The sequence below is a fragment of the Rhipicephalus sanguineus genome, chromosome 2 (genome assembly GCF_013339695.2).
Source record: "Rhipicephalus sanguineus isolate Rsan-2018 chromosome 2, BIME_Rsan_1.4, whole genome shotgun sequence".
In the NCBI taxonomy this organism is placed as follows: domain Eukaryota; kingdom Metazoa; phylum Arthropoda; class Arachnida; order Ixodida; family Ixodidae; genus Rhipicephalus; species Rhipicephalus sanguineus.
Window position 1 is genome coordinate 101,367,094 of NC_051177.1, and position 71,575 is coordinate 101,438,668.

General features: G+C 47.7%; 2 protein-coding genes and 2 long non-coding RNA genes across 5 annotated transcripts in view; 3 read left to right on the forward strand and 1 right to left on the reverse strand.

The window, feature by feature from the left end:
• Positions 1-5,675: 5,675 nt before the first annotated feature.
• Positions 5,676-21,223, reverse strand: LOC119381234 (uncharacterized). The gene is made up of 4 exons (XR_005181328.2): positions 21,084-21,223; positions 11,090-11,204; positions 8,477-8,749; positions 5,676-5,819 (listed from the first exon to the last, which is right to left on the reverse strand). It is a non-coding gene; the product is annotated as an uncharacterized LOC119381234 (long non-coding RNA).
• Positions 21,224-28,281: 7,058 nt separating this feature from the next.
• On the forward strand, positions 28,282-34,068 carry LOC119381235 (uncharacterized). Its single transcript, XR_005181329.1, has 3 exons — positions 28,282-28,411; positions 30,591-30,770; positions 33,990-34,068. It is a non-coding gene; the product is annotated as an uncharacterized LOC119381235 (long non-coding RNA).
• A 3,783-nt stretch (positions 34,069-37,851) lies between these two features.
• LOC119381778 (kelch-like protein 12) lies at positions 37,852-59,086 on the forward strand. The gene is made up of 12 exons (XM_037649540.2): positions 37,852-38,010; positions 38,508-38,713; positions 39,669-39,869; positions 41,030-41,126; positions 41,962-42,084; positions 52,383-52,596; positions 53,751-53,867; positions 55,104-55,287; positions 55,708-55,908; positions 56,718-56,926; positions 57,484-57,757; positions 58,762-59,086. The coding sequence occupies exons 1-12, from the start codon at positions 37,852-37,854 to the stop codon at positions 59,027-59,029; spliced, it is 2,253 nt and encodes a 750-aa protein (XP_037505468.1). The 3' UTR covers positions 59,030-59,086.
• Positions 59,087-66,207: 7,121 nt separating this feature from the next.
• The window catches only part of LOC119383463 (2-aminomuconic semialdehyde dehydrogenase), a 48,471-nt gene continuing 43,103 nt past the window's right edge, over positions 66,208-71,575 (forward strand). The window contains exon 1 of one of the 2 annotated variants that reach the window (XM_049412524.1): positions 66,208-66,323. In XM_049412524.1, the coding sequence (XP_049268481.1) occupies positions 66,310-66,323 (14 nt within the window). In that variant the 5' untranslated portion in view covers positions 66,208-66,309. The remainder of the gene's footprint in view (positions 66,324-71,575) is intronic. The other variant, XM_049412525.1, reaches the window with a different exon arrangement.

A 71,575-nucleotide genomic window follows, 5' to 3' on the forward strand; every position in this document is an offset into this window, starting at 1 on the left:
GGCAGCTGCCGAGGAAACATCCAGATTCGGAGACAGGCGCAACGGCCGCCCCTAGAAGAGACGCGCCGGCGCTCGGAGGTTGAGACTCCGCTTTATCGCCCCAGAACACCTTGCCAGTAAGAATTCGAGGCACGGACACTGACGACGACATCTGTGGCGGCGGCACGTCGCCACGCCAGTTTCCTTTTTTTTTTTTCGTATCTTGTCGTTCGCTCGGTGTATCCAGTGTACATTCTTTCCCTCTCTTTCTCTCTCACTGCCTTCGTTACCGTCTCTTACATTGCGCCCCTGGGAGTGCCAGTCTATTATCAACGGTGGGCAACGAAAAGAATTCTCCGCAAGATCTAATGCGAGCTGTAAGCGCTGCTCGCAAACGCATTTACGTGCTTCGTGAAAGCGAAGCGCGCGAGCAACAATTTGCCGCTGCTGCTGACGCAACCGCAAATACCTGCCGTGGTGTCGACAATCGATGCGCGCTTCTCGCGTGGAGCAAGCTGGAACGCGCTGATCTCGCAAGGACAATCTATGGAGGCGGCGGAAAGTGTACTGGTACGAGAGACAAGCATAACGCGAATCGCCGGCACGTATAGCACATACTTGCGTTTATACTCGGTGGCACCGCACTCGCTGGTCTGGTAAAGAAGATGAAGAAGAACGCACTTAGTAAAGAAGTGTACGAGAAGACAATAAAACGTGAACGTAGAGGCGAAATGGCAGAGACCCCTTCAATGTTATCTATATGAGACACGTGAGGTGCTGTGTCCCTTTGGCGCCCTGGCTGCCGCTGCCCGTTGGGCATAGCGAATGAATGAATGAATGAATGAATGAATGAATGAATGAATGAATGAATGAATGAATGAATGAATGAATGAATGAATGAATGAATGTGCGGAAGCAGCGCGATAAATATGAAAGGTGAGGAAGAGAAGCTCAGGCCTCGTTTACTTTCGCGCTGTTTCGACGTCCATTTAACCAACTTGCCCAATTTTGTAGTTTTTAAAATTTTAATGCGCACTCAGTTTTGATAGGGCAAGGCTATACCATTTGCATTGCAGCTTTGATAAACTGAACTAATACAACTGATGCGATTCAACGATGCAACTAATCTCGCTCAAACGGAACTTGAGCTCAATCTGCCGTGATGTCCGTTGTGACTGTGCTACAACTCTTACTGTAGAGGCATACCACCCAGCAGGTTAACAAGCCAGGGAAACAACCAGGCTAAAATATCTAGTAAATCGTTAAAACATAAACATCTCTCTCTCTCTCTTACGTGAAAGAAACCTTGTGAACCGTGGCCTTAGTCAAATGCTTCCATATACTTTTGCGAAGTCAACCAGCACAAAAAGTCGAACCCTGAAAGAAAGTCGCAAACATAGCACCAGTACTTTCAGTACTGCTCCCGTGTGTGCGTGTTTTCTTAGTGTTCGTCTTTTTGTGCCGGTTAACCTTGCAATGTGTCGCACCAACTTGCCTAAGCCGCAGTACTTCTCGACTAAATTCCATGATTATAGAATTTTTTAGTATTATCGAATAAAGCTGTGGTGACGGTGATAATGAGTTAGGACATCCACTTAGGTGAACCTTTCGGGGACAGTGGTAATCCACTCACTTAGCATCACATTTTATTTCTGTGTAGTAATACATAACGTTATTGTAGACGTGGTTCATATTTTCGAAATTTATGAAAAAATTTAAGGTCGCTTAATTAGCTTCTTAGAATCTGACGAAGTGTAACACTAATGAACTAATTATGGCTGCGGGTATAACTTGACAGTTTCACATCGCTGTACAGGTAGATATTACATTTCATCGAGCTGTTTCCTAGAGCTTAATTTCCTTCTAGACGTCATCTGCAGGTTCTGACAGCTACGAAACTTTCCAACTACTTCCTGAACGCGAGTATGGCAAGTTTCATTAAACGGTAGCGAACGGCTAATCTTCGCCCACCTGATGAACTGCATATTTTTGACTGACACGGCCGTCAACGACTAAAGAACTTCCGTAACGTGAGACGGATTAATCTACCAACATCACTATCTTTAGGCGCAATAGCACGATTCATTCTGCGCCTCATTATTCCACTGTAGGCGTGCTACACGTCATTCACAATGTTCTCATAAAGCCCGACGTTCACGCACACCTTTCGTACTGCTATCGCGTATCGATCCGCTGGCAAATTGAAGCCGTATACAGCTGTTAGCAAACAGAACAAAGGCGAGCCTAGCAATATCAATAGAAAAATACGTTTATGCTTATATTGTATGCTGTTTTTCCCCTTGCCTTCGTGTAATGGAGCACTTGTTTCCGAACACTGGAAAAAAAAAAGAAACTTAGGTGCCGTGTGGAAAATCGGAAGCATGAAAGATGGCCGCCGACATATGAAACGACGTTGTAGCACCAAGCATTCCTTGTAGCATACGCAACAATCCCGCCTCCACCCCCCAACCGGAACCTCCACATACCCGCAGCGAAGCACTTATAAATCAATGATTGGCGCGCAGAATAAAGCACTCAAGAGCTGAAATCGTTGCTCACACCTCACGACTATAAGCCTCTCATATCGCTGCACAACGATAACAAAAATAAAGAAAGAAGCCGGTAATCAAGAAGAGTACAGGCGGGGAGCGCAAGACGCACGATCCCGTTTAGATATTAAGGTTTTGCATACATCAAATCATGTCGTACCCATATTGCACTCCGTATTTTAATACCGCGATTTTTCTTTCCTTTGGCAGCCGCGGTAAAGCCTTCTTCGCGTTCCTCTCTTCTTCGTAGTTGAGAGGCCCGACTTGTAACGGCTCCCTCAACATGCGCCACTTGTTCCTTGGCCGCCTGTAGATCTTGTATCGTTCAAGCCCTCCCACTCACCTCTTCACTCCTCAACATACACACAAACTTACGCACTAAGTGAAAACAGGAGCAAAAAAAGGCCATTCTAGAAGCAGCGCTCATTGCTGTGGTTCCCGCTTCTCTACTTTCTTCCTCACTTTTTCTTTCTATTTCAGCTCTCATCCCGCAGCACAGTTAAGTGCAATCTTTCTTCTTCTTCTTTTATTGCAACGTTCTTTCGTTTCTTCGGCCTCGCTATTATTGTTTCCTCGGTTCCAGCTCTTCTTTCCGGGCAAGCCCGTGTTTGCAGCGCTACTACTCTTGCGGCGTGCTCTTTCGAAAAGCGCACAACGCACTCGGAGAGTCCTGACACGACGGCTGCCATGGCAGCTGGTGGGTTTTCATATTCGAAAGAGCTCCCCCCCCCCCTTCCACTTTGCCACCACCTCCCCAATTCTTCGCGTTTACTCTTTTCTTTTATTCCCACAACTTTGCTTGCTTCGGAAGCCCAGTAACAAGTCAGCCCACACAGCCTACCACAGCGCGCGCCATTGCGCGCGCGAGAAGCTGGCGGAGATCAAACTTTTTAATATCGCGCGTGATGCGGCCGGTTGAGCGCGTTCGCCCACCGCCACCGAACTGAACGTCGGTTGGTAATAATTTCACATACTGGATCGAGGGGAGGGGGGCGTCCTTGCGGGAAGTTGAATGCCCTTCTCCTTTAAAATCTTTTTTTTATTTATTATAAATATGAGAATGCGTCTAGGTCTCGTTTCTTACCGTTCTTTCTATTTTCAAAAGAACTCTCGTCAAAGAGGTAAAAATGGAAAACATTGAAAGAAAGATCACATGATAGTTGTAAAGCCTAATCGCTATATTTTATATATGAGGCACATCGAGAAGGTACCTGTACTCCGTTAGAGGAGAGCGGTAATTTTTAGCAGCCGAGCGCCCGGAAGGCATGTTGAATACCGTTATGCGCAGACTGGGTGGCGAGGGCCGACTGGAACGCGGCTTGTAACACCAACTAAACAATGCCTCGAAATGTGCGGCAAACATTGTAAAGAATATTTTTCAAAGAGATAATGCAAAGCAACGTATGGGCGGCATAGTGAGACCTGGTTTGTTTGCCGAGGCTAGCTATCCTCCTCGTACTTTTTTTTCTTTCCTCCGTCATTTATTGCACTTCTCCAGGATGTTTATTTTCTTTGACCTAGTAAAACTGCATAGCTTAAAAGGACACTCTAATCAAAAATACTGAGTTGAGCAAATCGTGTCACCGAGACTACCGCAAAGTTTTGACGTGGTTTTTAAAGCGGCCGATCTTGGAGGCAATGCCGAGTGGCAGCACCCACACGCCTCGTAACATCAAGGCAATAGAGACTGCCAACCCCAGCAGCACATCTCACCAGGTCTAGTGGGAACACTATAGCTTGACTTTGACATTTGTATTTGGATCTTTTTTGTTAATTGTATGGTTCAGCGGGGCGCTATTCTCCTCACTGTTAGTGGCCCTTCGCTCAGAGTGACTGCGAAGAACACGGCACTACTGAATTTTAACTTACTTACAGACGTTGTTTGTTTCTGTTGATAATTTGTTCCGATTAGAGCCGTACTTCAAGCATAACTTCAATGGAAGCTAACTTATGCCTTCCACGTCCTGTTCTCGTAGGAAAATAGCGCAAGTTCTATCATAATCCATCCCTTCAAGATGACTTCATTTCGCAGCCTAATTACTTATCCCACCACGTCCACAATCGCTACGAAGTCAGAATTCAAACAGGAAATACTAACACTTTCAGTCATTCCTTTTTGCCCACAACATCTCGGCAATAGAACCACCTTCCCAGTGACACTGTCGCCATCGATGACAACAAACTTTTAGATGCGAAGTATCTCTTGCTCGGGAGTATGTCACGCGGCGTGGTAATCCGCACGCGGCGTAGTAGTCCGCACTCACACTACGCATGCGCAACTCTCCTCCTTCCCTCTCTCCAACAGCTGCGCGCTACTCTCTCCACTTCTCTACCAGTACCTGCTTGCGCTTCTCCTGAGTTCTCGCTTTCGCTCTCACGGCGCATACGCTACTCTCCTCCTATAGTCTCCTCTCCTTCAAGTGGTAGAGCGCTGCGAGCGTTCAGTACAGGGCTTGCCTCGGTTGGCTCCTCTGAAATGCGGGCTCGGCATGCCGAAATTCTCTCCTGCGCAGCGCCGCGATGAGGGCCAGCGCATGCGCGTCCCCTCCCCCTCTCTCTCCTCTCCTACGCTGCCTCTCTCGCGCGCCTGTCGACCGCGTTCCCCGCACGCCCTATGAGAATGAACGGCCAGGCTAGAGGGAAGACACGACGCGCGTAGTGTTCCTCTTCGCGTTCCACGACGCGAGGTCGGTAGCATTCCAAGCGAACGCCAGCGGAACGCGATCGTGCGAGTGCTCCGGCTTCGCATCGCCTCATGGTCCCCTTTAGCGGGAGATGGTGTAATTTTTTTCGCAAGGCTGTAGCTAACATTGTATATACACTAATTAATATCACGTTACCTTATTCCTTCATATTTGTACTTACAGTCCTTTGCGCAAAAAACTACCTAACTACAATATATATCTGCGTATTACTAATGTCTCATTTCACTAAACTTCTGTATTGCTCCTTGCTGTATAGTATTACTACCAAATGGTTGTAGATCATTTGCCGTTTATCACTCCCCTCTGTAATGCCCTCGGGCCTTGAGCGTCCAATAAATAAATAAAAATAAAATAGTGAAAGATACTTTGTACGACATTCAAGCAAAGAGTGAGTTGGTGTCAGTGGCTTCCAATCAGAGAGAAATGCGTTGTGTGTGCAACCACGAGGAATTTTATATTACAGTAGTGTCTACAGTGCCACTAAGGTACGAGAAAGAAAGTTAAATAAGAAAAACCATGATAAGAAATACGAGTATACAGTTAGCTCCATTGCCATCGTCGGTAGGGATTGAGGCCGGTGCCTTGCCTGAAAGAAAAAAGAAACAGTGAATATTTAGTGGCATTTGCGCTTATCATTTGGCTGCCAACATAAAAAGATGTAAGCATGCTGATACGTTCCGCACAAATTACGGGACTACCTCGCTCTGTCGCTGATACTTATGACAACGGTGCAGGGAATTTCGCCCTGTTAATGCTCATTCACAGCTGTGACTATCACCGGTCGCGCGATCATTTACGACTGGTGACCAAAAAGCGACTCTACGCGACCGACATTCACACCTGCGTGCGACTTGTGCCTGTCGACACACAGACACACAGTGTTCACATTTGACCGCATCGCTATTGCTCTGCAAAAAAAAAAAAGCTGACGTCCTGTTCCTGCGCACGTGATTGGTTCTGAGGGTTGCGACTGCAGTGGCGCTACTGAAAAATCGAGCAGCGAGCGACTGAGCCAAAGCAACCGCTTTCCGACTAACTTGGTCGCGCGACCGGTGCTGGTCGCAGATGTGAATGAGCCTTTCGGTATTTTCGAAGTTTAGACAACACAAGTAGCATCAGTCAAACGTTTTCTTTTCCCTGCATTATTCATGTATCGTGCGCACAGGTATCCAAACAAACATCTAAGGACACACTGAGCTTGATGTCTTTTTGTTTTGTTTTTTATGACACCTACACATTTGCACGATAATCTTTCTGCGTTATTCCTAACGCGATTTGGGCAGCTAGTTCGTCGAGTAAGTGAAGTGAAGTTTTATGTTCCTTTCAAGCAAAGTAGGAAGCCAGGGCTAAAGGCTGAACGCCTGACAAAGGCCCCGGCTCCGTTCTACAGATTGACTTCAGTCAACGCCAAAACATAACTGAAAATATAACACAATAAATTCATAAATCATCTCCGTTTGCAAGTGTACAAAAAAAGCTGTTATTAAGCATACAACAATGACAATGATATTATACAAAACATAGACCAGAGTCGAGTAAATATTTCATAGCTTCCTTTTTAAACATTTTCAATGAAACATCAAAATTAACGTTTGTCGAGATTTTATTAATGGCCACAGTTATCTCATAAGTTAAATTTTGTTTGCCATAATTAGTACGCGTTTTAGGGACCCGGTGGATTTGTTTCCGAAAATGGTATGCATCATTAGACAAAGTAGCGTTTTGAGTGTGTAAATTATTGGCCTTAATATACTGTAACAGACGAAAAAGGTAGACTTGGTTCAATTTAAGCAAATCATAATGATGAAACAATGGCAAAGTGGAAAAATCTTGGGGTCTGCCGCAGTAACCATGAATGCATCGCAAAGCTCTCTTCTGATAGTTAGTAGTCGTAGTTGTCCCCCATACCAGAATACAATAGGTTAGGTTAGAATACACAAGCGCATAGTACAACTGCAGTCTCAACCACACGGGTACCAGATCTTGTAGAGACAGCCTACACTTTTGCTAATTTCAGATAACTTTGACACATGTGTGTTCCAGGAAAGGTTCTGATGGAACCAGACACCGAGAAATTTTATGCAATCAACCTCGCGCATTCTTACGCGTCGAAATTGGATGTTGACCTTATAGAAAGCTGCAGTATTAATTGGCCTAAAAATAATGTAGCTAGTTTTTGATAAATTTAAAGAAAACATATTGGATTGTAGCCATGACTGTAGGTTACATAAGTACCCGTTAACCATGGCCTCAGCTCGCATAAGAGATTTGGCTGTAAAAAATATGTTTCTATCATCAGCGTACATGATCATGTCATGAGAACCTGGTAGTTTGGTAATGCCATTGATATATATTAAAAACAATAGTGGTCCTAATATAGAGTCTTGACGGACTCCGCAAGAGACAGTTAGCCGGTTAGAAGTGACGTCATTCACCCGCACGTACTGCATCCTGTGGTGTAGTATTCAAGCTCGATCGTGAGGCGTCTTGTTCGTAACACTGACCTCCGATATGTGCGGCTCAAAGTTTTTTTGCGAGCCGTTGCGCAAGATGCACTTCTCTAGAGCCGCTGCAACATGGTGGCCTTGTATAGAAGCGTCCACTGTTAAAGGCAACACTCGCGTGAAGTATATGCCTAGATTTAGATCTCTTGGAAAAGCATCGTGGCTTAGATTTGCATACGACTACTGGTGGTTGACAGTTCTGACTCCTTTTGACAGGCTAGTGTCGTGCACGAGACAAGTTTCCACGTGCACTTGCATTTAGGGGGCCAGCAATATGAAAGGTGCTCATTTGAGTGTTCCCTTTAACAGTGGACCATACTGTACATGCGGATACTTCGTCATCATTCTTTTTCCTTTCCTTCTCCTCTCTTAGTGTAGAAGACAAGGGCAAGCTAGAGCTCAGGCTGGCCGATCTGCTTTTAACTTTCAGTTTATAATTTCATTTCATTTCCGTTAACTATCTATCTATTTGCATATCTATCGCGTCTTCTTGAAACAAGTGGGCTCGAATTCCGAAATTAATGGGCAGAGATACAAGCGCGTGGCCACTGCCGGTGGGTCTGCAAGTTCTGCTCTGTCCATACTCTTGTACAGCACATAAGCGTCCACCCACATGGATCAATGAATTGAACTGCCTGTTTCCGTCTGTATAGCGACCTGTGCCACAAACGTGGGCGTATGCCGAAGATGCGCGCTTTAGCGCAGCACTTTGAAGCAGCAGCAGCGAAGCGGCACTTACGGACAGCAGATTGTGAAGATGCTGCAGCAAAAGGCGGACATGGCGTAGCGGTTACCGAGGGGCTGACCCGAGGATGGGCACACGCTGCACCACTGGCGGGCGCTGTTTAGTAGGATCGCCGCCGAGCATCTCTCGGTCTTCAGCGTTAGCCACGCCAACGGCAGCAGTAGCAGGAACGCCGTCAAGATGGTGCTGCCATTTCTTCGTTCCACCCGGCCCATGACGACCAACACGTGCGCCCAGTCCAGATTAGTACAGTTCAACTGCCGGGTTCTGAAACGTACCGCAAGACAGTGCTAGACGATTCTCCAAGAATGTCAAAGATACTATGTGACAGCGCGTGAGGCCTACGAAGTGAAGGACGGAATCAGAATGCTAAACTTCAATGCCAGCGAGACTGACCGACAGTTAGGCCATAGCATGAATCATTTTCAGCAAAACGCACTGACAACGACAGAAAAGAAGGCGTTTTCCCTTCATGCCATTGTTTAAAAAAATACAGTATGCGGTCTTATGTGTCAAAACCACGACATGATTTTGAGGCACTGTGGAACATCGGATTCATTTTGACCACCTGGTGTTCTTTAACCTACATCAAATCAAAGTACACGCCCCCGTGGAAATGCAGCCGCCGTGGCCGGGAATTGAACCCGTATCATTGAGCTTTGCAGCACATCTTCGCCTGTGTCGACACAGTTTACCAACGAGCTCAGGCAAACAGCCAGGTCACCGACACGTCTTCCTTTGGAACAGACATTACGCAAAGTTCTCTCATCATGTCATTCATAACATCGCTGATCGTTATTACTCGAACCCGCACACGTGTGCTGTAGTATGTCATTTGCACGATTTTTAATCCTTTCTAAAGCGCTCCTAAGTGCACAACACCAAATGCAACTGGACCTGCTCAGTGTTCACCAGCTTGGTGACCGCGCCGCATCGCCAAGCTGCTCAACAAAATGTGTTCTGAGCTTGACACCGAGAAGTAAAATTGCCCCTGTTATTTATACGTCACCGGGACACGCGTAAGAGAGGCTACATTGGATGGCATAGCAAATCGCGGAAGCCTATCTGCCCTCATTCCGCACGTGCAAACGCCATCCGGCAGCTGTCGCAAGGTCGTTGGCGCTCGCACGTAGAAACCCTAACTCAGTGGCGCGCTGTGCGTCACGGTGAACACACACGCACGCACGCACGCACGCACGCACACACGCACACACGCACACACGCACACACACACACACACACACACACACACACACACACACACACACACACACACACACACACATTGAAAAAGGTCGGCATGAATGAAAGCGTACACTGCTTGTTTCTAAACACTCAACCGGTGGCATCCAGCCTATCTCTCAAATAGCCTGAAAAGCTAAAGAGTAACACAATTGGTTAGTTGGTTGAACAACTTTATTAGGGTCCTGCAACGCGCATTAGCGCTTAGCGAACACAGTGTTTATCTTTAAAACACCTGCATTTAAGATGTTGGTGCCCAAGTGTCACACCGACTACTTTTCTTCCATTGCGTGATAGCAAGAGGAGTAGCCCTAGAACACGAAATTATGGACAAGCACACGTACGAACATTCACGTACTCAGTCTCGGTACTGCTATAAAAATGGTCACGCAACGGAAGAGATCACCAAAGCAAAGATGTTCACAAAACGTGTTCACACGTAACAGAAGAGTGCAGCCTTTTTTCCCTCTTGCAGTTCAAACGTAGATTTCACGCACCGCGTTTCGATACAAAATGTAATGGTTATGTATTATGGCAGAACAGCGCAGTCTACGGGACAGGGAAACACACAGGACACAGTGCTGACTATCAACTGCAATATCTCTTTTTTTTTTTCGATGTATTTATTGTGATATTCACGTTTAGTAATAGCGCTAACTAGTTGCTGACAGCAGCAATACAAATCCCACTCTCGTTACTAAACCGCTCCTTTTGCACATTATTGACGTAGTTTATCTTCAATCTTTTACCTTACTCAGAATTGCCTCCTCGAAGCGCCGAGCGGCGCCGGCGCCCCCAAGAAACAAAAAAAAAATTATCCTGTGCATTTTTTTTTTTACCTCCTAGCGGTAATGTGCACATTTAAGCCGTGAGGTTACATGTACTACCTCCGGCCTAAAGCTATAGCCTTGCCCTTAATCTCCCGTGGCAGCTAACGCAAAATCCAATTTCGCATGGCCGTGCTAACGACGCGAATGCAAGCGCTTCTTTATTTTTGCTCGCAGCTTCAAGACCTATATGTTCAGAAGAAAGATGCCGAAGGGCCAAGATTAAAGTGGCTCTCCAGGAGGATGAGGAGGGAAAATAAAAAAGAAAAATAAAGGAGCGTTCCTCGAGGCACGCAAACATTGCCGAGTCGCGACTTCACTGAAGACCTCGCCGCATCCCTGGGACAGCTAATAAGGGCAATTTGAGGAAGAAGACTCGGAGACGAGCCGTGAAGGAAACGTCCTAGGGATTTGCCTGGGGCTGGACAGGGTCTTGGCACGCCCCTCACCCCCCCCCCTCCCCATGAAAGATAAGGAATAAAGAAATGCACACGTAGTTCTAGGCGGCAAAGTGTGCATAAAAACTCATAGTACTCACCCTTGGTTGATGAGCGCAGGAAAGCGGGCAAGTAAGTAGCAAACAGTGACCGCGTCGCAGCCCTATATAAAAGCTTTCTCCGGAATTCACGCCCAACTTGCGCGGTACAGAGACTCTGGGGGCGACAGAGGAAGAACCGTGAGAACCGGGGCCTACTTTTAATTAAGCGCACGACAGCCGCAGCACCACCCAGGCACACACACAGACGCACGATGTGTTGGCGCGCGCGTGGATCCCCAAAAAAAGTAAGAACGCGGCGAACGAAAGTGCGAAGCTGGAAACGCGGAACGACCTGCCACAGCGACAGTCTCTAAGTTCGCTGGTGTGGTCTAACTTTGGGGACTGCCGACGATTATTGGGGCGGTCGCCCAACCAACTCTCCTGTTGACACACAATGGTCGGAAGACGAGCGCGTTTCAGGAAGCGGCGGGCCCGTCAACGGCCGACGAAGCGCACGAGCGCGGGTCGATGCACGGTGCTTTGGAAAGTGGAGCGGCAAAGGTGCGGGCGCGTGTTGATCGACGAAGACATACAGGTGCGATCGGGCAGGCGCCGCGAGCTCATTGCCTCCGCAGTCTCGTCAATGCCCGGGCGAAATGAAAGGCAGTGTGATTGGTACAGGCGGAGCTTAAGCTGGCAATCCGATCTGGTAATAACTCCACCTGCGCGTCGATATTGCAGGTCATGAGGCGCCTACCACATGTCTATAAGATACGTGTCAATTCGAGTAGAAGACGCGGGATCTTTTTACGAACTATTATCGGCCCTTCTTGGACGTCAGCCAGACCCAGGTCCAGCTTGTTACCTGTAAGCAAAGAGATAAAAGTGTAGAGATTAGAAAAAAAGTTGGAAAACGTTGTGAATTTATCACCTGGTATGAAGGTCCAGAGCAAAAATATACAGTCGCCCACTAAGGTATCTCAGCTTCAGGAATTGCGAAAAGCGCGTATCGCGTTTCGGGGGCTTGCACTATTAGAAGTATTGGTGTTGCCTTATATGCCATCTGCTCAAGCAAGCTGAAATTATGTCAGAGACACGGTGTAATCGGAGATGGAAACGCTGGGCCGCCCTTAATATCAGTAACCAATATGCGTTCTTTCGAGAGATTTAACGCAAGTTGTAACCGTAACATTTACTGGAGGCGCTACAACGCCCCGTCAGCACCCACACTCCACTTAGCATTAATCAGTACAGGCCACCAGTAAGCGCTCCCAGCTTAATGTTGCAAGAGGTCTACCGAAAACCTGTCGCTTGGCGTTGACTGTGATCCCACAGTCGCTTCTGCTCGCCTGTATTAACATTGGCGCAACCCCAGCGAAAAGTGTGGTTTTGTATCAACGTATAGACTCCGTAACCGAGATGCCACGGTCACACAAATGGTCACCGGCTTACGGTGATGAATAAGACAACGGGTGTTGAACACGCGTGTCAAGAGCAGGTGTTACCAACGAGTGTTACCAACGGGTGTTACCAGCGGACGTTAACAGCGAGTGTTAACACAGGGTGTCAACAACAGGTGTTAAACAAGCTGAAAACTACAACAGGCCACATGAGAGCAGTTGTTGCGTCCTCGCTGCTGTTGCGTAGTATTTAATGTCCTGCGTAGCGGCATTAAGCCCATGCCTGTCTTACGAGACAGGCGACCGACACTTGCGTTCAAGTGGCAGGAATGACGCAAGTTTAGAAGCGAAATTATTCGGCGTAACTGTCCCTAGCTCTCGCATAAGCGAATTCTTTTCCCTTCATGCCACCCGTGCAACGAAAAACAAAGTCAACTGACCAAATAAAAGAAAATATACAAAGACCGTGTCCTGTAATCCCGCACCCAAGCTGCCTTGTCGAGCGATTGCGTAAGAAAACTGCGCCTGTAATTAGCTTCCGAAAGAGACTGGTTGGAAAGTATAAGAACGGAAGGCCGAATCTCAAAAGTAAAATGTATATAAAAAATGAAAGGCGAAACAAAATTGTAGAGAACGTGTAGCACGCTTTAAGCGACGCAAGAAACACAAAGATCGCGCCGCTTTTGAGACGTTTCGCAATTAAAAGGAATCTTTGTAATTAAAGCCGGCACCGGGAGTCTGCCTCGCTTCAGCGGTCCAGGTTCCAGAACGCGCGAGGAAGAAATACAGGCAAAGTAAAATAGAGTGCGAGCGAGATTGTTGCGAAATAAAAAGAGAAACAAAAGGTAGCGCTGGAAATGAGACGAGCGGACAAACAAGTTCGCGCCGCAAGGACAACGGTGCAGTGCACGCGGCGCCAGCTTTAATTTGCAGATTCGGTCAAGCGTTTATGGAGCAGCCGATCCCATCGCGAGGCTCCAAAGGATAAAAAAAGAAATGAAAGACCGAAGCCCCGAGAGGTACCGCGAAAAGAAAGAAATAACGGTACAAAGAGAAAAAAAAAAGGAAAGAACGAACCCTCCCTCTGCATATGCTAGGTGAACGGCCACTTCAAATGCCGCCGCTGCTTCGATTGAGTCGCCGGAGAAAGATTGGCCATGCAAATTGGCCGGGGATTTCATTGCATGTCCTCTCCAACGACCCGATCGCCGAGCCGTGGTCCTTTGGGCGTAAGCAAGCCTTCAAACGGCCAGCGGTACACACGCCGCGTTTAACATGCCCCGCCTCCTCTCCATCTTTTATTCTCTCTTTCTCTCCCTATCAATCCGTCTTTGTCTCGGTGTTCAAATAGAGTGCATATCTAGCGAGGGCATTCGTGTTCGGGAACACTCGCGTTCTTTGAATGACGGAGGAAAGCAAAAGCGAAAGATGAGGACGTTCTAAATGTGTTTCGAGGCTTTCGCGTTCAAACGACGTGTGTAACTGCACTTTTTTTCTCTTCGCGGGAACCATTTGAATTGCGCTCGCAGTTTGTACGGCACGAAAATCCTAGCTATCAAGCAAGCGGTCGATTAAACTTGTGCGAAAAAAAGAAGGTGAGATCAGTTTGCAGTTTTAAATCGTTAACTCGAGAGCAACGTTGTTTACGGAAGGTCCAAATCGGTAGTGGACCCCAAATTACGAAATTTCTGTGAAAAAAGCAAAGAATAAGATTTCGATAGGTTACTCACCGCCGACCAAACCGTCGTCGTCAACTTCCATCGTAAGTTCGCGAAGTACAAACACCGCATACAATGCTGCTGAGGCGGCCACGGCTGACCGGCATCCACACTTCGGGGCTTCGTCCGTTCGCCGCTAGGCGCCGACTCTGTTCGATCTCGCGGCCAGTAGCTCAACTTCACCAATAAAACTCTGTACAAGAGGCAACACGGGGCGTCGTTCTCTTTAAAGCAGAACGGAGAATAGGTGCGCGCGATCGCTTGCTTGTTTGGAAAACGAAGGTAACCTTATATCGCAGAGCTAGGAAGAACGTAACATCGTTTTCTGCATAGGCTAGCAGCAGTGGCGTAGCCAGTGGGTGGCACACCGGGCCCGTGCCCCCCTCCCCGATTTTTATTGTTATTTTTTTTGCCGTAGCATATAGAGCACAAGATGACACTCGACCACATCGGCTGCCTGCCCGGCCCCCACTTCAGATCAAGAAGGTGCCACCCCCCCCCCTCAAAAAATTAAAAAATTTCTGCTTACGCCCCAGGCTCGTAGTACTAATTGCCCTTTGCTGCACATAAATCATCCATTACGAAAGAAACGGTTTATTTAGTATCGTACTCGCGGTAGTTTTCGGCATGATTTTCTGTCGGAGTATTAGTACAGAATCCTGCGGCAGTGCATACACCTTTTCACAGAAGGCTCCCTGGGCGCCGCCATAATCCCCTCTGGGTTGTGGTAAATATGTGTGACCGCCAAAAACGCACTGCCGAGGCAGTGACGTTAGCCTTTGTACTCCCGTGCCACAGTCCAGAAACAAGGCGTTTCTTCTGTCGTGAAAAGGTTTACAGACCAGCTCTATAAGTCGAACCCCAATGTCGATGCATCCCTGAAAGTTTGCCTTTTTTCTTTTTTTTTCATTTGCGCAGCTTAACAGGAAAGCGCACAAAATGTTGTTATATGCTAACCTCTAAATACTTATGACTGATGCTATCGCTGATGAATGTAGACGAGGCAAAGGAGCCATGCTTCTGCCTCTGTCTATCATCCGTCATGTTGCCCCAGTACACGCAGGAAATCTCGGATGCATTCGTTCTTTTGTCAATGTACCTCGGTATTACAAGTACAAAGCTCTGAATGGGTGCTTCAGGGCTCAGTTTTCCAAAGCAAGATTGTCGGTATGTTGTTGGTTATAACGGCGGGGAGACAGGAAAAAGTAAAAGGGAAAAGGGTGGGGGAGGGGGGTGCACAGCAAGGTCATATAAGCGAGTAGCTATAATTAGAAGCTGATAAAGTTGTTATCCTCTCAAAAAACCAATCTTGTAGTCGCCAAGAACGTATTTTATGCCTTATGCAGGTCAAAGGCCTCTTCTGCAGGCGAAAGAAAGGGATGGGGGGGGCTAAACTCTTCCATTGAAATTTTTAAATTTTGCAGGTGTATATATGCACACGCATACAAACACGCACGAACACACATAAAGTGTGGTCGAACACGCCCATTCCCCCCGCCGCCTAAAAATATTTCTGGCTACGCCTCCGGGGCAAAGCCGACTATTCGGTGGCTAGCATACGCGTTATTGCGAGCGGGCTCTGGGTAACAATACACAGCGTATCACAAATGCACAAAGTTCTCAGCCCTATTTTACGTACTTTGGTGTCGAGAGTTACGGTTTTGGATATATATCGGTCTAGCTGCGTGTAACAGGTTGAAATAGTAGCCTGCGGCATTCTGTACGAAAGAATCATTCTGCGTGGTCGTTGAAGCCCTCATTCGAACGGTGGTTTCCGAAATACTTCATTTCAGACAGCTATTGTACCGTACCGTCATTCTGGCGAGCGTGGGAGCGAGAACAGCTTATCAGTGCTCCATATTCCGCCACACACGCCTGTCAGTTCATTTCCGTGAAGTGCGAATCTTAGAGTTCTGAAAACATTTTCTAGAGGAAAGAAGGTATACCCTTTTCGATGCGTTCAAGTTTTCGAGTTTGCCTCCCACGTACGGAGCATCTCTTGCTGAAGTTGCTATGAAACTTCGGTTCGAGCCGCTTCCTCCAGTGATATCTCTGCGAAAAGTACCTGCGACGCACGTGCGGTGGATTTGACAATATGCCTGCGTGGAAGAGCTCAATACAGCTATCGCTTTAATAAGAACATTGGGACACTACAGAGTCCCGGATTCTTTATGTCTCTATTGCAGTGCACAGAAGAAAGGGCGAATTGTGCTCGTAGCTCGGGCGTTTAAACGTCGCAAGTGCGTCTAGAAACGTGGCTACTCGATGAGAGCTTTAGCTCTCCGTGTGGACATTGTTGTCTAGGTATCTGTCTCCTGCGAGCGATTTCTTCGTCCGGTGCTTGCAAACGTCTATACATGCGTGCGTCTTCTGCGATACATATTAGCACATATAGTATACATATATAGTTTACACCTATACGGAGCAGAAACCTGGAGACTTACAAAGAGGGTTCAACTTAAACTGAGGACGATGCAGCGAGCGATGGAAAGGAAGATGACAGGTGTAACCTTAAGAGACAGGAAGAGAGCAGAGTGGGTCAGGGAACAAACGGGGGTTAAGGACATCATAGTTGAAATCAAGAAGAAGAAATGAATATGGGCCGGGCACGTAGCACGTCGGCAGGATAACCGGTGGTCATTAAAGGTAACTGACTGAATTCCAAGAGATGGCAAACGCGTGAGGGGGAGACAGAAAATTAGGTGGGTAGATGAGATTAAGAAGTTTGTAGGTATAACGCGGCAGCAGAAAGCACAGTACCGGGTTGATTGGCGGAACATGGGAGAGGCCTTTGCCCTGCAGTGGGCGTAGACAGGACGATGATGATGATGATGATGATGATGATGATGATGATGATATAGTTCATTTCCTCGCAGATTTTTGTTATAAACGGATAAATAACAACGTTTCCTTCCGTAACTCTCTCCTCCACCTGGATTCCGCAGAACGGTTTCAGTGATAGTTTGTTAGCATTCTTTTCTACACGATGCTGTGTTAGACTACAGTGATCGCTATATTAATATACAAATAAAGTGGTTACATAGAAAGTGGAGAGGAGCTAGGAGAGGGGAGGGGAGAGTGGGAGATAGGGGAGGGGGAGAGGAAGTGTGTAGAGAGGGTTTGCGCACGCGCAGTAAGGGTGGTCACGCAGCACACCACCGGTTTGAACTCCGCCATAAGATGCTTCGCATCTAAAAAAGGTTTCACATTTGCACGCTCCCCGGTGCCGGGTCTTTCGCGCGCGACGCCGTCACTGAAATCTGTAACTGATAAAAGCTTCGCTTAAAAAAAAATAAAAGTTTGGACATGTGTTCCGCAAACAAGAGGAGAAAGCCCGGGGAGGATACAAATCAATAACCAACCGAAGGGGGCGCTTCGCTTTTCAGGGCGGCGGAAGTGGGGCTTCCTGCGGGTGACCAATCATTACTTATACACGGCCCCTCATTCTCGGACAGAGGGACGTTACTCTTCGCTAATTTGGAAGAACAGGATGCGGATAACGGTGAAAACTACGCGCGGGGCCACTTGAGAGAAGAGCGCCCCGAGGTTGCTTCTTGTTTTTTGCTCTTGTTTTCGTTACGCTCGAGGATAAATCTGCTGCGCGTAACTTATCCCGAGATATTTATGGGCCTCATTAGAGAAACGGTACTGTTCAATACGAAAGTGGAGTCTCGAGCACCGCGTAATTCACTGTAATTAATTGCTTGGCGAAGAAGAAGAAGAAGAGCACAGACGTTGAAAAGCAGCTCGGCACTTTTATCAGCGGGCACAAAAAAATTCTAAAAAAAAAGAGCATATTTTTAAATATTAAGCGCCTTCGGTTACAGATTGTCGGGAACCATATTAATGAGTCAACAACGGCAAGTAGTAAAAATGTGCACAGCCACTAGGCAGCGCACGCCGGAAAGAAAGAAAGTAAGAGGGGAAAAGCCTCTTAGGTCTCATCCGTCTTTCTTTTCCCGTTTCGCGGTTACCTTTACTCTTTTGTTTGCTTTTTTTGCGTTCCTCCGGCATCAGTTTAAGCGCGGATTATTATTTACGGGCAATGTCAAGACCCTCAAATTTTGAAATTCCGCATTGCTTCGGCGTTTTAAATTGCGAAGACCAAAAAAAAAAAAAGAAAGACCCCGTGCTCTCAATAATTCTTTAATTCGTATACATAATATATCTGTTCTTTAGATTACTTTATATTTAAAGCTTTTATAAACTTATAAAATCGCCCAATTTTTGGCCAATCCCGCACAGTGCGTGCAAGCCGCAGAATCTATGCGAACATCAACAGGAGCGTAGAACTGCACGGCATGAATATTCATTAGTCTTTACCGGAGGCCTAGCCCGGGCCAGTAAGTTCTCGCTGGCCCCTAATAAATTTGACTGCCTACCTAACTACCGTAAACATTCTGCCACCCGGATTTTGGCCCATCCCCCTATGTGGGTGAGCGCCATCAGGAAGAGGATATCATTATCATCATCATCAAGCGAAACAGTAAAACTGATTTCGTATAGGTCACCTACAATTAGCAAGGCCGTTCACCGATGGTGAGAGTGCGAGCCCGAAATTTCTAGTTATACGGCATATAAATGGCCACAACACAAAACTTTATCAGCTTAACGTATAACACGGCTGAATGTCGGTGATCCAGTCATGAGTAATGCGAATACACCAGATTATACGAATCAGGCGTATTACCCCAACTAACATGCATCAAGAGCAATGCGTTCTGTCTAGAGATGGCTCCAACGCTCGGCAGGACTGTCGCTGATGAAGAGAATTTCTTAGACTTCGCAATATGTCTCGTATCAATCGATCAATCAATTGAATGGTATCCCAGAAGTTTGGTTAGAATGGCAAGAGTGCTGACTACGCCTGTTTCTCCTTCTTGCACGCGCCACTTAAGTGGTACATGTACGGTTCCAAAGAATCGTCTCGCTCCGTGATTCTGGCGGATATACGTGCACGCACTTGAAAAGCGCTAACTGGGCTTCACGCACTCTGGCCGCAGGATATGTGACTGAAAATACGGGAATAAGGTGCTCGGAAATCTCGTCAAGCTCACAGGGAATTTCGGGACAATTTTACAGCCGTTCCGTCCGGATATACGCGTCACTTCACAGCCAACTGAGGATTGAAACCTGGCGCACAGCTCCGTCTTTGCAGTAACGTTTCGGTCAACGCAGAGCAGGATTAATTAATTAATTAATTGTAATTAATAAATAACGCGAGACTTCCGGGGCAACATCGAGGAAATTCGCACGACAAGCACAAGATTAAACGCACGTCAGGTCCCCTTTCTTGGTGCGCGGCAAGCACATGATAAAGAAAAATTGTTAGTAAGGGTGTGCGAATATCAAATTTTTCGAATACGAATTGAATACGAATATCCACCTTCGAATATCGAATCGAATATCGAATATCAAAGGAAAAATGCCTCCACAGTAACAATATTTTATTTAACATGTAGCTATTTGAAAAAAAAAATAACATTAACAGCCTGACTGGCAACACAACATACACTGCTATCTCCAGAACACAATGTCCAGGCTAGCACAATGCCCATCACAACACAAGCAAATATCACGGCACAATGAAAGTAATGACTAGATGTTATCATGAAGAAATATGGGTTGCTCCACATGATCAGGCAGCAGGCGCTCCCTTCTAACAGAGACAACCCCCCCCCCCCCTGCTACTGAAAAGGCACGCTCGCTTGGAACAGAAGTGGCTGGTATAGGGAGGTACATGGGGCAAAGCTTTGCCAGACTGGGGTATCTGAAGGTGCCTACAGTCCGCCACCAGTCACATGGGTCACTGTCTTTCTTCAGAAGTGGTCCCGCATAGTGAACGAGTGGTAGTGCGGCACGTTACGGCCGCATAATATTGAAAATGTACGGTTACATGATCGCCAACAGCGCTGCACGTCGGAGATGCACCAGCAATAAATCATACGTATTGGGGCGCTCGTCGCAGACAGATATCGTGCCTCCGTGTACTTACGATGTTTATCGCTCCTCTCGGCAACGTTTTTAGCGATACGAACGCAGCAGAAATGTAAAAGACGAGTTATCTTATGCATGATAATCGAATCGCATATTCGAATTTTTGGAATATGCGAAGTTATCGAATATTCGAAACTTTTCGAATACACGATTTTCCAATCGAATACGAATATTTCAAATGTAATATTCGACGAATATTCGAAACTTTCGAATATTCGCACACCCCTAATTGTTAGCCAACTCAGTCATTGTTGGATTGACATTGAATGAAGACAGTGTTCTTGTTAAAGAAGCGGACAGTCGACATTACACAAAGCTAGCCAGCATTTAGCCAGTATTAGCCAACAGTTGGTCATTATTAACCAGTATGCAAGTAAATACAGTGATTGCAACATGTCAGAAGTCATCGTCAACATCGTGTACATCATGCCCCGTTGCACAATCATGGTTAAACAGGCTCGGGAAGGACATCATCTCCAGAAATGTGTCCTCTAAGTGAAACCGTAATCAAATGTTTGATTGTACCTCGGTTTGGAGGCAACACTCGCGTGATTGTTGCCACTACGCCGCACGCGCCCCTGGCTTCTACCGCCGGCCCACTCGAAACACGAAAAAGAGGCTCGTCAACAGTCCGGCGAGCACTCATTAATCGATAAGCCGCGGGGGACCACCGCCTCGCGAGCCACCTCGCTCCCAAAGGGCTGTTATATACCGGGCGACGGACCGCGGGTCAACGTCGTCGCCCACGAGAAGGGAGTGTAACGGCATGGAGCACAATGCCCCCTTCTTCTCGAGCCGTCACCCCCTCCCCCTTCCCCCAAGCACCTATAGTGGCCACCCATAGATTTATCGAGCCCCGTGGCCGGAGACGGCGCCGGCGAGGCGCCCACGAGCCCCGGCGATCGGAGGAGCGAAGGCGCCGAGACGTCGCCGCCCGACCTGTCAGCGCATTTCCCGTCGTCGATGGCTCGGGGGAGGAAGAAGCTCCCGACGATGAAGAAGCACCGCTGCCTTATCGAACAACACCATCGCTCGGCCCTCGCCGAGCGACCGATTCGCTGACGTGGCAGCGGGCGACGCCTCCCGTTTGCGGCCAAACTGACACCGCACTCAGTGTCGGCTCTCCGTGATGACGCACTCTGCAATGTCCGAGAGCCGTAATCGGAGATGGCCCGCTGTCCGCCGGATATCTAAACGCGGCGTCGCCTCGGTCACGGTGCCAGTGACCGAGGCGTCCTAAAAAGTGGTTGTTTGCGCTACAGTTCCGGCCACTTGAGTGGGCAATGTTGAAAGCCTCTGTTAGAGGAAGGTACGACCACTTGATGTCGGGATGTGTTCTCAGGCGCCCCCTGCCTCCCCTGCTCCACCCAACCTTCAGTACTGTGCGCGGTTAGCGGTACCTTGCGCTTCACGGCTTCTACCATTTTGAAGATAATACATTGCTCTATTCACTCCAGCGTACACGTTGCCGATTTCCTAATCATTGTTTTCGGCGTCCACTACTGAGTCGTCAGTATCGCCAAACTTCGCCTGCGCTCCTGCGTGCTGATATAAGAGACACGTTTTATCGTTCCGAAAGCATATTGCAAGGCACATTGTTCGACGGTCCCAGCTTCGTGGTAGCTTTTTTTTTTTTCTACACGCTTTCGTTTCCGATCTCGAGGTATCGGTTTTTCCCCTTAACTCTTATACGAGCACGCAACAAATAAACGAAACAGCTTCTGCGCGCAAACACGAAATGATGGGCCTATAAAACACGAAGGGCTCATGGCCACCACATTAAGGGAAGCGAGAGAGGGGGGGGGGGTGTTTAGGCCCATGCCTCGTTCGGCCAAGAAGCGCTGACTGTCTCGCAAAGTAAAAATGCCCTACGTAGCAAAAAACGAAACAATATCAGTGTGTCGGAAGAAGTTCTTGGTAAGAGGGAACTCTTCAGTGGTGAGAAAGAGTCTATGGTCTAGACTGCATCTATTGGCGTAAAAGGTGGCCGATACCGGACGACCGTGGCGTTCTGGGGCGCCAAGAGCACAATCATCCCTTGTAAGGAAAAACAAAAGGGGAGAAGCGCTAAGCAAGTATATCACTGAGCACCGGACGGTCCAAAGAGGCCTAAAAAGAAAGGACACAAGGTGAGAAGGCGCCGCTGGAAGGCTTGGGGAGCGGAGGGTTCCACGGGGAACGGGCTCGGGCCGAGCGTTGTACTGTGCCAGAGAGGAAGGCATCGTCGTGCAGCCCTCTTGTTGTGAGAGGCGCCAAAGAGTGCGATTACCATTCGTTACCGAGTCCACGAGCCGCCATTCGTTTTGAAGGCCTCGCGGGCGACGCCACCTCCGCAGTTCTCCGCTGAGCCCTATTATACGAGCCCTTGCATGGCATCGCCTCTACCTTCCACCCCCTACCCCCCACGCCCCTCCCTCCGATCTTCCACTCCGCAGCTGCGGCAGAGCGAGAAGCTGTAGCGCGCACTTCCTCTCAGAGCTGCCGCACTCCGTCTTACTTCCTGGCTGGAGTGGTCCCGGCCTCGCTGGGCGTTGGCCGCAAGGTCGTTTCGGTAACGGCCTCTATCGTCGGCGTCATTTGTTTGCGTAAGTGGAGCGACATTCACAGCCCGACTTTAAGCTTTGGCTCCTTCCAAGCTCGGCTTAATGACTACTGAACGACACGCGACATGTCGTGTTTTTTTTTTTTTAACCTTTCTTTGCCTCTTTCGCGGAGTTTGGCGTTCATCGTGTTCCAGCTGCTGGATATATTAGTGTTATTACGTACAGATATGAAGGTTATACAGCATGTGCTACGAAATATGTGCCCTATAGATAACTTTGAGCACTGAGCATGTGCCACTGAGTATGCACATTCTTTACCAACAATGCTCAGAACAGATGGCACGCACAAGAAGCAAAAGGTGACTGCTGCATAGAAGAGAAGGATTGGGCCACAGAAAACTGAAGCCGGCTACGCGAAAACAAGATTCTTTTCTACAGTGATTCATATCTTATTTGATGAAAATTAATTCCAGCCACCTAGTTCCCTTTTTTAATTACTATTCTAGCAAAATTAATTTGTAAGAAATCGTCTTGTTATACAAAATAAAAAGTCATTGTGATTTCTAGATTTTAAATATTTTTTCTAAGCTACCCGATTCTTGGCCAATCCCCCTGAGTGGGTGTGAGCCAGCAGTACAGTATCTACATCTACAAAAGCGCGTATAAGTAGTACATTATTTTCGCGTCATATTGTACAAAGGTGCCTATCATGATACGTTCCGTATCCTATATTACATTTAACATTCACGCAAAACATCAAAGAAGGCTTCGCGAATACTGATTTCAACGTCAACGTGAGATCCACAGATTTTTTTTTCCTGTGTGAGAGCGAGGCAAATACCATTAATTTTCGCTACGGAGTACCTCTTGGATATCCTTATGCCAAAAGTGCAAAAAGTCACGGCGCTTAGTTTTTGCGGTGCTCCAGGGCGCCCACTGACAACGTAACTGTTTGTTAGTCAATAGTCCGTACCCGGCATCAACAATGGAGATAGTTACATGTTCGGCGGGCCTGTTGTCAGGTTGTACAACGGTACACTATGTAGGGCGCCAAGGTGTGGACTAAGCTCGATTCGCGACCTCAAGGAACGTAGCATTTTCTCCAAAATTCCAGCTTCTTCGCCTCCTCATCCGTTTTTTGGGTACTTTCATATGAAGGAAAAGGCTACTACCTATTGAACTGTAGCACACGTTTTCGTGCTTTATTCTGCAGGAGGACAAATTAGTTTACTTACATGAACCCTCCAGCACGTTTCAGATTCGCGGAGTTCAGTTCACCGGTTAGGTGGTAGGTACGTCAAGCGACTTCACGTGGTCTAAGCCCGATTTGTAGGATATTGGTAACTTACGTTGACATCCAACATTCTCGAAGCTCGCCTCGTTCGACTGTGCCACGCACCAGGGCTAATCCGAGGTGGCTTTCAATCGTCAGTGAATTTGTGAGCTTGCGCTTCGCAAATGTTTAGCGCTCTGAGCATGCATTGAATAAGTTGCATTGTTGCGGTCTCTTAAATGATGCCCCCCATTGCGAGTGGTCGTATTATTTGTTTGTGGCTTACGAAGCTTATACCCATAGCTTCATCTACGTCGTGTTTCATTTTTTTTTCTCTCTTGTGGCTCGTATTTCTCCTACATTTCCCCCTCTTCTTCTTTTTCTTGAGGCAATGATATCGCTGTGCCTGAGATAAACTAGAAACGTTGCCTGCATGAGAGATGAGTTAAGACGACGAAGCAAAGTGCTTTGATAAGTTGTCATATTCATTTTACTTATCTGTATTTCAACCTCATCTACAAATTATGCCATCTATGTGTAGGTACCCACACACACAAAAAAAGTCCATGCGAGGTACACTGAGCAACCTCTCTTTAGAATACCCATTTTTCAACTCTGTAAAGCGACGGCAAGCGATGGTTTCCCGGGTGAAGAAATTAAGTTCCACTTCAGAGGCTTGTGAATGGGCTGGGGTCCCGACACATGCTGTCACGCGCGTCTCGGTTGGGATCTGGAAGAGGCAACCCTACAATGTGTCTCAAGTTCCCGGCACTTGTATCTACAGCAAACATTCGTCACATTCCGTGACTGCACTCTGGCTCTCAGAATACTAGAAACGAGAGCCTCTGGGATGCCAAGCTAAAGCCAAATGTTCCTAATGTTCTAGTATCTGCATCACGCAAGGCCGCGTGCGCTTGTTCGAATGCTCATCTGTCCATTTCTTTACGCGCAAACGTAAATGCCCCATTTGTCAAATTGCTGTCGGGGAGTGTGTCTCCACAAGTAGCGCTTCGTAGTAGGCTTAGCAGAAAAGGAGAAAGACGAAGCGTCGCTAAAGAGGCGCTTGTGAGCCAAGGGAAACAAGGCGATTAGGCAGAAAAAAACATTCGCTTACTAATTAGATTAACTACCATGGTGTCTGGTTGCACTAGCAAACACGAACGCATCTCACACGATGACTCCGAACATTTGGTTTACCATTGCTGGGGTCAAGGGGTAGCGGATAAACCTCTTTTACGCGCAAGTGTAAATGCCCCATTAGTCAAATAGCCGCCGTGGAGTGCGTGAAAGCCCTCCTGATAAACGTGAAGACACGTACGACTGGCAGTGCACAAGGGGGCAGCACAAATTCGCTTGCGCGTCGCCCGCGTTCACGGAATGAAAGATCACTGTAACTCCTTTGCTGCAGGTGCCGTGCGGTAAGTCGTCCGTATAACCCTAAATTATCAAAACTATTTCGGGGAAATTCCGCCAGATACCGCACACCGTGGTAATCGATTTCATGCGAAGCAGTCAGCGAGTACCTACATATGCCGCACTCCGAGCGAAGTCTTACACTCTAAAAAAAAAAAAAGAAAGGAGTATGTGTTAGTCTTTTCAATGAGATCCTGACTTGCCAGGTATATGACTCTCATCAAAGAGACACGTCAACTCTATTTCGGGTCCTACGACTCTCCGACGAGAGTATAACGATATCCTGAGAGAGTTGACGTGTCTCTTTAGAGAGAGTCGTATACCAGGCAAGTCAGGACTCACCACAAAGAGTCAAAGAATTTTTTTTCTTAGAGTGTACGCGGTGGATCGACGTCTCCCCACGGCATTGTCAATGTTAAAACAAATCTAGCTCCCTTTTTATCATTCTGCGGAAATTTGTGTTTCTCCGTCATTTCTTGTCTTTTCATCAAAACATCGTGCATTGTCTTCTTCTTTTCTATTTATTTTATTGCGATAGCAATTATATGGACAGTCTCGACTGGATTTTGCCGTCGCCGTCATGGATCGTATATGTATAAGTATGTATATATATACATATATATATATATATATATATATATATATATATAAAAGCCCCAAAGGAAAATAATTCATAAAAATGCTTCCGAAGCGCGGAATCGAACCGGGGACCTCTTGCTCCGCAGCGAGTGGCGCTAACCACTACGCCACGAAACGCAGATCCTCAACGGAGCTAACGGCGAGCGTTATATACACACCCTTTACCGCTGAACGGACTCAGAGACGGCAGGCGCTTATAAGCGTTTCTTCATTACCAGCGAGATGGCGCTAGAAGCGCGACGGGCGCATTTAAAAGTTGTCAGCGAGCTCGCTCGCTTCTTCTTATATTTACTCAGGGAGAACCTTGCCCTTCCGCTGTCTGCTCGCGCGGTTTTCTCATGGTGAGGGGAAGAGGGATGTTTCGAGCTTTCACCGTGATGTCCGCGCTCATGTTACGGAGCGTACCAAAGTCACTCGAGCTCAAGAGACGCCGCTAAGCGAACAAACAGAAGATGAGCGCGAAGTATCAAGTGTCACAGCTCGACACTTGAAGCACGCTAGTTTCCTTCGCTGCTTCGGCCGCCTTTGCAACAGGAGCGCTGTTCAAAGTGAGAGTATCCATTGGCGAGCCTCACTTCGTATGGCATTAGTTTCTTGCAATTTTATGGGCGAAGCTCCTTAAGCCGTGGGTCTGTCCTTCCTCTGTGACCGGTTTGTAACCACTCGTCAACGTCATCTTCTTCTACTGCATACCAGAACGCGCGCTTCTCACGAGCTAGTATGCAGTTCTGGTATGCAGTAGCAGAAGAAGACGACGTTGACGAGTGACTCTCGTGCGTGTTCGCCTGTGTGGCATTCTTTCTTCTTTACTGCGCGCGTTCTGGTATGCAGTAGAAGAAGAAGACGACGTTGACGAGTGACACTCTCGTGCGTGTTCGCCTGTGTGGTGTTCTTTCTTCTTTACTACGTCGTGGGTCTGTCCTTCCTCTGTGACCGGTTCGTAACCACCTAGTTGTATGACTCACTCAGCAGGTGGCGCTAGTGTGAGTGACGTCATGATGACATCACTCGCACGTGACTGACGCAATAAAAGGCAATCGCTCTTGACGCGCTTCCTCTTTCGCAGCGAGTCACCGGATGGAGCAGGTGGCTGTAGACAGTAGACGAACAAAATAAAAGAACAAAATAAAAGTTGATTTGTATATACGCACACAGTCTCACGTCTTTCTTAATGATGTAATGGGATAACTTTCACGGGAGAGTTACGGTTTACCGATGATCTCCCCCTCTCGAGCTTCGCCCACTTATCATTCATTTCGTGGATATGGCGCGATTTGTTTTTCTTTTTTTCGGTTCTATAACTCCTCGAGAAAGCCAATGGCAGCCCTATCGACATTGTTGGTATAGGCACGTGGCGCCAGGTTGCAAATGGCTGCGAATCGTTGACAAGCTGCGCAGAGGCTATCCTCTGTGAAGGCGCGCAGGCCTGTGACCAGCTCCTTGAAAAGAAGAGCGAGCGGTGAGTGGACTGGCTCTTCACAGTTCCATACGACTGAGGTTTAAGCAGCTTTCACAACTGTTGCAAACAGTGTGACAGGCAGGCAGTGAAATGGCCTCATCTCGGTAGCATAGCACCAGAAGCTTCTGACTGTCTTAACGCAATTGTGATTCATTGATTAAAACCACCGTGAAGCACTTGGGACTTTACGTTACCGTTTCTGAAAAAAAAAAGATTGACTAGTCTTGTGTCAATAAACAAAGCAGTAACCGCAAAGAAAACAAAGGATACTGCGGGAACTTATGAAAGCTCGTGTACCTTCCGTGTTTTGCAGTTAACTAGCGGCGCCCTTCTGGTGCGCTTGTAATAACCTCGAGATTATGTCGTGTGAACCTAGTATAAACACTGAAAGCGTTCAAAACGATATCCGGTGCGGCTGTTCCAATCATTTCGTCGTATCAACCACCACAACCACTAGCACCATTTTGTGCGGTGCAGCCAGACCTTCGTAACGGCAACGGCTAGGCCCGTTGCGTTTCCTGTATGCTTCTTATACCATGTCTCTCAGCCGCCTCGCGCTTTTTCAATCATGTTCTGCAGTTCAACGATATTTCACACGTTTACTGCACAGGCTAGCGCCATCGAGAACCTTACGCTTCTCACGTGACCAGGACAATCGGAGAGGGTGAGGGAGCTGCCGTCATGTTGCGCAAACTGTCCCTCCACGGCGCCATGTCCAAGGCGCGCGGAAGCGAGGACAGTCCGCGCACCAGGGTGAGGGTTCAGGAGTCGCTGCGTCAAGGCGGCAGAGGAAAAGCGGCGGCCGCCTCCGCTTCGCTGCTCAGCCAGCGGGTCGTGGCGTCACGCGACATCGACGACATCACCAACACCGAGGACGGCAGCGAGGACTTCAGCCAGATCGCTTCGCTGCTGCAGACGTTCTCGTCCCAAAGCAACCAAGGTCAGCGGGTAAATAGCTGTAGTGGGTATGGCCCCGTGACGTGTCTACGCTGCATCATGCACTCGCGGGCACGACACGGCGTGCCTCAGTTGCCGGTTACCCTTCGGTGATGGTATGCTAAGTGTAACAGAATGGATTCCAAGGTAAGGCAAGTGAACGACGGGGAGGCAGAAAGTTAGGTGGGTAGATGAGATTAAGAAGTTTGGGGGGATAACGTGACCGCAGCAAGCACAGAACCCGGTTGATTGGCGAAACATGGGAGAGGTCTTTGCCTTGCGGCGGGTGTAGTCAGGATGATGATGATGATGATGATGATGACGACGACGATGACCGTGTGCTAAGACACGGTCTTTTTTACTGGCAAACAACCAATCGGCATTTGTCTCCGACGCCGTTTGTCATAGGATAGTGCCCGGCCTCTCCCTATCGCATGCTGGCTGCGAGTGTTCTCTCGCCATCAGTTGTGACGTAACCAAACCCGCTGCCCCTAGCACCGGCCGCGTCGACTGATGATAGCTGGGTCAAGATTATGCATGCTTGCTCTAAACGAGGGTGCCAGAGTAGAAATAATGTGGTCTATAGTACCTGCGACTTCGTTAGAATTCACTGAGATTGGCTTTTCCTCACATCGTCTACTGCCGCGGAGAAGCCAGTTGACGAATACTTCACGGACGCGGGTATTTCGCTTCGACTACATCCGTATGGCCCTTCCTTCTAGATAAGCCTATAAATATCCAGTACAACAGCTCGAAAGCACGTGCCGAATATATCCAGTCAGGAAACAAGTTATCTATTGCAAGATTGCTGTTTTTACACGCCATTTTTAACGGCAGACACCCACAGGCGTTCTGGCATACATCAGGCCGTCTACAACCCTCCGAGATGCAACAATCTCGCCGATAACTTTTTATAATGAAAGCGCTTTTAGATTTTAGATTTCCGACGCATGCCTTAGGTTAATTCTGTGCTTATTTTTTTCTCGGTACCCTATGAGAAGTAAGCTTACTTTAGAAGCAGCTTTCGTATTCACACACACAAAAAAAAGAAACATCATTTTTAGGTCCAGAACTGGAAGAAAAAGAACACTAGTAAAAGTAAAGTGGGAAAGGAAAACTATCACTGTAAAATATAATTAATACGAAATTTAAACGAGGTGATTAGCCATGTGTTAAATTACACTCCATTAGTTTCGTGCTTGTCTGTACACTACTTTGCGTTGGCAACTGTTATGTAAGAAAGGGGGTGTAGCCAGCTCCACATGTTGGCACCATTCAATGTTTTTTTTTTTTTCAACTCGTTTTGAAATTAGAAAGCTGTTATGGTCGTTGATTGAGGAGTGAGGCACCGGGACGCATGGTACCAGTACTGTGCTTTTCGGTGCCTCTCATGGTACCAGTACCACACTAACTGTTACCTAATGTTGGCTAGTTTTGGCTAACTGTCCGCTTAATGTTGACGTAATGTTGGCAATTATGAACTGCTACTTGCTAATGGTGGCTACTGTCAGCTAGTGTTGCCGCTACGTGGCAGGAGCAGCTAATGCATAGCATACATTACGGTTCCAGACAAAACCATCTCCCCTTAAAAATCTTTCGCCTCACTCTTTTTATTCTACGTACGTTTCTCGTCCTCTGCTTGCTATCCGCTGCGCTAGGTTCTTGCGCCAGTTTTCTCTATAAACTTTCACGAATATCGCTTGAAACGTTGTTATCACCAACAGGTATTCATGGCTACATGTTTCTTGTATTTTCGTGCTTTTGCAGCGCTTGTTTCTGCATACATAACTGCTGCAGTTGAAGAGCGGCACTTATGAGACAATTTGCAAGTGCCTAATGATCCGCTGTGACATCTTGTGGAACTTTTATGTTATGTGCGGACATCACGCTTGTGTGAATATTTGTGTTTTGTGAACTTCTCTACTGAGTGGACACATCTTTGTATTGAAGTATTGGTACTGAGTGCTTGAGCGTTCGTCCATGTGCCTATTTGTTGTGATTGTGCGCGACTTTATGACGACAACTATTATGTAAGAGAAGTGACCGGCTCCACCCATTGGCTAAAACCTCTCCTTCTATACATATTAATTTTTTTTTAAAAAAGCTCGTTCGGAAATGTGACCGTAAAAGATCGACCGTCACGTCCGAAACAGTCCGGTCACGTTTTCTCTTTTTTTATTCAGGAAAGAAGCTGCAAACTACCGGTCAGCGCAAGGCCCAGGGCTCGATGGTGCTACCCGACATTCCCGAGAAGATCTCCCTCGAGGACTGGTCCGTCAAGGCGTGCTGCATCGAGGACATCGTCTACCCGAGCTCCCACAACAGGTCCTACATAACCAACTCGGTCATCACGACCTTCACGGGTGCGGATTGTAGCGAATCACGCTTCGTGACTCTCAGTGTATAGTTTTGAATCTTAAACGAATAGTTCTTAACACAGTGTAGTACACATTGAAGGAATTTACTCGATTCACTCGCAGACATCTTGAATTTTATACTGCTCAAGTGCTGTGACGAACGCTAAAATATGGCGACCCGTTTAAGCCATCTCGTCACTCTTTCGGGCGTTTTCTCCTTCTCTCTTTGAAATCTCGAATTGGACCGAGGAAGTAACCCTTTTTATTTTGGGGCAAAAAGGTAACTCAATCCCCTTGTCTGTCTTTCTGGGTATTTGTGTGAACACATAGCGAAGCCAACAAGAGCGTTTGCAGCTTCTTCTTAATCTTGTCGTAATTGGGAGATAAAGGAAAAATGAAAGTGGACGAAAAAACGCGCCGCCAGGGAATATCGAACCCCCGACCTTTGCATTACGCGTGTTAAGCACGAATTGTATAGCGTATCGCAGGCGTATCGCGTGTGTCGTGGGCTTCGTCCCCACTGGCGGCAAATCGATTTGTCGTGCACTTTAATTTTGCTCTGATATTTACAACACATCGGTTAAATACCTACAAATAATGGCCCGTGTGCTCTCCTCCATGCCATTATTTGTTGGCTTCGTATCTCTTGTTCTTAACAAACGAAAAAAAAAAAGGGGGCACCGCGACTGCTTTTCCTTCTGCAGTTTCTGTGTACCTCGGTCAATTTCGCGCCATTAATATAGAGAATGTCCCTGCTAATTTCGACCAAGATTTCAAAAAATCCGAGAGCTCTAGAAAACATTTACCAACTGCATATTAGAAGTATAGTCGTGCGTACTTACAGCCAGTGTATTTTTTTTTTATCAATAAGCATTATTTAAATATCTTTTTTTTATTTGGTCAGCTTTTTCATAATTACTTGAACCGCTTTTATGTGAATCATACAGTTTCAGACCGCCTCCAATAACCTAGGCATCTAGAACTTATTTGGTGCTGAAATCTATCAAGTTGTCCTTTCCTAGAAAAAAAAAACGAACGATCTCAAAGTGCGCAAAATATGAAACAGAACGCGCGCTCGCGCGTTGCAACTCAAACGCTTCCAAGCGAACTTCAATGAAAACACGGGGCATTCGTTTATCGCCGCATCGTACACGGCTTCGCCATGTAGGATGGTTCGATAGGTTTCGCGACCCAACTGGCAGAGAGACAAGCGTTGGCATCTGCTGATGTAACCATGTCTTATGCGTCACTCAGCATCGATTTAACTTTCGACAGGCTCCGATATACAAAACGAGACGAACACGTAAATTGATAGGTTGAGGCGGCCTAACACCTTACACTTGACACGCTAGGAATTAGGGCATGAAAGAAGCAGTTGAACAACTAAAATAGTGAATTAGTTAGTACTTAGTTGCGTAAAATACCGGTTTAAGTGCATACGACTACCGTTGATGTGCAGTTGGTACAACTTTTCTAGGGCTCTTGGTTTTTTTTTTATCTTGCTCAGTGTTAGCTTAGACACCCTGTATACACAGTCTATAGCTTGGACACCCTGTATACACAATCTATTTCTATACCAACAATAAATACTTCCATATAACATTTCGATCTCTACGTACATATCACACTCTTATAGCTTGTGTTATACGTTGAATAGCGTCGAGAGGAGTCCCTGTCCATGTTTGCACGGAAAAAAGGAGTCCCAAAAGCTCTGCAAGGGCCGATTTTGATTTAAAGGGGTCCTGAACTATTTTCCCAAGTTATCATCGAATGACCGCGGTATCGGAGTTGATTGCCTCACAAATCGACTGCTGCGAAAATCTCTCGAATCCGTCCAGAATGAGCGGAGTTACAGGAATTTTTCTCAGGCTTTTAGCTCGTTCTCTCTTCTCCTCTTCCTACAAGCGCGCTGGAAGTTACACAGGAAGGTATTACAAGGGGGAAATAAGCTACGTCAGCGGGCATCGCGACCTTGAGCGCGCGTCATGAAACGCGATCGCTCTCTCCCGCAGTGATTCCTGTGCACGCTAGTGTTGCTACTGTGTAATTTTAGCGCACTACAGAGCGCGGCGCCGGCACGTAGCGGAATCCTGTGGCGAGAAGCGCATCTGATCCAAACGCGGCTCCTGATTTATGTCCGCCGTGAGCCAATAGCAGCAATCTGCCGTTTGACGACACACAGCTGGCGCCCCGCTCACCGGAGTGAGTGAGGACGGGGCCTCCGTATGGAGAGAGGGCGCTTGAGAATGTATGTGCCGCGCACGACTACAATCTGAACTGTTCACAGCAGCGTTTGCCGTTCGTAGAATCTGTTTTTTTTTTTTCACGAAAATCTGTTTTTTTCATGAAGCCCGAGGGGTGGTTCAGGGCCCCTTTAATGGGACCGACAACTGCCCAGAACATGAAATGAGATGACTGTACTGATGGAAAGATTGTCCGTCGCATTGACTCAAACCAACCCTGTTTATCTCGTGAGAGGCGGATTTATATTTTTATTTCTTCATTGAAAGTCACGAAAAATGACCTTTGGCCCTCTGGCGGCAAAATCATACACGGTCCGATGAAGCCAGGTCACGTGACCGTTCATTGGTGTATGCGTTCGATGACTTTTCTGTTAGTACTGAAATATTGTTCATTTCTTTATATTAAAAGATATTACTCCATAAAAATGTACATATAGGCCTGCGTTAGTTGTATGCAACAAAGTGGCGCTGCCTTCGCTTGGCGTAATGATCCCATGCCACGAAAAGCCATCCATGACACAGGCGCAGGCAACCTTGGTCGCAGGCGCGCACAACGCTGTACAAATACCGAGAAGGTGTATAAAGCCACATCATCTCATTGTAACAGCTTGCTATTTTCAAAAGTGGTTGAAAAGCTCAAAATAAAGGTGGTTAAGCATAGCTACAGTAACTCCTGCGAAAGCAGAACAACGACAGCCTTCACAAGGGCTAGCGGCATCGCTATCAATTCTCAGCGTTGCTGGAGCAAGCCTTCATGCGTGTTTGGAGCCTTTCAGATCGAAAAATACTGCTTATAAAATAACTACGTGCTTTTAGGATAAACCACTGCAGCTACTAACGCTACGAAGGGTAAGCTTCCTGTCGCGCCGTAAAAAACTGGGTCGAGAAAAATCAGTTGTCGGTCCCTTTAAAGTATATTTCAGCTCTGGATGCGTGGATGTGGAACGCCGTTGTGACCCACGTGCTTTGCCGGCTTGCCCAGATCAGGCCTCGAGGGCGGATGTCAGCGGGAGCAGCTTGCTCGATTCGTCGTTCACCGATTCCAGCTCCACACTGTCTGTGCACGGCCAGCCTGGAGAACCGCGCCGCAGTCAGCGCCGCGAGAACAGAGCCGCTGGGTGAGTTTCCGTGGCGCTCATTCTCATGATGGCGAGTTGCTTGCGTCATTCTGACGCGGTGCGCCACATAGTGCTCAAAATTCCATTAACATTAAAAGAAGCCACTACTACTGCTTCTAACTATTCACTTTCATGGGGGGTTCACTGGTAATACATTTGAATACTTTGCATATATGTGCGAAGCTACCACAACTGTTGAAATCTATTAGAATAGACATATTGGCTAGTTTGTTGTGCATATATTTCGATGCTATGGACTCAGACAAAGATGAATGACAGCGTGAGAACTTTCAGGGTATCCTGGCCTCGGTGAGCAGTAGTGTATCCTTCACTTCACCAACGCTTTCAGTCATAGCATTCCACAGTTAGTTTGGTTTCCGGACTGCTTTGACGTCCATAAAATGTTACCATGCCCGTGTACAGCTTACATCAGTGACACGGTTTCTACAGTCGCTCAGCACGTGTCATTTTGGAACGTTTTACGTGCAGCAACCATTCTTCTTCTGTGTAACATTTTCGTTCTTCCGTAACTCGTTGAAAGTGTACCACTATAAGCGCGGTAACTATCTGCTCGGCTTTTGACAACAGCTCTTTATTCAGTGCAATGCTAAAAACAAATCTATGCAGCAGGATAAGCCTCCAAAACAAGCAGCATACTAAGCTTGTCTTAGCTGGCAGTTAACAAAGACAGTATGTGCGTTGTGGTTTAAAGATTTTTCACGTGGGCGAACACTGCCTTGTTACTATGCCGGTTCAACACATCGGGCTAGGTAGCACGTGGGTCAAAACACCGCCTACGTGTTCTCTTACTGCGTTCAAGCAAGATGCTTCGCTACCTAAAAGCAACAAAATTTAGTTTGGGATTTAGTGATGTGCGTCTTGAAATCGTCGAAGTTATTACCAACCTTACTCAAGATCAATCTGCCTCGGCGGGAATGAAAAGTTGTATACACGACACAAACCCACTTGCAAACAAGAGAATCGCATGTGATTCAGGTTAAGCTTGCCCGAGAGAAAAACAATGTAAACAAGTTTCAGAACTTAAGAGAATGTGCCCGTTCACCTGATGTGTGCCTTGAGCTCTCACTATCTCTCTCTACCTCTCAGCAATCAGAGACCGTATTGGCTCTGTGCCTGAGCAAAGGTTTGTTGAAAAGGAAGCCCATCGAATTAACCAGGGACGATACCGGCGCGCTTTCCCCGCAGGCTCCGCTGCCGGCGCAACGAAAATCCCGACATCGTAGTGCTCCTTGGCGCAACGAGGTTCCCCTGCCACCGTTCCCTGCTCTCTGTGCACTCGCGGTACTTCCAGGAGATCCTCGCAGCTAATCCCCAGACCCAGAAGGAAAGTTGCGCCAACAAATCCTTTCTATACCCTATGCCACTCTATCGCGTTATAGTTACATGCAGCTCGAAGAAAGCTGAGTCGGTGCATGATCTTATCAGGAGGACAACGTAAAGACATCGATCTACTACAGTGGAAATTTTTTCTTTCGTTTATAATCTGTGTCTTTGTTATCGCACGCGTATTCGGTATTTGAGACCGGGGATTGAGCATCAAATTACTGTTTTCGCTCGCCTGTGTTTAAAGCCTGGAGTGGGTGAGAAGGTAAGAGCTTTTGTGCGAGAAGTATGTGCCTTTTCATGCACCTAACGTCGCCACTGTTGCGAAGAATTAACGAGAAGACGAAGCACAACAGCCCCCATCGCAAAAGGCTTGGCGATGTGAACAAAAGAGTACGTCGAAGCAACGTGAATTACGTCCCGTTGAAGACTCAGTCACGTTTTCTTGAGCCTAAGACAAAGACGCGCGCTCGTTTCAGCACCAGTGCGCTGAAGTTCTCGAAGAGTGAAACTCCGATGGAAAGTTTTCTATCGCTACTCTTCTTGTTACCTGCAACCAAATCTCTGTGTTCTGCTCGGCTCGCTGTCTGGGGCCTTTCCACGCGGCGTCTGCCTCCCTCCGGTACGACAGCTCCCGAAAAAAAATGTGCGGAATCTATGGGGACAAAACAACAGGAAGGCTATCCTAGTAAGAACCAACCAACCTCTTTGAGGCCCCAAAGGCAGCTTGGACAACGAGCCGGCTGGCCGGTAGACCCAGAAAGGTATATGTAGTGCGAGCGCACAACGGTGCACGTCGGCGAGGAAGACAACAGCATGCCGACGAGGACGACAACGAAGCCACTGGAGCCAACCTTATTAGCGGGCTTGCCGACGGTGTCATTCCTAAAAGCCACCACCGCTACTCCCGAAAGCAGGCTGTATATCTATACGAACGTATCATGTTGTCCACGCGTAAAATACTTTCGCGGGCAGCAAATAATCTCCCCCTCATCGGGAGAAGAACGGGAGGGAAGTCGGCGTGAGGGACGGCGTGGGCAGGCGATACCATCAGCGAGCCCTTTCGTGTCTACACCCTCCCGTCTGCCCCTTTTCAGCCCTGTCTCGCTCATTGGGCGCTCCGCTATCAAATTACCGATTTCCGGTCGATAGAGACGCACCGAATGACGATGGCGAAGTGGATGGGGGAGGACCACCATCTACGCTATACCCGGGGCTCTATACATCAAGGGCTGTGTGTGCGCTGTTACTACGCGAACAATGCGTAACCGAAGCTAGCCTTAGCCTGTTCTCTTAGTAACGAACGATAGTGCGCAGTCATATACTTTGAAGGAACGAACAAAGCTCGCGAGATGCTCCTCTTTTTATCTCCACCCACACTCGCTTTGGGGGGGAACAGTGGGGAAAAAAACAGAGTAGGTACATCATGAGGAATCTGCGCCTACAGTCACTTTTCCCTAATCCCTAATCTGAATCTTTCTTCCCGCCTTTTTCGAACGAAAGCGTTGTGTATGCCAGTGCCTCTCTCCCTTCTTAGTGAGAGTGGAGAAAAGCCGTGGCTGGAAAGCCAGAGCAAAAAGGAAAGAAGGACTCAACGCTGGAGGATCAAAGGGTGAATGGCTCTTTAAGATTTGATATCACTCCAGCAAATATTCTCGAGATGCCTCTACGGGAAACGATGTTTTCAGTGGAGAATACTAGAAAAGTTATTCGCCGCGCGATCACCCGCTCTTGCGGAAAGACTTTAAAGCAAAAAAAAACAATAAAAAAGAAGAAAGCAAGAAAGAGAGAGGCGGAATTGGCTCGACGTCGGAGGGCAGTGTTTGACATGTGGGCTGCTTTTCTTGCACTTTTTTTTTAATTTATTGTTAGGAAAGCTGAAAGAAGACGAATTGGTTAGCTTCGTGGATAAACGCAAAGTTAGGCATATCTCTTTTCTTTCGCTTTACATCAACTTATAGTGGCTCGTCTCATTACGACACACAATAATAAACTTTCAGGCGTCTACTGAGGGAATCATTTCTTCTTTGTCTACTCTTGACCATATATATATATATATACACGCTATAGAGCGAGTTTGCGGTTAAGTATATATATATATATATATATATATATATATATATATATATATATATATATATATATATATATATATATATATATATATATATATATATATATATATATATATATATATATATATATATATATATATATTATATATATATATATAATATATATATATATATATATATATATATATATATATATATATATATATATATATATATATATATATATATAGGTGGTCAAACTGTTTCAAACACCTATATATAGGTGGTCAAACAGTCATGCAACTATATTCGTAATATACATGTCACAATGCAGTTGGAGCTTCAAGGAGTGTCTGCCGATGCGTTCCGCGCTCTGCTCGACTACATGTACTCCGGGAAACTACACCTCACCTGCCAGAACATCGGGAAGCTGTACGTTACCGCTAGCATCCTCAAGATAGCCAGGGTCAAGAAGAAGTGCGCGAGGGTAAGGATGCTAAATTAACTCCTCATTCGCATATTACCTTTCGTTGTAGTTTCCAAGCCAAGCAGCATATTGCTTTTTTTTCCGTTAACTGGAAGTTGTTACACAAATTACTATCCAATTGCCGTCAAGAAGTCGGCGTTTCTTTTATGCATTTCTCGCACTGTTATTAGCCGATCATGAATGGCCGATTGGACCTACTTTCTGCTCAACGAAGGAAGTAGAGATGAGCGGCTTAAGCAATAAAAATGATAAACTTGGGGAAGAAGGCATTAAACCAAATCATGATGCTCAGATAGCCACCAAGCTGAATACTTTGCGTAGCAACACATTCGCGTTCTTATGTATTTTTGTATCCCCCCTCCCCCTATATAAACGAAAGCACTGACATTGGACTCCAGTTCCCGATGTTCTTTAGCAACAGATGAAAAAAAAAGGCTTTTCTTTCAAGTCTACAGACGGTGGACACTCATATCTGTGTACTACCAATGCCTGCCCAGATCCTGACCAAGTCCCCGTACGACCCAAAGCACGCGGTGTACGTCTACGTGACGGCACGCAAGTACGGCTTGGCGACTGTGTGCAAGCGGGCGCTGAAGCTGCTCCACCACCGACTGGAAGAGACAGTCACGTGCAAGCCTTTCCTCGACCTCGACGTCAACCAGGTCTGCGAAGTGCTCTCGGGAAACGCCGTCGGCGCCAGAGGGTCAGTGCAGGCATCACTTGTAGGCATAGAAGACTGCTTTTGTAGCCGCGGTCTCGTTCCACCGGGCTCAGCGTCCGTATGTGCGCGTGCGTGCGCGTTTTTACGTGTACTTGTGTGTTTGTGCCCTATTTCGCTTTTGGTACGCTTCACTGCATAACCACTGCACTTCGCAGTCGTACTTTGCGTACGCTTGACCGCATGACAGTTTTGTACTGCAACGAAACATATCGGGAAAAAAAAAATCAACATTTGGGCAACGTATATAAGACCCTTGCCAAATAAAGACTCACAGTGTCCCTTACGCATTTGCCTAAGACGACTCGAAGGCAAAAGCCATCTTCTTTTTCTCTTGAGTCTAAGTATTGAGTCTCCCCCCCCCCCCCTCCTCCGAACGCTTTCTGCTCCACACCTGGTTTTACACTGCCTCCGCGATCGGCCCACCTTTGTCCAAGCGACGGTGCCGTGTGATGACGCCTTCATGTGGCGTCACGGTATGTGACGACACAAATTTTGCCGATCTATGACGTCATGATGACGTGATATAGTGACGTCATCACGTGATGATGGTTTTTTGCAGCACTCGGATTCACGCCGACGTCGACGGTCAGTTTTCGCGTCTGATGAGGCATCTGAGGCTTTAGCTTTAAAATATTATATATAAAAGGACCACTTATGCCCTCGGATACTGCGTCTGAAGTGGCGGCTGAGCTGCACCGACACATTGTTCGCAAACGTCGATCACCCGAAAATGGCACAAGTACATCGAGTAACCAATAAAGCCGACGAACATGAAGTGGGCATTGTTTTCCTTTAGTTGTGTAAACCTATTGTCTATAGCTAACCCTTGAGCCCTGTTGAAAACAGAATGAACCCTCGGTAAGGCCTAACGCTGTGCCGGTCGGTCGCCAAAGTAATGGCGCTCCTCGTTTTAGTGAGGCTCCTGCGATGCGCGCAGCGAGATGGTGATGTTCCTGGCGGCTCTGCATTGGCTCAACCACAACTACCTGGAGAACGAGCCGTACGTGTTGAAGGTGATGCAGTGCGTACGCTTCGGCACCATGAGCATCGAGGAGCTGCTGTGCTGCCTGCATCCGCCGCTTTTGCCCGGCATCATGGAGGTGCACGAGGTGCGAGCCCATATCTTGGCAGCCCTCTGGTGAGTTGTGCGGCACACCCGGCAACGAGCAACCGTATCTAACACATCTAAAAATATACTTAAAGGGGCCCTGCAACACTTTTTCAAGTAATCGTCGAATGGTACCATTCAAGGTGTTTATTCCCTCACGAATCGACTGCTGCAAACACTTTTAGAATCCATCAAGTACGAGTGGAGTTACAAGAATTCTCCGCACCCTTTGAGCACTTTCTCCTATCGTACCAGCGAGCGCGCTGAAGGCTATGCAGGGGGTGGGTGGGAAGGGGGGTGGATGACAAGGGTGCAAGAAGCTACGCCCGTACGTCAGCGCGCGTCATGAACTTTAGCCCTTTCTTTTTTTTTTTTCTTCGAACGCGCGCCTTACACTCAGTGTGATCGCGAGCGAGGGAGCGGGCATGTGGCGGCATCCCGAGGCGGCCGCGGCAGCTCACGATGCTCAAATCAGCCAATGGTCGCGGACTTTGGGTTTATGGCATGGTAATTTGAGTTTATGGCATCATTTGTCAAGAGAATAGCGAGCCATTTCTAGCTGACTTTGAGAATTGCCTGTAAATTCCAGGCTGCGCTATAACGTTTGGCTCACGTGTTCTCAGGAGTCTCGACTACCCACGCTGAAAAAGTGTCACAGAGCCCCTTTAAACACATCTAAAGCATCCTCTGCTGTGGTTAGAATGAAATCGGTTAAAACACTCAATCACTGAATCGAGGTTCAGACGTTAAGATATGCTGTTGCATATGAAACTCACAGGGTTCCTTATGCAATCGCCTAACACGACTCGAACGCGATAGCAACCTTCTATTTCTTCTTAGTCGGTGTATTGAGCGAACGGCTACGTAGAATCGTTCGGCTGTTCGTTCACGTTGACAAAAATAGGCTATAGTTTCCGCACAATTTTTATACTATTATTTTATATCTTCAGTTATAATTACCGAACGATTGGCCCGCACCGGAGATAACAAAAGCTTGGTGTCCTGCAAGGATGGAAAGATAAGATGATCATTGCGTATACAGTACGACTCCAAGGGCACGCGTATTCACCGAAAGCATTAGACTAGTACTTGTTCGTAAGATCAGATGTCAGCCAATCATTACCGGTACCCGGAGCATGAGTGGTCCCCATTCTAAAGCTATCTATTGATGACGCATGACACTGATTCAGCTACAAGGTTGCGGCCATGTACAACCAGCAGCACCTGTTCCCAGCGCCACAGCTCAAACCTCGCTACTTCAAGCTGGACGGACCAATCACGTTGTGGGTAAGCGTAAACACATGTTCCCTGGCAGTTCTTGAGCCTCTAAGTCTCAGCACACGAGCGCTTTTGCATCTAGTCCCGAATGAAAAGTGCTGTCACCGCCGCGATCTGGAGTCAATGAAGACCCAGCAGTTATTAAGCCGAGATTCGTTCGTGCTGCTCAGCTCTTAAACCGGCTGTCATCTCAAAGTAGAAGTGGTCGCATTTACCACTGGCTGCCACGTGTTCATACTACTCCGTCCCAGTGATGGAAGCCCATGTACACTGTCTAATATGGACATGCCAAGACTTACAAACGGAACGCTCCCGTCTTCTACTGCAAGCTGGCCTTCGCTACAGTGGCATGAACACCTATGACCGCTGGATACATAAAACTCACAAGGGTCCCCTACGCATTCGCCTAAGACGACTCGAAGGCGAAAGCCCTCCGAAAGCTTTCTACACCTTACGTGGTTTTGTATTGCCTCCATGATTGGCTCCATTGCAAGATTTCTGCACCTCATCTGTATTTGCACCGCCTCCGTGATGATGATTTTTCGCATATCTCTTGTTGACGCCGATACTGACGATAAATTATCACGTTGGATGAGGCATCTAAGGCTTTCGCCTTAATAACAAATTCCGCAAGACACTGCTTCAATTCATACGCAAGCCTTACAGCACTAATCTACTACACATATACGCACAAAGAATCATGCCTTAAGGACAAGCCTTATCGCAATAAAAGTAAAGATACTCCAGTGTTTTGTGATCCTAACGAGGAGGGGCATTAAAGCGTCTTTAACGAGTACTAACTGTGTCGGTATTAATGAATTATTTCACCCCACGCTTGCCTCAGGACCTCAGCTTGTTCAGCGCAATCAAGAATCCGTCCGCAGCAGCACCTGCTTCCGGGTGTCCGAGATATCTCAACGATGCCCGCGCCGATATTCTTCGGAAAGCACTGCCACTCGCCACTCAGGTAGGTACGATGGAGTGAGGTAGTTCTGATAAGTATTCTCTATATCTCCCTCCCTCCCACCTATGGTTTTATCATTTTATGGCCCGTCTTAAAGAGCATTGACAATCGCAAGTTAAAGATAATTTTACCCACATTTGGGTAACCACAGTAAAAGCCGTCTTTGTAAGCCTGTCTTTTGCGACATCAAGGTTTTTTTTTAGATGTGAAGCATCTTATAGCGGAGTTCAATCCGGTGGTGGTGGTGGTGGTGGTGGTGGTGGTGGTGGTGTGTGGCGTGACCACCCTTACTGCGCATGCGCAAGCCCTCTCCGCACGCCTCCTCTCCCTCTCCACTCCTCATTTCCCACCCCCTCTCCACTTCCCATGTCCCTTCCCCGTTCCCCTTTCCCCTCTCCCCTTCTCCTCTCCCTCCCCTCCCCACTTCCCCTCTTTTTATGTTCATGAAAACCAATTACCTCGCGAAATACGTTAGGCATCTAATATTTTAAAAAGCAAGCATATACCCGTATGTTCGCGTGCAAACCACCGATCTTGCTGACTGACAAAAACTTCGTCGTTTGGAACGCCACACGAATTTCTTTTTCATGCATTTAAATAATATCCGTTTATGTTGATCTTTTCGTTAGCTCTTGCACACGCTCACTAGGGTCAGCGAGGGCATATATGTAACTTCCTTTACGAAAATGAAATTGATTTGCGTGGAAGATACAGTGTGCTCGCTTGTCGTGTCCACATTACGGTGCGAATGAAAGGCTACGCCTTTGAAGAGAGAGAACAAAACCTTTTTAATGAAAACCAACGGTTTCCTCGATTGCGGGAGCCGACGACGGCTAGTCGGCCAGGAGCCCCTGCTCCTTGGCGGCTGCCTCTGCCCGCCCCGTGATCCAGACCTGCACGGCAGGGTCGGAGCTGAGCAGTGTGGCCTCCCACTGCTGCGTAGTGGTAATTTGCAAGCCCAGTTGGCCACGATGCACAGGTTTACTGGGACAGCCCCAAAGCATGTGAAAAAGGTCGGCCCGGGGGGCCCGGCACAGCTTGCACTCAGGTGTAAATATAGTAGGAGAAATATATGAGTAGAGAATTGGCGTCGGAAACGAGCCCGTCTGGAGTTGCCTCCATAGAAGCTCCTGTCGCTTGGTTAGTGATTCGTTCCCTGGGGGATACTGAAGTCTGGCCAATCGATAATACTGCGTAATTTCGTGATACGTCACCATACGGTCGCGTGTCGACCACCCAATTTCCTCTATCTCATTCCCCGTTGTTGGGCCATGGGCTCGGGAGGCGAAAGCTCGAGCCTGTCGGTGGGCGGCCTCATTACCAGGGAGTGAGGAGAGGGCTGGGGCCCATATAATTTGGACAGTGCGATGTTTAGTGTTCTGGTTCAAAATTTTGTTAGCTATTGCGGAAATGCGCCCTTTGGTATAATTGCGAATAGCGGATTTCGAATCACTGATTATGTATGTTGCAGCAGTGTTGGCTATGGCCAAGGCGATGGCCGCCTCCTCTGCCTCCTCTGGATTAGCCGTTTTGATTGATCCTCCCGATATGACTTGCCCCGCATAGTTCACCACGGCGACCGAAAAACCCTGGTGTCCAGTGAGCTCGGCCGCGTCAACATGCGCCGTTTTCGTATTTGTCTCAAAGCGGCTGTGCAGGGCCTTGGCCCGTTCGATCCGCCGTTCAGTGTGATAGGTGGGGTTCATATTCCGAGGTATGGGGAGAATTTTGAGATGTGCTCTCTGATCGGAGGATATATTGACTTTAGGGGATAAAGCTGGTGTGAAACGAATGCCAGCTTCTGCGAGAGTATAGCGACCGGCTCGGGTTCGCGATAACCTCTCGTACTGCGCGGTGAGGTGGGCCTCCACCATTTCCTCTAACGTATTGTTGAGGCCCAGGGCGAAAAACTTCTCCGTGGAAGTGCGTATCGGTAGGCCGAGTGCTACCTTGTACACCTTCCGTAAGAGTGTGTCCACCTTGGACTTGTCAGTTGTCGTTAAGCGCAGATACGGCAAACTGTGTGTAATTCTGCTCAGCACAAAGGCCTGAACGAGCCGGAGAGTGTTGGACTCCTTCAAACCCGCGTGCTTGTTAGTGATTCTAGTTATTAGCCTGAGCGTTTGTAGTGTTGCATTTTGCAATCTACTCAGCGTTTCAGTATTGCGCCCTGTGTTTTGGATAAAAAGTCCGAGGATCCTGATTGTTGGGACTTCCGGTATTGGTTGCTCTCCCGCGAAGATTGTGATCTTGGGTGGGGGGCTGCTTGAACCCCGTCTCCCGCGCTGCTCCCTAACGACGAGCAATTCGGATTTCTGCGGCGAGCATTCGAGCCCTCGAGGTCGGACATAGGCTTCGATTGTTCGTACCGCCTGCTGTAAGGTTTCTTCGATGTGTGCGTCGTTTCCTCGGGTGACCCAAAGGGTGACGTCATCAGCATAGATGCTATGTTTGAGATCTGGGATCTGGGACAATAGAGGTGGCAATCCTCTCATTGCCAAATTGAAAAGAAAAGGGGATAAAACTGATCCCTGAGGAGTGCCTCGACTGCCTAAAAGAAGCGTTTTCGAGCTGAGATCCCCAATGCTGAGCTCCGCTGTCCTATTGTTTAAAAAATCTCGGACATAAGAGTAAATGCGCGGGCCCACGCCTACTTGATGTAGTGAATGAAGAATAGCAGAATGGGCGATGTTGTCGAAGGCTTTTGTCAAGTCCAGCCCCAATATTGCCTTAGTGCCCGCCGCAGGGATACTATCTAGCACGTCATGCTGAATGCGCAGCATGGCGTCCTGGGTTGACAGTCCTGGGCGGAAACCGATCATTGTGGGAGGAAGCAGGTTGTTATCCTCCACATAGCTGCTAAGTCGATTAAGGGGAGATGCGGGTCGAAAAACACGAGTTTTCTAAAAAATTATCGATTTTTTGTTTTCACCTGTTTTGTTAAGATTAGTACCTCTACTGTTCTGAAAAAAAAAAATCAATGCCGAGACTCAACTGGAAACTCTTTAAAATTGCGTCTAAAGAGCACAAGGTGGCTGTCAAAGGCCGAAAGTGTGTCGTCTTCGAGCACCTTGCCGCCGATAATGCGCCGCCGCTCGCCATTGTCGACCGCATGAGGCGAAGAGCCGAGCCTCACTGTTCAAATAACGACGGTTTCCCGCGCTGCTGCAGCGCAAGAAAAAAAGAGACGCACGCTTTTGCCGCCTTTTTCGAGCGCCGCGACTGGCTTTAAATCACGTGGTACGGATCGGGAGCCGCCATATTGGCCGCTGCGCGCCTGTGTGTGCTGTGAAGCCTACTTGCAGGATCCGTGTCTCGTTGAGCAGCGCAGCTGAACAACGCTTTTCTCGAGTGCTTATCCGTTATGGATGAAGAAAGCCATAGGAAGTGCGGTCACCGGCCTGTGAAGTTTCACGTGGCGTACAAATTTCGAGGACGCCGGCGCAAATCAAAGCCGAACACTCAAACCACGAAAAGAGCGTCTGCTGCCGCAAGGCGTAGTGGCAGTGACGCCGATGCGTGCGACGAGTTTGCCGCGGCATTCGAATATGTGAGTGCCTCCCAGAAAAAGATCGGACTCTTCGAAGACGAAAAAAAATCACAGGACGACGAGTCTTCGTTGATTGCTGATATGACAGCACTGAACATGTTGGTTTAATCGAGGGCACTCCAGTTTTGAACGTGTTCTGGAAGAGCTTGGCGTGCTCCCGTCTCATGATCTGGTTGCTCTTGGCACATCACGGGACAGCACACGCCAGAAAAAAATGTCTCAAAAACTAACAGGAGAAGCAAGGGCTCGTCGGCGTTCGCTGAAGAAAAAAATCTCTTGTCGAGGAGTCAGCTCGAAAGAGCCGTGAGGGCCAAACCTATGGTGCTGGCGCATTTTAATGGCAGTGGCCACTACAAGGAGGATTGTTCTTTCTTGTGTACAAATTTAGTCGCATTCAATGACATCTTTGATAAATAAACATGCAATTTTGACTTTAAAACTCGTTTTTCTCAAAACGCAAATTTTGCCATTTTTGTCAATGTGCCCCTCCTTTTTCGGGTACTTCTGGTGCTCAGATCTGCATGAAATTTTTCCCAAATTTTTTCCAAAGTAGGTTAAATGCAATTATCTTGTTTAAGTTTCAATATTCTTATTATATAATAAAAAAAAGTTATGTAAACTTTTACTAGGGTAGGAGAAATATGAACTTCCCACGTTAAAATTTTTCTCGTCTAGTACATATTTTGTATGGACTTCCTAATTAGTTACTTGCATTCCACACTTTATTTGAAACATTATGAACTATCAATTGTAAAAAATTATTGAAGTTTAGGTCTGAAAAGAGGGGGGGCAAAAGGCTTAAGTTTTTCACTTTGTCATGTTGCAGAACTAAAAGTATGCAACTTGCAAGAAAACTAATTATATATTTGAAATCAGCATAAAAAGTTCTATAAGCAGCTCAAGTTTCATTGCCCTAGGGTGAATATTAAAGAAAAAGTGTCTTCGAGTAGCATCTCCCCTTAAGTACGACATGTTCCATTAATTTACCTAGAGAGGAGGTAAGCGAGATGGGGCGGAGGTTTTCTAAACGTAGGGGTTTGCCTGATTTGGGTATAAAAATAACCCTCGCATGTTTCCATTGTTGTGGAAGCACACCCTTCTCCCAGCATGAGTTCATGTATTCCGTGATAGCCTTAATGGAAGTGTCATCTAAATTGCGAAGACATTTGTTGGTGACTTTATCTGCTCCTGGAGCGGATTTTACCTTCAACTGAAGCGTAGCTGCCCTTACTTCCGCTTCCAGGATGGGAGCATCCATGGTGGGTGCATCGGGACCAGTGTAGTCTGGATGAGCTTGGGGTGGGTGGGAAGCTATCTATGTTTTCTGGAGGGTTTGGAGCAACTCATCATGACTGCCCTGAAACTGGTGAACTAAGCAAAGGAGCCTTTCTCGTTGGGCCGATTTACATGTGGCCGGTTCAAGAAGATAGCGTAGGAGCTGCCAGGTACGAGCGACGCTAAGCTGTCCTTCCATACTATCGCAAATTTGATTCCACTTCTGGGAGGTCAGCTTGTCGGCATATGCAGCGATTTGTGCGTCCAACTGTGCGATCCTAAGTCTAAGTTTCTTATTGAGTCGCTGATCGCGCCATCTGTTCTGAATACTGCTGCGAGCCTGCCATAAATGGAGGAGATGGGAGTCCACCTCCTCAATTCCGGCGGATTCGGGAACCTCCTTCGTGACAGCTGAGACATCTCCATTCAGTCTCGCAGTCCATTCCTCTAGATTTTCTATACAAGTAGGTGCGGTTTGTTCTCTGTATGCGCGGAATTTGTCCCAGTCCGTGAGAAAAGATTTTCTACCTGTGGGTTTAGCAGGGCCTGCTTGTATATGTGATTGGATTATGCAATGGTCACTACCTAGGGTTTCGTTTAAGTTTTTTTCATTTCCATTGTGGAATGTTTCGAACAAAGGTAAGGTCGGGGGTAGTGTCCCTCGCTGTACTTGTGCCAATACGAGTGGGATAGCTGTGATCTGTAGTTAAAGTAAGGCGGTGTTGTTGCGCCTGATTCCATAGGTCTTTGCCTTTGGGTGTAGATGTTAGGTATCCCCAGCATATGTGGGCAGCATTAAGTCACCCACAATTATAAAGCTGTTGTGCTGCACTAATTGCAGTGCCTTGGCAAACAGTGTGCCAAAGCGATGAGCTCGACATTTGGGGGGCTGTATAAATTTAATATGAAAAGACTGCGCCCTCCTCGTTTTCGTGGGATGAGTTCTAAGAAAACATGTGCTATACCCATGTCCTCATCAAAGTGGTGCTGCAGAACTGGGAGGTTGCGGCGTACTAATATGGATATACTAGGGCTATACATTACGTTTGCAGGGCTATAAGATTTGTAGCCGGCTAGCTTCGCCTGTCCCATTACTTCTTGCAAGGCAATTATATCGGGTGCATCCCTGGTGTCAACGAATTGCTGGAGGTTCCCTCGTTTACGGCGGAACCCCCGACAATTCCATTGCCAAATCGTATAGTTATTGCGTTCCATCATGAGCGGGGGGTCCGTATAGCGGCGCTGGGTAAGGGAGCGCAGATTGGGACGGTGCCTGTGTAGGGCGAGGTATTGAGGTAGTCGACCGCCGGTCGTATGGCTTACTAGGCTTGGTAGCTTTAAAAGGCTGTGCCGAGTCACCCTGACGTGAAACTTCGGCGATTTGCGCAGTCATGCTATCAAGCCGCGCGTTCGTCGTATTGATTATCCACAGTATCCACTAGTTGCGCTAAGCTTGTTTGAAAACTGTCAAATTTGGTTTCCAAATCAGTGACTCTCGTTTCGAACTGAGTCGTGCGGTCCACTTTCGGAGCCTTACGCTTAGGCGGAGGCGAGTTATCATCCAGGTTATTATCTTCTTTGGCCGCTGAGGGCTCATTAGGATTAGCTAAGACCTGGGTGGTCGGCTGGTCAGACCGCTGTAGTTGTTTAAGCTGCGCTATTTCTTTCTCTTGTCTTGAAATTATTTCACTTAACTGTGCTATTTGCGCCTCCAGGGCTTGCAATTTCTTATCATCGACAGCAGCCTGCAAGGGAGGCCCACTAGCCCAGCCCACCTGATTATTCCTGGGTCGGGATTGGGACCTCGGCTTGGTCGGCAGCGGCGGGAAGGAGAGGGAGCGGCTCCTGCTCCGAGCAGCCCCCGGCTCTTGTCGCTTTCGTTCCTTGGAACGGCTAGGTCTCTGGGGGTGTCCTCCTCTGTGCGGGGTTGGCTCTTGAGGGGACTGTGACACTCGTTGTTCGAGCCGTCGCCTCCGGATAATAGGTGGCGTCGCGAAACGTTTCCTACAGTCTTTCGAACGCGCCATGTGCGGGCCTCCACACACCACGCACTTCGGTTCACACTCGTGTTCCTGCAGAGGATTGTCCTGACCACATTTCTGGCACCGTTTAACAGCAGGTGTTGGGCAGATGTCCTGGCGATGCCCTATGGCACGACATATGCTGCAGACTTCAATTTTCTTCTTATACAGTAAGCAGCGCATAAGAGTGCCCCTGTACTTCACGTAGTGAGGGACCATTGGTCCCTCGAAGACGATGATGACAGAGTTAGTCGTACCGAGACGCCGAGCTTGCAGTACCCTGGGTGTATTGTTCTGCAAGCTGGCCATGATATCCGCTTGCGTATCATATCCGGGGATGCCATGTAGAATCCCTTTCGCAGAATCATCCGGAGCAGTGACGTAGGGGCTCACCTTGTAGGATTTGCCATGGAGCAGAATCTCTGACAAGCTACTGTAGGTCTTTGCTCGTCCTTCGTCCGGTGTAGAAATCAGCACCAAGTTCTGCGCACGATTTACCTGCACCACATCTGTGATGGTCGTGGTGTCTGGGAAACGTAGAGTTTTCCTGATGCAGTCAGCGATTTCAGCTTCACTACAGACGCTGAGGTTCAGTCCGTCGCGGGGCCGGACGACGATTTTGTAGTCATTGGCAGGCATGTGCGGCGGAGGTGCACGCCGACGCGGCCTGCGCGGCTCACCTGGTTTAGACGCTCCGCTCTTTTCAACGATGGATTTTTGCGACGCTGTTTGCGACGCCGTTTGCGACGCGTCGGTTTGTTTAGATGTTGCGCTAGCGTCCATGAAAGCTCCGGCGGCAGCATTCTTGGTAGTTCTTCCACGCCCAAGGGCCTTGTGGGCTTCCATCCAACCGGGTTGGTCAAGTTCTTCGGGGGACACGTCGGTCCCATCCACTACCACCTCCATGTCTGCAGGGTGGTGGGCGATGTTGGCGACGCCGGCGACGCCGGCGCTAGGCCTAGCGCGGCCACCGGTGAGCCAGACTTCAAAGGTAGTGCGTCACGAAATATGGGTGGACTTGCCGAAGGAATGGGTTCAGAGGGTGCTGGACGACTTCCCGTGCTGATGGTGAAGGTTTGTTTCCGGACACTTTGCAACTGCCGGTCGCTGGAGATCGAAAAACGTAGAGCTCATGCGAAGCGCGTCCGCTTGGCGTGGCGCCCTAGCGGCCGTCCGCATGACCCCAGAGAAAAGAAAGGTCTTTCTAATTCTTGCATGGCTTCAGCGTATTCCAAGCTATCACGCCTTTGAAGACTCTATATCCTGCCGAATAATTTAATGAACGCTGTCCTATCTCTCGATGAATTCAGAAATTTAACTATTTTGTCGAGCTCTTGCGACAGTTGTCTCGCTGACCGAGCCTGCTTTGGCGCCGCGTTTGATTGGACGCTTTTCTCTTGGCGTCATCAGCCGCACGTACCGAGCCGCGCTCCGTTCTTTTCAACGTCACCAGATGGATCTGCCCTCCACTTAGAATTAGAGTTAATGTATATGCTACCTTTAGGTAGCAGACTTGCGCATCTGTCTTCCAAACGCCGCTATCAACCATGCATTGCGGAGAAGCTGACGCTGGGGAGCTTTTGTATTTCTCGACGCCGCCGCTGCAGCGAATTGGATTGAAACCAGACATCGACAATTAAGTTCATCACCGATCTTCGACACTTCAAACACGTCGATCGGCGACACGGTAGGCATGTAACTGCAGAAACGGAGAGCGGCTTCACCGCACAGCTGTGGTTGCTTGCCAGACATGCACAACTCTGCTACCTGAAGGTAGCAGTAACTCTATATATACTTAGCATTGGCAACTTGTCAGTACAAACTACAGAGCACAGATACGCCCATTAAATGGCTTGGTGGCACATGCCGTCTCTCCAATTCAAAGGGGATGACACTAACATTCACCCATCCATCCATCGGCCCGTCCACCGCGGTGGAAATAGCGAAAACAAGATTGGCGACGGTACGGGTGCATGGAGGCTGGCGTAAACCATGCAGTGCTATACCGCAGTCGACTGGCATGCGCGCTGTGTGACAGCGTATTCTCGGGTTCTGTCGCCTCTTGATGCGATTACCATATTCCCGACGCTTGCTCCGAGTTCTCGCGACATATGTCGGGGTTATCGAGTCTGTTTTCGTGCCGCTTTTCGCTGCGCACGCACGCGCATGTCCGTCCGAAGTGCACTTGCTCCAGTCTACCGCAGTCTCACGGACAACGCGCTGAATGTCGTCTACTCACTAAGCTTCCTCCTCCACGCTGCTCGTATCCGGCTAAGGATTTGGGTAAGCAGCGGACATGGCGCGCAGTGAGGTTAGCATGTCGTGTCTACGAAGTTCGCACCTGTCAGCACTCACGAATTGAAAAGCGACATCATTTTTTTTATAATGACTGCTGTGCGCTAGTGATAACCGCGTCATGTCGCTGCAAATCTGGCCCTTAAAGATAATGTTGGCTCTGATGTAGGCGTTCGAATCAAAATTACGCTGATATGGCACGAACTGTGGACGGACGCTGGAAACGAAAGTACGAACATTACTTAGTCCTAAATTTTCGCGTTTAAATGTTTAAATACGTGAGTACTGAGCATTATTTCCAAGCTATTGACTTTTGACTTCGACAGTCATCGCGAAATGGGTTCTTCTGGGCCTTTTTTTATTATTTATATGTTATCCTTTTCTGCGGGCCGTACATAATGAAGTTGAACGACGAACCGCGCCCACTCGTCGGAGGTTCAATACTATGGGCGTGTCACGCCATGGCTGCACCTCATTTCTGATATTTTATCTTTATTTTTTTACGCGTGCCCTTCCTTGGAATGTTTCTTTTTTTTTCATGGTGCGACGCCTAGAGGTTTCAATAATATCGGGGGTTTTATGTGCAAAAACCACACGATTATGAGGCATCCACACAGTAGTGGAGGGCTGCGGGAATTTCGACCACCTGGTTCTTTAACGCGCACCTCTTTACAGGTTTTATGATGTCGAACACACTACCGATTCTCAGCCCTTTATTCCGCAAGTTCTCGTACGTTCCTAACCTCTCATTCTTCATTTATTATGTTAGCGTTAGAAGAGTGCGAAATTGAAATGGTTTGTGTGAAACTGACCGTTGGCGCGGAACCTGCCGCATACACTCGCATAAAACGAGCGCCGTTGGGGAATATTGGCTAACTGCTAGCTAATGTTGGCTAGTGTAATCTGTCGAGGTAATTAGACGTAAGGTAATTAGACGTCGAGGTAATTTAGCGCTGCGTCCTGTCTGCTGTCTTTACCTCGTCCTTCGTGTTTTTAGCGCTAGTAGATATGTCCACAGTTAATACGCACCAACTAGCCCAACTCGCTTCTCTAATTAGACGTAAATCTAGCGTATTTGTCTCGCATTTCACCATTGACTTTATTGGGTATATGCTTGATTCACGCGGTATATCGCTTCGCAAAACTCGCGGCCCACACAGTTTCCGGCGCAGCGAGAGCCCGTGTTCCACAGTGATCCATTGGCCGACTACCTGTTCCGCAACCGGGCCGAGATCCCGCTCTCGCCCTGGAGCGACGACCCGTACGAGGGCCTGGGCGTCTACGCCTCGGGAGCGCATGCCCGCGACCCGCGTTCGCCGGTGCTGCTCGTCGTGGGCGGTTTCGACCCGGACGCACCAGGCGACACCGCAGTTGGTGCGTACAAAGCACCGTCCCTACTTTTATGTGCGAGAGCATGCCTTAGCGACCCCCCACTTCCCCACCTAGCGATTCGTGAATGGCGAACCATGGCCCGGGATACCGTGGCCAACCGTACTGACTCGCATACTAGCAGCATTAGTTAGCATTGGTTAACGTTGCGTAATGTTGACTAAATGATGACTAACGCTGGTTCGTGTTGGCTTACTATTGACAAGCGTCGGATAGTGTTGTCATGCGTTAGATAAGTTATTAGAAGTATCGGCTGTAATGTTAGCTAATGTCGGCCAATTATGTGGCTTTCCGCTTAACAGCAAAGCTGTCTTCGTTCAACGTCAGCTCAATGATTGAGTTGTAGCTCTCACATGTACGTCGACGACAAAAATTTCGTTTTAGGGCATTAGAACGGCAGGTCTAGAAATACGGGACCAACGCACGCTGGAGGAGTTTGATCCATTTCAAGCCTTCAGAAAAAGTAGCTCGAAAACTAAACGGAAGTAAGAGACACGAGACTAAGCGTACTTCGAATTCTTTCTACCCCCGTCAGTTTTCACTTCGGTAGTATTCAACGAGATCGTCGGCCTAGAAGTCACCACAGTATGCAGTAATGAAACGGGAACGACGCAAAGCATGGAACGGGAACGATGCACCACATGCTCGATGAGAGGTCACTTTTCCCCAGGCTAATCATACCGTTATAAACTAGCCGTATCCCTAGCACTAGTACTAGCACTAATAACTGGTACTATTTTTACCAACAGCAGCACGCACGCGGTGCACAGCATTGCTAGGCTAGATCATGTATCCAATAGGCACACCTTGTTGCCGACGGCGTAATGTTCACCCATACAAACAAGCTCCAAGATGTGGGCTTTTCCCCGCGTTGTATCTTATTGTAAAGAAGCCAGCTTGAAAGGGCAATTTTTTTGTTGTTAACTTGTATTTGTGCGTGAACACATTTTAACAAATGTTGAAAACGACGTGGAGTTGTCACCACAGCATTAACCATGGTCGTCCCCGCTGTAAAATAGAAGGTGTCTATTACGGTTACAAGTAACTACGCCTGTCTCCGGGGCTCCTGACTCATAACAGAAGTGGCAAGTTTTTGCTGGGAGGTATAAGGTCAATGCAGATGCGTTTTCACCTCGCAGGTACCAAGATTCTTCGATACCATGTTGAAAAGAACATCTGGGAAAAGTTGGACAGCTTCCCGATGCCCCGGCATCACCACAGCGCTGTGCTTTACAGAGACAAGTTGTACATCACAGGTAAGCAGGGGTTAACCTGCGCAGTCATTTCCTTCATTTCGCCTCACCAGATATGTTCCCTAAGCTATTCGTCTGCCTATTATCACTTACAGAAAGAATATTCGAGGTGAAGAATGTTTATTTAGAGATTCTACCATCATTCTGGCTTCTCAAGGTCCTTCGATGCAATAAATAAGCTAGACTGGACTTTTAGCTTGTTTGACGTTGAGCATTAGAATCGGAGCACATTGATACCGTCATCTCAGTGTCGAAGTTTCAAGAGATGAGATTTCTGGCATAAGTCCTTTCTCTCTCTCTCTCTCTCTTGGTGGCATGCTATTATTGGCACTCTTTTTAATCAACTGTGTCGATTGCCGTATCAACAAAACCACCTTATGTTAAGAATGTTCGTAAAAGAATATTTCATCTAATCCTGATGCCGGACGTATCATGAGCAAAGGCGACGCAAAAACGGCAAAGCGAAGTTGTGAAATAGAAGTTTTATGATCTATGCGCCAAAAGTGGTGAGCACTTTTTTTTGCTAATTCTGTTTGCTCATTGCCAAAGTCATCGCCATGTGCACAGAAGAGCAACAACCTCGCCCGACGTACCAAGCCTTTTTTTTTTTCGCATAATAATAATAATAATAATAATAATAATAATAATAATAATAATAATAATAATAATAATAATAATAATAATAATAATAATAATAATAATAATAATAATAATAATAATAATAATAATAATAGGGACTTTTAGCTTGTACGTATACTTTTTAACGTTACCGTGTCACCGGAACGCCATTCTAGCCACCCTAACTGCAGTAACCAAGTGTACTTTACTTCGCTACCGGCAGTGGCGTAAACGTGAGCACGTTGCCTCTTTTTCTGTCTTTTTCCAGCAAATACACTTATGAAACTCAGAAATCGTGGCTATAAGACATTGCGATTAGACGAAGCACCATGATTAACGTGTCACTTCGTTTAGCAACCCGCAGTGGCGCAGCCGGGGATGGGCGTGGGGGGGGGGGGGGGGGGGCTGAGCCCCCACTTTTTGAAATGTTGCAGTTCTGCATGTGCATATATGCACGCACACATACTGAACCGCCACCCAACCGAAGAAAATTTCTCGCTACGCCCCTGGTAACCCAATATTCCGCAAACGACATTTCATACACCGAAATGCTGGACATGCTCAAGCTACTGTCAGTACGCTTTTGTAACGCATAAGCGAGTGATGGGTGCCACCACGCAGGGGGCTACGACAACTATCAGACGGCACGGTCGAAGTTGGAGCCTACCAGCATCTGCTTTTCATATGACCTCACGAAGAAGCTCTGGCAACCACTGCCCAGCATGGTGCGCTCCAGGGCCTACCACGCTGCCGCCTGCTTCGACGGCACGCTCTTCGTAGTCGGTGGCAGGAGCTCGAACGGCGAGTGAGTGCTCGACATAGTACGCTATCTACCGCAGTTTCAAAATTTCAGCGATTAGGGGCACAGCAGTGCACCAGGCATTGCGCAGGACAACTGCTAAGCGGGCAACTATAACGACGGACGAGTCGGATCACGCAATGTAACCACGCGTTTTGTGTGTCACGTTCTTCTTTTCTTTTGTTTTTTGTGCTACTGTATACATTTACGTTTCGTATGTGATCAAACTTAGTTGCGAGTCGGCGCCTGTCCCGTGTTCTATTAAACCTGTCTCTCGTCTTTGTGCGCTGTTATTCATCATTAATTCTTACGAACTTGCCCAATTTTCCACTGTAACTGAAATACCAGCTTTTCTTCTTGTGCGAGTATTCCGTTCTGCCATTTAGATAGGTGTCTGAACGAAGTCCTCTCGAATGGACGTCGCAGGATCCTGTCGTCTGTGGAGGCATTGTGCCTGGACGAACGGCGCCAGTGGCAGGAGATGCCGTGCCGCCTCTGCAGGCCTCGCATGGCCGCAGGCAGCACGCAAATGGGCGGTCGCCTCTGGCTTGCAGGCGGGCTCACCGACTCCCGAGCAGGTCTCGTGGTCATCTCCGACGTCGATTGCTTCGATCCGTGCAACTGCGAGTAAGCCACATCCGTTTCGTCCTTTTTTTTTCTTTCTTCATCCGAAGTTACATACTGGCACTGAAATCGTTCACGCAACGTGGAATAAGGCCTACGCCCTAGAGTGAGTCAGTGATTGAGTTGTTTATCTGGAGTTCATCGTTAAGATTTACACTGACTGCCTGAACAAAACGCATAAAGGTTGTTTTTTTTGTTTTTTGTTGTTGTTTTTTTCGTGGATGTCACTTGTGCTCACTGTTAAAATATTATTGCACGCTGCGACAAGGTCTAAACGGAGAAGCAAATGGAAATGAAGAAAACGAAAGTCTGGTGACTGTCATATCATAACTTGAGACCTCATCAAAGGGCAAGTGAAGAGCGAGAAAGAGATTGACCTCATTGAAAAAGCAAAGTTGTCTGATCGTCTACATTGCGATTAAGGTTTTTGGCTGCTGACCCGAAAGTCGCGGGTTCTGTCCCGGCCGCGGCGGTCGCAATTTCGATGGTGGCGAAATGCTGGAGGCCCGTGTACTGTGCGATGTCAGTGCGCATTGAAGAACACCAGATGGTCAAAATTTCCGGAGCCCTCCACGACGGCGTGCCTCGTGCTCATATCGTGGTTTTGGCACGGAAAACCCCTCAACTTGAATTGATTGGCGGTCATGTAACATGGTTATCTGCTTCGCCCTGTCCACAAGTCGATAGTGGTAAACACGAGCTCCTTAACCTGTCACTAATTCAGTCTGCCGTTCAGTTATCGGCCGTGTTGTTACATAACCAACACCTGTGCCCGTTGTTCCCCTCTGACGTGTGTAGCGCTCTGTCTGTAGATTCTACTACCACGTGAACTTCCTTCCGACTCCTCGATGCTTCTTCTCTCTGGTGGCGGTGGACGACAAACTGTTTGCGCTGGGCGGCTGTTCGGTGCGGGACAACGAGCTGGAGAGCCTTGGCGACGTCTGGTCATGCCTGGACCACTGCTGGGAGCGGAGAGGCACCTTCGACCAGGGATACCACGACGTGTGCACTGTCGCCTTCGGTGAGGTTAATCGCTGCGCTTTTTTTTTTTTTGTTCTCTTGTTTTGTTGTCTGTGTGCACCGCACATAGTGCATATGCGTGGCGTAGCAGCAGTGACTGTTCTTCTGTTTTAAATCAAGTATGTTATTAACAAGACCCAAGAACCATCATATAGTGGAACTGATAGCTGACCACCCACTTAAGTTCAAGTATTCTGACAGGCACCCCAACACAATATGCATTACATGGGATTGTGGAACCCAAACTCCAAGACATTCTCAAAAATCTGACTCCGACAAGAGTTTGTAATGTGTGTCCCCTCGGCCAAGAGGTTGACCCAGGCCACATCCACCCGAAACCCAAGTGTACTTGGCCGCTTACATCAGATCGCCATTGATGCGATGCCATCAAGGAGCCTCTGGACTGAAAAACCTGCTCTTTGCTATAACCGTTATTATCAAATATAAGTATTAATTATCAAAAAAGTTTTTGTTTTCATTTTTTTCTCTCTTGGTATGGAGTTGGAACGATAACTTCACGTCATGGTGAAATAGAGAACATGACGTGGGGTGACGCAGGCGACAGCGTGTACATGGTGGGCGGCCTGTCGTCGGACACGAAGTCAGGCATCCGTGCCGTGTCCTGCTACCGCACCACGCACAACGCCTTCACGCCCAGCCTGGCGCCCCTGCCACGGACGCTGTGCGGAGCATCCGTCGTCGTGCTGCCCCCGATGGAACTCGAAGCGGCCAATTCCGCTGGCCTGGACGGCAAGCGTTGCGCGGCCATCTCTCGAGTCAGCGGAGGTGGCTCCGACGTCGAGAGTGAGCCCTCGCCCAACAAAGACAGGTGGTGAGCAAAGCCGACGGAGGACAATTCGCTTGCACAACTGGATGTATGTTTAAAAGAGGAAGGATTAAAAAAAAAAGTGGACAAAAGTCAGGTGGATGGACATCGCGTGTAAAGTAGAAATGTTAATAAACATCTCGTGACACCATCTCGGACACCATGTGACCACGTGGTGTCCTAGATGGTGGCGTCTAGCGAGATCACGTGGTGTCGTTGATCCGCCTCCAGATTTGAAATGCGCGTGATTGAACCTCATTGGTCATGTGTGGGCTCAGGCAATGGCGTTTTAGCGAACACCTCGCGTCACGTGATTTCTGGCGAGATCCCGTGACCTGACGGCTCCGGCAGTGAATTTTCTTAAGCAAGAACATGACGGTGTCTTAAACAGAACACGCGGATAAATTCGAGAAAAGTTGCAGGGGGAGGGGTTCGATATAACGTGCAAGCATCAGCGCAAACGCTCAAAACATTGGGCGTGTAGAAATTTCCCCGTCCCTGGTGGTGCGTACAAACGATATTGTGCTATATGACAGTGCGCATATAAACAGATGCCAGCCATTCGTGAGGTCCCGCACGTGGTGGACAACCGCGGCCGATGGCGAACACAGCTTTCGAACGAAACGCTCAACTAAGTCTATGCAGGTTGCTTCGGTAGACTTAGGCTAAGCATTTCCTGATGAAATCATGATGCAGTAAGACTGATAACTGAGCAAGTTGGTATGCATCCATATTTAAACTTTTTTTCTGGTTCTTGGGTACTTATGCTGGTTCTTACGCTGGTTCTTGCTTGGGTGCTTGAGTGCTTGCTTGGGTTATGCTTGGGTGCTTATGCTGGTTTTTTTGGGTGCTTATATGTTTCGTTCCTTTCAAAAATAAAGAGTTGAGAGTTAGCGCTCGTGCGTCTCTTTCTTGTCCTTGTCTTTTGTGCGAGCTGAAAAAAGTTTAAATATGGAAATCGTGATGATTCCCGTCTCATTCCCTAATCTAGACCACTTGCGAACACGCAGCGTCAGGGTGAATCATGTGACGGACTCCGGGCGCAGCTCGTCGGCTGGCACTCCGTCTCTATACAGCGCACAGGTCGGACCGCCGTCAAGTCAAGGGAATCCGTGGCACACGTGGCATCGTACGAGCACCGATCGCCCGTCGTCGTGTGAGCCCACTAGTGCCGTTATCGCCACCGCTGCTGTGCCACCCGAACGAGTACAGCAATCGCAGCAGCCGCCACCACGTTGCGCCCATTCCGAGTACAGGAGATCGGAGGCCAACAAGTAGGCTTTCGACTCTGCTCCAGGCCCCGTGCTAGTGCAACGCTGAAGAGATTGGTCCTTTTCATTTCTTTCCTTCTGCGAGCCCTTGCGTGACTGCTAAGGAGTGGCCACGACAGGAGCATAGGAGTTCGAATTCAAATAAACGAAGTGCGCCGCACTATGTGAGTTTTCTTTTTTTATCCTTCTATAATCTTCTCTGTCGTGCTGCACACGCAGATACCACGTGAGCAGTCGTAGGTTCAAAATATAAGCTTGAAACGAGCGTCCTAACGACGTGCATGCGAACAGCCTTTGCTAAAGCTTCACGTATTTAATGTATGAACGAAAGTCGAAATTTAAGGGCTCATATTTCTTTGTTAGACACAGCATTACTGAGAACTAACAGACAATCAAGCCAAGAAAAGTATACGGCATGTAATTTGTAGTAATTGTGATATGAGAAGTAATTATGAGAAGAAATTAAAGTGAACGAAAAGATAACTCACCGCCAGCAGGAATCGAGCCTGCAACCTCCGAATAACGCGTTCGATGCTCTACCAACCGAGCTACAGCGGCGGTCATCCTCTCGTCCACTTTATCGGGTATATCTGTGCATTTAAACCTCGCAGTGTTAATCAGAGCCGCTCGCAGCCACGACAGCGAGTGTGGAACACTCTTTTTCTGCCAGCTGGCGTCACGTAGCATCAGAGTTAGATTCCATCAGAGTTACTGCATCCCACGCCGGACAAATGGGCGCACGTGTTCTGGGTACGAAGCAGAAAAGCACGAAGAGAGCGCGTGCCGGTTCATGATGATGATAATTTTCTAGCTATGACACACGGCCAACCTCGAGCATAACAGTTCTGCTGTAGTATTATATATTTGGCCGGCCCTCTTGGGTCATGATCACCGCCGCCCCTATTGCGCACGCCTACGGTAACTGTCACCCGCCGTCCGGTCGGCGCTCTATTTCACAATCAGCTCGCTTAAAGGGGTCGTGAAACGTTTTCCGAAAATTTTCAACTACGTGTGTATTCGGAATCCCCCTGGCCGTCCATTCAATACTATACCTCGACTCGTTTCATCGTCCGGGTTCATTTAATAACTATAAGAACACACTTACGATTTCCCACCTCACGTTCCCCTCAACTGTACAGCTGACGTCACTTTGTCAGCCAATGAAAATCTCTGTCGTTGACAGACGCAGCGATGTTTTCAGAGCAAAAGTTGGCCGAGGTTCGTAGCATCATACCGTTTCGATTGTGACGCCAGCAGCTTGTGAAAGTGAACGTTGTTTCCACTTTGATAAATTGTACGGCACTGTCTGGCGACGCCCACGGTTGGCATCGCGAGGATTAAGCCACCCAAAACACGCCTTAAAACACAACCTAACGCAACCAGAAAGAAAAAACTGGGACGCTGCACCGTGCGAGCGAATGCGAGAATGCACAAGTGACGGAGCTCGTATGTACTTGAAAGCGGAAGCAAGCAGTTCAAGCGCTGTACTTGCACAGTATACAACTCAGAGCGCAAAAGCTACTGTGTTATTCGTTGCTTTTCTAGGTTCCTATAAATCTATTATCTTAGAGCGAAAGAAAGATAACGCTGTGTTTATAACTTCCCTGATCATGACGTCACACGTTAGTGCCTATGGCGGCCGGTTGTGCCCAGGGTTGCCAGGTTTGGCTACTTTGCGTCAATTTGGCTACTTTTTTAGGCCGGCGGCGGCAGAAAAAGTGTGTTGGCTACTTGGCTACTTTTTGGCTAGTTTCTTGTTGCCTCAATTTGAACCAAATTATCAATAGCTTGTGACGTCGCAGCCGCTGGCGTTCGAGTATGCGGCGTCAAAACATGGTTATCAAGGCGTGTTACAAGCTCCCGAAATTGAATTTGGCGCTCGCATTATAAGTGGCTGGGACTTGGGAGAAAACTGTTGCATGGCGTCTCATTTCGCCGAACACCTATTGTTGAACGCGACTTTAAACTAATTGAAAGTGAACAGGACAACCGAAAGCGCTCCGCATCCAAGATGCTATGGACTTGTCGACTTTAGAAATCGGATATCTGACGAACTGCTTGTGTCGTTTCCAAGAATTAGGGGCGGACTGCGACTCGAGAATATTAATTACTCGAACTTCGTCATCACGCGAGAAATGATTGCCGAAGTGAGTACAATTTATGCTTCAATTACGGAAACTGACTTTGTGCACACTTATGCAGCACTAATTTTTATTATCGGTGGTAGTTGTAGCCCTTTCAAAAAGGTCACAGAAGGCGTGCGAAGAGGACGTCATTTCTGCAACAGCGTAAGAAACTTCATCATCCGGCACGAAATGATTGCTAAGGTCAACAATTTATGCTTTATTCTTAGAAATTATGATTTTGAATGGTTTCTGGTGTACTTCTTTACGTTTCCACCAAGAGGCTACTGAATTTAGTCATTTGAAAAACAAGGTCGCAGTCGTTTTCACACACGTGTGGCTACTTTTGGCTGCTTTTAGTGCCCTTGGCTCAAGTTGGCTACTTTCTGGCTAGTTTTTCCGATTTATTGGCTATTTTTTTACTTTTCGACCTGGCAACCCTGATCCAAGATGCTATGCACTTGTCGACTTTAGAAATCGGATATCTGACGAACTGCTTGTGTCGCTTCCAAGAATTAGGGGCGGACTGCGACTCGAGAATATTAATTACTCTAACTTCGTCATCACGCGAGAAACGATTGCCGAAGCGAGTACAATTTATGCTTCAATTACGGAAACTGACTTTGTGCACACTTATGCAACACTAATTTTTATTATCGGTGGTAGTTGTAGCCCTTTCAAGAAAGGTCACAGAAGGCGTGCGAAGAGGACGTCATTTCTGCAACAGCGTAAGAAACTTCATCATCCGGCACGAAATGATTGCTAAGGTCAACAATTTATGCTTTATTCTTAGAAATTATGATTTTGAATGGTTTCTGGTGTACTTCTTTACGTTTCCACCAAAAGGCTACTGAATTTAGTCATTTGAAAAACAAGGTCGCAGTCGTTTTCACACACGTGTGGCTACTTTTGGCTACTTTTAGTGCCCTTGGCTCAAGTTGGCTACTTTCTGGCTAGTTTTTCCGATTTATTGGTTATTTTTTTACTTTTTGACCTGGCAACCCTGGTTGTGCCGCATAGTCGTTTAGGAGCCCAAGAAAACTGCGATTTGAGAAGGGCGTCATTAATTATAGACTAAGTATTGCGCCAAAATATTTCGGAATCGGCATGTCTAATCCTTGTTGAAGCAGGGAAAATTACAACCAGGCAGCTTCATTTTCTTTTCACGACCCGTTTAAGTTCTGGTAGGTCTGGGAAGCAAAGGTTAAAGTGCTCCGCATTCAAATGCGGAGCACCGTGCTAAGATGCGACAAGAGGCACGTGACACGCCCATTTTCATGACGACATCTCCGTTCGAAGTGCGCACCTAGCACTTACGAAGGTATAACCGTGTCGGAAAATATTCACCCTCATCCATCAAAGTGTCGCAGTACCGATTAACCTTCAAGATTTAAAGATACCTGTCCGTGGTGTTCACAAGCACCAACACTCAGCCACATAACATGGGAGTGCACCCAGAGGCCCAAACAGATCGACAGCCCACACATCACTAAGCAACCACACATGTTTCACAGGCAGTGGGAGGCATGGCTTGCGCACGAGGACAAGCAGAGCCAAATAGCTTTGCTTGACCAGGTACAGTGGGCCGCTCGTGCCAGCGGAGCCCTGGACTAAGGGCCCGACCAAACTGCCTGCATTTTATTTTATTTTTTTTTCTGAATAAAGTTTCTTCCTCCTCCTTCCTCTTTCCTTTTGGTTGACCTTTCTTTTAGGCAGCTTGTAAGCAAAACAGTAGCGCTTTATGGATGCAAAGCAGGACCTCGTGCTACCTTGAAGATGTGGGAGTGAGTGTGCAGGTGTTACTGATCATGGTCAAGAATTGTTGGGTTTTATAAGTTTATATAAAACTTGAGAATGTGTTATTGTTTTGCTTCTCTTACGTTCGTCAACAACTTCGTCTTTAGCCCTTGATCTGAAGACTGGCTTGTCAAGCCTGCGGTCAGGCAACTTTTCCAGTTTCTATAATAGACGACGTTAATATACCACAGTTAAGACCTAAGAGTAATGTCCCCCATACATTCATAGCTTCATTGTCTGTTGGTTTCATTAAGTTGTGTCTAACAAAGGAAACGAGCTCTCGATCGACACCTCCTCTTTCGTTCAGACATATGCAGGCTGTTTCACGTAACAATAACTAAGGATTTAAAAGAAAGTAGTTAACCGGAACTGAATGAAACCAACGACATACGGTTTGCCGTCACGTGACGCTCGTTAAGGTATCTTCTATATCGCGCTTTAATGTGCCCATTATTCAAAATTTTTAATATTCACTGTAGAGCCGAGTGCGTTTCGTTACGCTGTAGAGGGTGTTCGAAAACGACCGATTCAATTTATTTATTATTTTTTTTTTGTGGCAACGTACGTGCCGCGTGGTGAACTTACGTTTAAAGAAAGCCGGCGAAAAATGTGATATGAAACCACTTGACTGCGCTCATACGCTAGTAATGCAACGCTTTCTACCGTGCTTCGAGGGAAAGATCCGAGCACGACGTTTCTTCAGAAGGCCATCCTGGAGTGGGCTGAGAGGGTAGAGGAGGCCTACTACAAGTAGCCCCCCCTCCCCACCCCCACCCTCTGCGCGTTCATTCATTCGTGTATCAGGGCGTTCATCGCGTGCTTTGTTCCACGCGCATGCGTGCCGCATGCCGTCGCAACGCCGGCCTAAGAGCTTCAGCGAAACGCTCGTCGCGCTGAAGAGCGCTCGCATGCGTTTGCGCAAGCAACAACAACGTGCAGCTGCGCGTGAGAAACGCTGCAACTCAACGCCGGAGGCTTCTCGACAAGCGGAAGCACATCGCCCCTAAAGTACCTAAAGCTGCTAGTCTTACTTTGTATAGTATTCCAGTGTGCTGCTATCGCATTGATTCGTCCTGAAACCGCAGCTTCGCCCTTCCGGCGAAACTGTGGTTTTTAGAGCGCATCTCTTAGACGCCCATTCCCGCGTTGAGCGGCGTCGTCGTCGCCATTGCCGTCGGTGGCGTAACCGACAGAAATGAAAAAGTAACCAACAGTCATGAAAAATAAAAAATGAGAAAAAAATGCCCAGTATCGAATGGGATTTGAACCCGGGCCGTCAGTGTTGGAGACGAGTATTCCACCACGGAGCCAGGCAGGTGCTTTTTTTTATTTCATGGTATTTATTCAACATAGACCTGGCACTTGGACGCAATTCAATAGAGACGAAAAAGTAATATGTTGATTATACTCTTTCGCGACACAATGACGAACAGACGGCACTTTAGAATTCGCAATCACCTATATAGCGAATACATCAACTAACAGCCTTTTCCAATTATACGCTAGAAGAGGGGTAAGGATAAGCACCTCACCAATGCCGTATACCATTCTGGCTGACTTTCCATTTGCTCGTATATATCTCTTAGCTGAGTGGCCATCCTAATGAAGTGGGCTTTTGAGGAAATTATCGGCTCTGCGTTTCTCTGCAACATGCGCGTCTTCCACAGGCTATGCATTCCAATGGGAAGCGTGTCGAATGGTACGTCATTACAGCTCGCTGGCAAGAGATATCGCACGGAATGTGAATTTAGCATAAAGTCTGGTACTTGAAACTCATTTGCAAAAAGACCCTACACACGCGTCATGTCGGGCAAGAAATCGCTTTAACCTATGTTATATAGCGTAGCAGAAGAGTGAAATAACACCCAGTCATCACACAATTCTAATTGCGCAACGAGTCTGTGGTTTAATGCTTTCCACCCACTGCAAAGTGCTCGGCCGTAATTCTTCATCGTCATCAGCCGCATGATGCTTCAACAAAGTGCACATAATACCTTACAGACGTGTAGCGGGTACCCCGCTCACCCGTAGAAAGACGAATAATGGCGTAGTGGGTGCTACTAAAATTATTATTTATGGCGTAGTAGATGCCTTGCGGAAAGCCAAAATTTCAAACACAGTTGGCCTTGCCCGAACACGAAGCTTCGCTCAGAATTCACCTTAGGCAGTATCGTAATCGTCGAATAATTTTTATTTTAACAGCGAAGCTATTCTTAGTCGAGGCTTCCCCGTCCGATGGCGTAGCGCTGATCACGTGGCATATCAGTGTGGCGAGAGTGAGGCTCCGTATGAAGGGGAGGGCTGTACCGCGCCTAGATTGAAACAATGAGAGGTGGGCCATGAAGGGGGAGAGTGAGGCCTTGCGGAAAGAGTGAACCAATGAGAGGCGCGTCAAGAGGGGCGAGAGTGAGGCTCAGCGGAGGAATACAGCCGTTTTGCGAAAAGTAGGTCAGTGAGTGTGTGAGGCGGAGTGTCAAGGAGGGCGTTGATTCTTTGTCACTTTCGTAATTGCCAACACTGCTTCCGAGGAAGAAGCCGCCCGACGTGAGAGTCGGCGAGAGCTGACGCGGGAACGGGCGTGTCGTCGCCGAGCCAACCGCGATGTTCGCGCGAGAGAGGCCGAAGGCAAGCGCCAACGAAGGGAAGACTTGAAAAACACGCAAGTACGATAGCCTGACGAAGGAGGGGTATCAGCTTCGCTGTTTCGACAGCGTTCGCGAAGTGGGGCGGTCTGTATTTTTATTCACTCACGTGAACGCCGAAAATACGAAGTGGACGAGATGCACACGTAGTTGGTTGGTTGGTTGGTTGGTTGATCCTTAGTAAGCAGGCGCAACCCACCGCGGGGGAACGGCCATGAAACGGGCGGTGCCTTGTTATATAAATGAAATTGTTTATATTCTAATTATGTTTACAAATACATAGCTTTTTGAAATAACTCATTAGTTTAATTAAGGAAAGGAAATGTTGGCGAGCTCATTTTTTTGTTTTTTTTTTAGGGGGGGGGGGGTACCATACTATAAAATTTGGATCTCACATGACCTTGAAAGCTATACATTTAAGCCTACACACGTCTTACGCAAGAATTTATCGTGGACAAAGCGTTGGCGAAGCCGGCTGGCTAATAGCAAATATCCATTACGAACTGCAAGCTTTGTTATGTAGCTTTGTGAATTCAACTCGCGATGTTGGTGCGGGCGCCATGCACCAATCGCGTGCCCACTTCTTCGTCCTCCTCCGCAGTGCTCGCGGAGCGGCGACAGCGCGAGGAACGAGACGGCTGAGAACGCGGTACAGCAACGGTCCGTAGGCCCAGGGCTGGCTACCCGAGTCTGGTGCAGTGCGGCCGCCCGCTGAAGCCGCAGCCATGGACACGAACGAGTGAGTGGTTCGCAGGGCTCGCCAGGCCGAGCTACGCATGACCGCATGCAGAGAGCCCACAACGCCGTTACCGATTGGCTTTCCGCGCTCTGTAGCATATGCATGAGCTGCTTTGTTTCCTACCCTCGTTTACGTCTTACAAATCGATACGAAGTATTTATGTCCGCCGCGTTCCCTTCAACCAACTGTATGCATCGGCGAGTTGGTCAGTCACGGTAGTCACTGAGGCTTATAGCACTGCATAAGCGCCGAGCATTAGAGCTCTCAGTGGCCCTTTTTTTCCGGTTTTGGTTCCGGTTTTGGTTGGTTGGTTGTTTCAATGAGTTTAACGTCCCAAAGCTACGCAAGCGATGAGACGCCGTAATGGAGGGCTCCGGGTAATTTCGACCACCTGGGGTTCTTTAACCTGCACTGGAATAGCAACGTGCATGGGCCTCTATAGCATTTCGCCTCCATCGAAATGCGACCGCCGCGGCCTGGATCGAAGACGCGTCTTCAGTGTCAGGAGCCGAGCACCGTAACCACTGGACCACCGCGGCGGCTTTTTCCCGACTTTGGGTAGCACAATATCGTGGCCCCTGTTTCCGAAGGCGTTGAACTGATAGTCTCTATTCGCCCCACTTGCGATGAGGTGAGATTATAGGATAGTTTTGTGGATATGTGCGCGGTAATCTAGAAAAATAATTGCCGCGTATCTGCGTGCTTCGCTGCAAATGTCGTCAAAAGACGGTAGTCTTCTGCCAGTCGTTTTCTTTCTGCACTGAGTTTCTGCGGCATTTCAGCGCAGCCTAAGAAACACTAGCATTTTCGGCGCAGCCTAAGAAACACGAGGGTCTTTAGAATTACGTATTGTCTAGTAAAGGAACACGCCACCTAATAATTGCGTATTGATGTTGCGCCTCAGATATGCGTAACATTTGCTTTTAAAGACGATAGTGTTTCTTGGGATACTTAAACGGAGAAATTTTCGTCTGTCTTTCTGTTTGTCGGCACGTCCCTCGATTCAGCCACTCGGCCAAAGTTGAACCACTTGCCCAAGGGCCAGCCATCTTGAACGGCTGACTAGGTTCATACTTGTATACACTGTCGACCAAAAAGCAAACATTACGCATATCTGAGGCGCAACGTCACCAGGTAAGTATTAGGTGGTGTGCTCCTTTAATAGAAAATGCATACATACGTAATTCTAAAAACCCTAGTTTCTTAGGCTGCGCTGAAAATGCGACTGCGCTGAAACTTGCCTTCCTCCGTGCCCTCTGCACGAGCTCGTTGTTGTGTTTCGGTTTCGGTTCTGTATTGCACTGTACGAATGCCATAGCGCGCCGCTCTGGCATTCCTGTTTTACCCAGGCGACGTGTAAATAAAAGAGTGTGTGGAGAGTACTCGTTGAGAGCGGAAGTTTCTTCTGCTTCAGCGCTTCGCGCCAAACCGCGTGTTCGGGCTGGCTGGCGTCCCCGCCGGTCGCGTTGGTCACCGCTGGTCTTTGCCTGCTGCTGCGCCGGGACTACCAGCCCGCAACACAGCACTCATGTTTCCCGACGTATTGCCAGATGGCGTTCGTATCTCACGCAGCGCCTCTTCTATCGTCTTTAGACGACATTTGCAGCGAAGCACGCAGATACGCGGCCAATTTTTGATCGACAATGTTCACAAGTATGAACGCAGCTACCAGTTCAAGATGGCTCGGCGTTAAGCAAGTTAAACTTTGGCCGGGTGGCTGAATCGTGTAACAGACAGACAGACAGACAGACAGACAGACAGACAGACAGACAGACAGACAGACAGACAGAAAGAAAGACCAAAATTTCTGCGTTTAAGTTCCCCAAGAAAGACGATCGTCTTTAAAAACAAATCCACGCAGAATCTCCTCTGGGAGTCGTCTAACGTAAGCGTTGCGTTTTATTCGGCAGCTTTATAATAGCGTACGCAAGTATAGCGTTCGTTGCCGTCGCCCGCTATTGATAGCGCACGATGATAGCGCACGACGCATGCGCAGCAGTGACAGCCTCTAACGCAAAGCTTTGCGTACCCTATTCTAAAACTCCCCAAGGGAATGGCCATCCGTGGAACGCCGTTTTCGGGCGTCATCGGCATGGCGTCTTTCATTTTCTTAAATATTCAGCACTCGTCAGCGTTTAATCTTCTCTGTAGCCTTCATGAGCGTGGCACACACGCGCACGGCCGCAAAATGAAAAAAAAAAATCACAGCATATCCACGAGGTGAATGATGATGAGTGGGGCGAAGCTCCGGAGGGAATCATCGGTAAACCGTGAAACTCTTCCGTGAAATTCGCCCAGTACATCATATAAAGAGTGTGAAACATCGCGTATACAGGGTGTTTCAAGAAATGTGTCCAACCTACTCAAAAAATCAGGAAAATGCGATATTTGCTCGGGACTTTCAGAATTGCTTTTTCTGTAGCGGCAGGAATCTTAAGGTAGTTAAGGACATCATTTAGGACAGTAATTAAGAAAGTTACAATAATTAACTTTTTAATTAATCGAGTTAGGTGACTGTGTCAAATGGTAGAATTGAAGTTCTTCATGCGAGGAACTCATCCGAGCTTTGAGATTTCGAAAAAAACGTCCTCCAATAACTGTTCTGGCGTAATGAAATTCAACGAAATGCGACGGCTTTCAACAGCGTAAGCCATCAAATTCGGTTGAATGTAATTACTTCGTAATTATTACTAGAGGCCTCTTTTTCGAAATCTCAATGTTGGGATTGGTTTCTAGCACGAACAACTTCAATTCCCCAATTTGACACAGTCACCTAACCCTACTAATTAAAAAGTTAATTAGTTTAACTTTCTTAATTACTGTCTCAAGACATGTCTCTAATCATCTAGGGCTACAGAAAAAGTCATTCGCTCATTTTGGACGTCTCAGAAGAATATGGCAGTTGCGTTCTTCCATGTTTCTGTTTAGGTTTCGCCATTGAATTTGGTTGAATTCCATTACTTCGTAATTATTACTAGACGCCACTTTTTCGAAATCTCAAAGTTGGGTTGGGTTTCTGGCATGAAGAACTGCAATTCCCCCTATTTGACACAACCACCTAACTCCACTAATTAAAAAGTTAATTAATATAACTTTTTAATTACAGTCCCAAAAAATTTCTTTAACCATCTTAAAATCTCTGCCACTACAGGGAAACTAATTCTGAAGGCAGCAATCGAATATCGCACTTTCCTGATTTTTTTAGAAGGTTGGACGCATTTCTTGAAACACCCTGTATATTAAACATCAAACTTTTATTGTACTGTTGGTTTACGTGGTCCCTTCATTATCACCGCTTTGTGATCGGTTAAATGCAGGGAAAGTGTTCGCTCCCGAGCGAAAGAGAAAGCGCGCCAAGAGCGAGCGCCTTGTCTGCCCCCATCCGGCGACTCCGAGCGAAGTAGAAAGCGCGCCAAGAGCGAGCGCCTTTTACGATCGCAGGCATGACATGCGCCATTCGCATTAAACAAGCGTCATCTCTCATCTTTAAACAGTAACTCTAAGAAAGACATGAAACACCATCTAGTGAGCAATTCATTAAACTAGAGCTCTAAGAAATACACGAAACACCATCTAGTGAGCAATTCAGTTAAACTAGAGCTGGCTACGTACATACTACTACTACAGAGGAGGGAACGACCCACACCCTAAGGAACTTCGCCCCTAAAAACATGGCTGATCCCTCTGTCATAGGATTCGGTATAACACGAAAGTGAAACGTGTCTTCACAGACGTAGTTGAGCGTTTGTTGTGCACTGTTTCGCCCCGAGGCCGAAGGAATGAATGTTATAGCAACAAGTTGTAATGTCACGCGAAGAACGGCAAGCAGCTCGAAACTTGCAACGCGCTGCTCAAGCAGAAAGGACGCACGGAACGAACATACACAGGATGAGAGCGAACTGTCACATTTGTAAATTATTTCTGCATGAGCATATCGCTCCTTTCGCAAAAGCGGCCGCTGCAGTGAGCCAAGTATCTTCGTGCTCTCAACGCAAGACGTACGAACCACCGTGATCACGAAATAAGCGCACGCACGAGCGACCACACACTGTAGAGGCGGGCGCTTGTCGCAACGGCGGTGACTTTTAAAGCGCGCTCTTCGAGCCCTTCGCGCCATCTCGCTAGTGATAACGAAAACACGCTGTAACGCCGATCTCTGAGTACCGCCACCGGCAAATGGTGTATATAAATAGCTCGCGCGTTAGCATTGCGAAGAACGTGCCGTCCGTGCCCGAATCGTTTCGCACTGAGCGAGGGGTCGTAAGTTCGTTTCCCGGTGACGTAACTTTTTCTCCTGGTTTTTTCTTTGCCCACTGTTAGTCTTTATATTTTACAACGTCATATCCGTGACGGAAATATGTCAGTGGAGCCGTGGTGGACCCCGGCGTAAAACTTTTGTGTTAAAAATAAAGAAGCCTGTTTTTCACTGAGTGGCCGCGGCACGCGCATGCCTCGACCACTGAAACGCGTTCGACATGAAAATTTTGCAAAGTTTCGATTTTTTTTATTTGTACAGTCCTCCCTGCCGGCTTTTCAACTTGTCCTGCAGGGGGCCTTTATTCCACTTCCACGAAATTGAACCTAGTCTTCATAGAGAGTTCTGCACCACGGGTACAACGAATTCATGTCGCTTACATATGTTCATATTTTGAAAGCATGGATACGTAGCGTAGTGGTTCAGAGACTCGTCTTCGGAGTGTGAAGGTCCGTGTTCAAAACACAAGCGCCGGAGTGGTCACTTATTATTCATTTGTTTCTCTATGGCGGCGATCGTCTGATGTGACCGATAGACGGACAGTTATCTCGCACAGTCGGCACAGAAGTGCTCGGGCATTTAACATATATGAGGCACACGCAGTACGGCCGAGATAGAGAGTTATGTGCGCATTCGTTTTTCACGCAGTCTCATAGCCTCTCGATTGGCATCCTGAGTACGATGTCTATCGCAAGAATCAACGCAAGAATGAAATCAGGGGCTACCGTTTGCGTATACCGGCGCATACGTCGAAGCTTCAATTCTCTGCCTCTCGAGCGACATAATCCCCGCTCTCAGAAGTCCTGCTGACAGTTTGGCGCTGTGGACATTTTCTCCACCCTTCAGAAACAAAGATATAGTCGTGAAAAGGGCGGGTACAGCCGAGATGGCCTAGCCCGCTGCCCGATGGCCCCGTCGGCTATATCAGGACGTGTATCTTTCAATCCTCGCCGTTTGCTGTGCACCCGCTAACCACGGGCCATTGCTCGCGACGTCG

What these genes read in the sequence shown, in the direction of transcription:
- LOC119381778 (XM_037649540.2), top strand. Translation starts at nt 37,852, where the DNA reads ATGCAGTTGGAGCTTCAAGGAGTGTCTGCCGATGCGTTCCGCGCTCTG. An exon ending in ACGGACCAATCACGTTGTGG is followed by an intron (nt 41,127 to 41,961) that starts GTAAGCGTAAAC and finishes CGCTTGCCTCAG; the next exon opens with GACCTCAGCTTGTTCAGCGC. An exon ending in TCGCCCAACAAAGACAGGTG is followed by an intron (nt 57,758 to 58,761) that starts GTGAGCAAAGCC and finishes GCGAACACGCAG; the next exon opens with CGTCAGGGTGAATCATGTGA.